We start from the raw sequence: 72,089 nt of genomic DNA, 5'->3' as shown, positions 1-72,089 counted from the left end.
TTCAAACTGCATGATGTAAGGAATAAAAAATCGTTGTTGTTCCAAAACTTTGTCACCAGAATGAATTCCTCAGGTCAAGGTTAATAATCAAAATACTTAAAAATATGATAGTTAAACATTTTTACTTGTACTAGTAGTATCTTGAAACTGTTAAACTACAATTTGTTTATTTTATTAGAAATTGGTGACAAGATAAGTGTTAAGGCTATAGATTTTTTTTTCAGTAAGCATGTGTATTTTGTCAACAGAATTTTAAGCTAAAGAAAGAGAGTTGAAAAACTATTTAAAAAAGAGTTATACTCTAAATAATAAAAGCTTACTTTACTATTGGCCCAGACACAAAAGCTGTAGCAAAGATGATTAAAAAGGAGCAAAAGGAAGCAGTATTTGCATTCATTCTGGTAATAGAATATGAAATTAAAGCATGAAGGGATTAATGTTTTAAAGCTTGACTTGCAGTGATAAAGCTAAGGTATTAGAACAGACAACATAACCGTTAAAGGATAGAGAAGCAAAGAAAAAGCAGCAAATGCCTTAAAGATGAGCAAGTCAACCTAGAATGGAATTACAAAATGATTAATCAATACAAATGAGAAACTGTACAAGGAAAGAGAGCTTGGTGAGGCTTCTTATGGGACTCGACACTGCGGCCGCTTAAAGATAATGAAAGGAGCCGGGCAAAGCCAAAGAAATGCTTTCATTCCGTGGCAAAGTCATCTGTGAACAGTTTAAATTACCCTAATCACCTCCCCTCCAGCCGTCAGTAGGCTCTGACTCTTTAGTTATTTAAAAAAAGGAGTTTGGGGAAATGAGTTCTGCGAATCTAAGCTGCAAAATAATTATACACACACCGTTTTAGCATTTTAACAATGCAATCCCAAACATTTGTTCTCATTAGAATGCAAATCGACTCATTTAATAATCCCACAAGAGAATTCCACCACACTCAGTTTAAAAAGCGCAATGGTATTCAAAATATTAATAAATGCCAAGTATGGAAAAGCCAGTTTACTTTGCCAACAGCTCAGGCTAGATAAGAGAAATATACTTACATTTCCAATCTTTCTGTGTGTTGTTTTTCTGACCACATTTAGTTTAATTGAAATTTAACAGTTGAACTGGTCTGGGACAGACTTCAAAAAAGAAAAAAAAAATCAAGGTGACAATTCCTTCTGTCTGGCACATAAACTTTCACACTCATCACAGAGTTACAGCTTATCATGCAAACCAAAGGCATCCATTTATCCTGAGTAGTGTCTAATTTCATTACTCTAAATTGTTGCTAATTGTCTTAGCCTGTGGCAGACAGGAGGCAGTTTAGGATTCAGTTTGTCTTAAGTTGCAAGACTTTGAACAAACCACCACAATGTATGAATGTGAGTTTTCTTTAGCAAGAGCCTTTTTTAAGACTAAAAACTCTTTCAGAAACACAGTTTTGACCCCAAACTTAATGATTTTTACACAGTCAGTACTGGAAATTGTGTTATACATAAACTGCATTATGACATTAAAAAATTCTACAGAATTATTATTCTCCAGAACTATTATTTTGAAAGAGACTTCTAGCCAACTTTTTCAATTAAGAATATTGTTTCCACATTGAATGGACATAATTTTGGCAAAATTCAGTTACCAATTCACTCATTTTTATTCATATTTTTATACGCAAGTCACAATCTTATTTTATTTCTGTTATTGACAATTTTTCTTTACCTAATTTAATACACTGCTTATATTTGAGCCTCCCTTTCATTGAATATCAAGGAACTACTAAAACTATAATGCTGATCACTTTTTCTAACTCACCATGCATGCAGTAAGAAAAGAATTTAAAATTTATGTAGCGGTGGTAGTTTTGTTGCTAAGTTGGGATCAACTCTTGCAACCCCATGGACGGTAGCCCACCACGCTCCTTTTTCCATGGGAATCTCCAAGCAAGAATACTGGAGTGGGTTGACATTTACTTTTGCAGGGTATCTTCCTGACCTAGGAATCGAACTAGCGTCTCCTGCTTTGCAGGCGGTCTTATGCATTATAGGCAGATTATTTACTGCTGAGCCACTGTGGATTCCCTTAAAATTTATACATGGAGACAAGTAGCTAAAAAAGTGCTATCCTTCACAAGAGTAATGTCATTTAAAAAATAAAAGAGTGGATTTTCAGACATAAAGATGGATCCAAATATCTGTTGTGCTCATTCTTTGTGAGGGGTGAGAGTAACAGTGTAGAGGGCATCATTTTATTGAATCATCAAAACCAGAAATAATTAAATGACTATGTGTACAAACACAAAAAAAACAGGATAAACCCTTGAATTATTTCCCCAGTCAACTATGATCCAATGTAAATATGATTCAGTTACAAACTATCAGGCAGAGAGCCAAGTCTGCTAACAAATATACATTCAGACTTTGGCAAGCATACTTGGAATGTAGAACCCACATAGTTTAGATGGTTTATTTTACAAAAACAGTTATAGACCAGAAAAAGTACTCTCAAGGGCAGGCTATGAACTGAATTGTGTTCTTCCAAATTCATACACAGAAGCCTCGACTCCCAGTGTAATAGTATTTTGGAGATAGAGCCCACCAACGCTAAGTATGAAATGAGGTCACAAGGGTAGGGTCTTAATCCAATATGACTGGTGCCCTTAAAAGAGAAAGAAATATCAGTGAAATGGCCACATGAGGACACAGTAGAAATGTGACCATCTGCATACCAAGGAAAGAAGCCTCAGGGAAAACCAGACCTGCTAACACTTTGATCTTGGACTTCCAGCATCCAGAACAATGGGAAAAGTAAATTTACATTGCCTCGGCCGCCTATTAATAGTATTTTGTTATGGCAGATCTAGCAAACAAATAGAGGCTGTCATCTCTTCTCATATCTCTTGGCACCTTCTGTACCTTTCTCAGAATATACACATAGTTTAGCAGAAAGAATTTCTGAAAGATATGCTCATGGGCATGCAGAGAGAGAGAGGAAGTCTTTTATTAAATATAGAGTTTATAGTTGCGTTCAAATCAGTAACTTAGGAATCAAAAGATGGAGAATTGAGAACAATTAGGAAAAATTATATTCATCTATTTGAGGTAATAGTATAAAATAAATCTCCAAAAGCAGTTGTACTATAATTCCTAGGTTGAATGTGGATTAGCAGTAAAATGATCTGCCTGAAATGCAGGAGACACACAGGAGATGCGGGTCCGATCGCTGGGTCAGGAAGATATCCTGGAAAAAGAAATGGCAGCCCAGTATTCTTGCTTGGAAAATCCTGTGGACAGAGGATTCTGGGGGGGTCAGTCCATGGGGTCGCAAAGAGTCAGACATGACTTAGAGACTAAACAACAACAATATTACATTTGTTTCTTGGTTCTTCTGAGCAACATATATGGAGTAACTAAGACTAACCCCACCTAGGGAGAAGGCTAAGAATAGGGAATAAAAGAACATGCAACACATCCTTCTTTGTCAACCAATAGCAGAATATCATTGTAACGTAACCAACCTACAGCAAAAGCAAGAACAATGTTCTTCGAATGTAATGAAGTCAAAGGAATAAGATAGTCTCCAACAGGAATCACTAGGATAACTTTCCTCCATGGTAATTGATGGGTACCAATGTTCAATCTCACTGCAACCTACTGACAATCAGCTAGTATCTGAATATTAATATCAACTCAGCTGATAAAACACTCAGATCCTTTTCCTTTTATTTTCTCTCCAGTAGAGGATATTTAGATGAAAGTAAAAGGAAAGATGCTACCACAGTGTTGTCATGGGGGCTAGCAATTTTCAAAGTGTAAGTAAATATAGATAAAGCTGATGGACAGGTACTGATTTATTTTGAGGAGCCCAGTCTTCTAGAATTAAATTCTTTCTAGATGCATTTCTGTGTTACACACACTCCTGAGGCACCTATTCTTTGGGAATGGAGAAAGACAATTTTCAAAGACTTTTAGAAGGGAGGATGAGAATAAGTCCTAGAAGAAAACTCTCAAAAAGCATTGAATTACAGATGGTCATAGTGAAAAAAGAAGGAAAGATCAAAGGCAAACTGCTCATTGTGAATTTGCTTTGTTTGCCTGTGATTTCAAATAAAACAGTCTCAGGGTTGTAAGAAAATAAAATGGTTGTTGGTAATTGGAAGATACCCTGAACTGCTGCGCCACAAAAATGAGAGCAATGATATTGCTTTCAGAAAGCTAAATTGCACACAGCACCTCCTTGAAGTATTCTTACTAAACCCTGAACCCAACCATGTTTCCAGAGCTAATATCCATTGACAAGAAATAGAAAGGAAAAAAAACACAACAAGAAGGCAAAGAGAAAAAAGCAGAACATGGGATGAATGAAATATTGTTAACTTTGATAGATGGCTTAAAGGCATTGGGATAATCAATCTTATAAAATTATATTCCTTTTTAGAGATGTATATTGAAATACACAAGGTTTAAATATCATATTTGGATTTTTTTTTTGAAAATGTTTCAGTAAAAGTGAGAAAACATAATACATGAAGCTTGTGATAAAATCTTGATAATTCTGAATTTCAGTAATGAGTACAGAAGAATTGATTGTTCTAGGGTTTTTTAACATTTTAATTTTTTTCATAATAAAAAAGAAACAAGTTAAGCTGAAAGAGTGATATATAATGAATCAGTGTGAAGTTTTACAAATTCACTGGAAGAAGGCTGAATAGTTTCCAGGCCAAGCAGAATTCTCTATATGCCAATGGTATGGACTATCAGACTGAAAGAATATGGCACTCTTCTGTAAGGTCAGAGAGTTAAAAGGAGTCACAGAAGCAAACACTTGTCTCGCCAATAATTAAGATAGCAGGAAGTCTTCAACATTGGATTCTGAATATTTCTTGCCCCAAGGACAAGATGGTTTCTATACTGAAATAACTAAAGGACAGAGGCATCAAACTGTTGGAACACAGGCCATTACTGGCAGGTCTTATTTGATCCAACAATATCTTTTTAAAAATGTCTTAATTAGTTGGCAACATTTAAAAGCTAGATTATTTCACATAAACATCCTTTGTTGAAAAAAAAATGTCAACTTGGTTCTATTGTCTGATGTGGTCATTCAGTAAGACTAAGGATCCACTGATCCTTCAGATATGGACATGGACCCTCCAATCTCCACGAATGGGTAACAGTTCATGATAGTATCACTTCCAGGTTAGGCACTGTTATCCTGGCTCCTGTATGCATTCAGTTTTGTAACACCTGATATGCCGTGTTCAGCACTCTTCCAATAAGACCATTTGCTACACACGGGATGAAATAACTGTCTAGGCTTTCTGCATCAAATACTGCTTAACATTTGTTCATTATGTTCCATGTTTTTGACTCCAAGCTCACCAAGATATCTAGACATTCTCATGGAGAACTGTCAGCTGGGTGTGAATGTGCAGTACATGGACATTCATAGATTTGAATCTCAGTTCTTTCGTTCCCTGACCTCAAACCCTTTATATCTAAGTTTACTAATCACTAACATGGGGTTAATAAATTTAGATGGTCATAAAGTTGTTTTAAATATTAATTAAATAAAGCATTTAGTTCAATGATTGGCATATCTTAAAAATAGTAGCTGTTGTTTCTTTTACTAGAAGTATAGTAGTAATGGTACTGGTATTTCACGGGATTTGAGTATTTTTTAATCTATGACAGTGAGGTCTTGCGGCAAATGAGTAAAATGTTTCTAAGGTATGATTCAACTTTCCATGCTATTTGACTGCAGAAGGAAAAGAGATTGATAAGGCAAAAATGATGTGTGTTAGTTATCAACTTATTTCATTGCTTAGCTTAGATCCACAGCTACTCTTCTTGGCACAATTCAGTTCGATCCTGTAAACATTTCTCCTTTAGCAGCTGGCCCAATTTTTGACTAATAGTACTGGAGAGACACAGCAAAATTAAGAGGCTTCTCTTCTTTTAATGCACCTAACATGCTGCTTTTTTGCCCCCACAACAGATGGAGTTGAGCGGGACAGCCAGTGGTGTGCAGTCTCCAGTGACTTGTTCTAGCATACTGTCCAGAAGTCTCCCAGTAAGTTTCAGTGGCAGGCCAGAAGGATGCTTCCCAGAAAAGGTCAGTATCCTGTGGAAGTCTTCACTGTTAGTGCTTCCAGCAGGCCAAAAGCATCCTAGGGACTCTAGTATGATTCTTCAGACCTCCTCCAACTTGGTTCCTTCCTCAGATGCTCTCTTTTAGCATTTGAGGTAATAGCTGATCCCTACATCTGCTGTTCCTACATTCTTGGGACTTTAGACCTCTTAGAAAATAATTCCTTGTCACTGGTTAACAATTTTTATTTTTAGTGAATTTTCCCTTCGTATTACTAGCTTGGTGCTTGTTACCTTACTGGAACCTAACTGACAGAGTACTTGGTATGCACAGGAGTGTCTCAATAGATATATCAAGAACAATTTATACCTATATCTGTACCTATGTCTATAGTAATATCTCTACCTATGTCTGTTATTTAGATCCACCTAGCATCCCTGTTCAGTTACTCTGGTAATGTTTATTTCACATCCTTGGAGAACTAACTTCTTCCCAACATTTGTGATCCTGGAGTAAATAAAAATCATAGTCCTCCAGTTCCATCTTCTCCTCCCAAGTCCCACTCTTCCCTTCATGTGATTAACATATGATGTAACTAGATATATCATAGTAGTTCATCTATATTGATTCATCCTGAGATGTCTTCTGATCCAACTTAGGGTAATCATGGTTTGGATTTATTTATTTTTGGCTTAAGAGGAGAGACACATTTCTGTTTCCTCTTGGATTATCAAATCAAAAGATGTGAAATGCCTTCCTCCAACCTCTCCAGAAGTAAAATAAGACCCAAACAGAGAGAACTAGAGGAAAGCAAAAAAGAGCAAGTGAATTGTGAGAGAGCTTGGAAGAAAAAAAGGAAAAGAAAAGAGCCAGACTCTAGGCCAATAGCATTATCAAAAATCATGAATTTCCTGAGTCAGTTCTGACCGCGGGACTTACATTGGCATTAATCAACTTTTTGTTTTATTTTATTTTGTATGGTATTTGTGTTGTTGCAATAAAGTAATCAGAACCAGTCCCACTGTCAATAAATTGAAATCATATGCTATCTCAATATCATGGTGATGTTAGGTTTTTTTAAGCCTATATTTCATGGCATGCCAACAAATGGTATTGAGAAAAAAAAAAAATCTTGGTATTCAAAACAAAGAACTATATCCAAATGAATTTTTCATAGCCAAACATTTGTATTTCTAGGTGCTCTTTTAATTTGTTTACTTTATTGTGCAATATGAGAACCTTCTTGAAGGCATCTCTGAAAAACTAATGTCCACTTCTTGCTAGAATCCTTCCAGATAAAGGGAACTCTGGAAGCCAAATAAGTTATTGAGGTTATTCAGGATGGGGAACACATGTAAACCCATGGCTGATTCATGTCAATGTATGGCAAAAACCACTACAATATTGGAAAGTAATTAACCTCCAACTAAAATAAATAAATTAATAATAAAAAGAAGTTATTGAGGTTAGTTTTAAATACAATTTTTTTAATAAATGAGGTCACTTTTCTCCAACTATTGTATTACTTCCAATTATTCACTATTTCTACCCCTTGTGCTATATAGAGAAAGTATTATAAATAGCTTTTCAATTAAAAGTTGGATAGCTAAAGAACTCACTGAATATCATCAAAGTTTACTCAAAAGTTATCTACTTTCTACCTACCCAGATTCACCAACTTTTTATAGTTTTTCCAAAGCATTTTTAATTAAAAAATTAAATCTACACCATTTTGAGTTATAATTAGTGTATAATGAAATGCACAGATATAAACTGCAGAGCTTGAATCATTTTGACAAATAAATTCATCCTTGTCCTATACCCAATAAAGATAGAGGACGTTTCTATAACCTCAGTTACTTAGTGCCTTTTGCAGTTAATGTTTATCATACTCAGAAAATATTACTCTAATTACTATCAGTGTAAGATACCAGTTTTCCCATATTTAAACAGCACATAATGCAATCATACTATTTAGATTCTGAATTCTTCCATTCAACATGATGCTTTCGAGATCCATCCATGTTATTACATGCATGTATAATATTGCTAGGCACTATTTTATTATATGAATATATAACACTTTTCTTATCCATTCTCCTGTTTGTGGACATTTGTCATGCTACAGTTGTTCACTGTTAAGGATAAACCTGCCTTGAACACTTTTGTATGAAAGTTTTGGGGCATTTTAATTTCATTTATTTTGGATAAATCCTCACAAGTAAAAACTACTAGTTCATAGGAGAGATGTAACTTTAACTGCATAAGAAACTTGCAAATATTGTATGAGAATTGTAGTTGCTCCACCTCCACAGAAACATTTGGCATTGGTCTTCTCAGTTTTATCCATTCTGCTAAATACGTGGCAGTGGGTCATTGTAATTTTAATTTACATTTCACTAATGAGTAAGGCTGTTGAGAGTCTTGTATGTGAATTTCCTCTTGTGCTAATTGTGTCTTCGAATCTTTTGTCAAGTTTTATTTTTTATTGGGCTGTTACCTTTATTATTTAGTCATGAACTTCACTGTATATTCTAAATACGCCTTTTGTCAGATACACTCATTGCCAATGTTTATCAGTATATAAATTGTATTTTCATTGTCTTGTGTTTGTGACAAAATTATTTAAATTTTGATAAAGAAATATTCATTTTAGGCATTTTTTTAATGGCTAGTGCTTTTTGTGTACAATCTAAGAAATCTTTTCCAGTCTTAAACATCGTTTTCAAAAGAAAAGATATTTTATGTTTGGGTCTATAATATATCTCAAATTAATTATTGTCAATGGAGCAATAGAGGGGTTGAAGTTACTTATGTTTCATACATCTACCTAGTTTCAGGATGGTTTATTGAAAGGACTGTATTTTCCACCATTAAGCTGTTTTGGTGTCTTTCTCAAAAAAGAGTTGAGTGCTTTATTGTAAATTTGTTTCTAGACTTTGTATCCTGCTTCATTTCATAAGCATGAGAGACATCATTGTGTTTTCCTAGAAAGGGTCCTGTGCCCTTGCCTACTCCTTGTCTTCACCAACAAGATGAGACAAAAGCAGAAACCACAAGCAGTTTCAGGGGCATAACAGCAGAGAGAAATTGTGCTTCACTCAGCAGTTAAAAATTAGCATAAATATTTACAGTGATGAATAGAGAGAGTGAAGTGATGTAGTGGAGATGGCTGGTGTAGGAGCATGTCCAAGTAAAGACAGTTGAAAGCATTTCTGTGCCTCCAACGAAGGACATGAGTTTGAGCAATGACCATGAATTTGAGCAAAACTCGATGGACATAAGTTTGAGCAAACTCCAGGAGTTGGTGATGAACAGGGAAGCCTGGCATGCTGCAGTCCATGGGGTCACAAAGAGTTGGACCTGACTGGGCGACTGAACTGACTGATGTGCCTCCAACAGAGCATTCAGGTGTTCCCATACTTCTCTAAGAGATCCAAAGCAGCAGCTGAGGAAAAAAAACTGTAGTCCTGCAGAGTCCCCAGAATCACTAACTGGAGATTACAGTCATCACCACTGCTCATCAGACAAGGGTACAGATAGCTCAGAGGAAACAGCTTAACAGACAACGGCCTCCAAGTACCACATACCCGTTTCCAATATTGCCATGGCAATAGATACACCTCCTAGACCTGAGACTCAACCAGGCAGAAATGGAAAGGTAGAGCTTCCATCATGGCTGAGAAGACTCTAAATTGACTGGATTATTCTCGAGTTCACAAAGATGATGGCATTTTTCTTTATGTTGACTTGCATTTTGCTTATAATAAATATGAACTTGAGAGTTAAAAAAAGAGCAAGGAGGTTCTCTTTTCTTTTAATAAAATTCACAATTTGAGAAATTCATGTTAGTTAAATGAAATTTCAATTGGGAAATTGGGCATCTTTCATATAAAAATAGAAATGTGGTATATAAGAAAAAAATCAACATGGAGTCAAAAGGCTTTAACACAGTCTAAGTCTTGCTACATTTTAGCTACAAACTGCTGGGAAAATATCTTTAAACTTTATTATTATTTTTTTTACATTACTTTTTTTAAAATATCAGAATTACTTATTAAATCTCTGGAATAGACCAAGCACCCTGATATGCTATTTATAATACATGTAAAATTTAATATATAAAGCAGTCCAGAGAGATAGGTATCATGTTATTTTCATTTTATGAAGAGGAAAGAACATTAAACCTTTCATTGAAAGGCAAAACGGTAGTCACATTTCTGTCTCAGAAGGTTGTATGTATATCATTGTATGTGACAAATGTGAACACGTTCCACACATCAGAGAGCCAAACCCTTGCTATCGTTATTATTATTTATATTCTCAGGGTTCTTCAAATTGATTTCTATTTCTCTTTTCTGGATTCATTACTCTACAATGCCCCTTAACAGCAACTCCAATTCATTTGCTATCCTTTATGCAAACTGCTTGCCTCATCTATATCCATATGTATGAATACAGTGTTTCCTTCAACTGGAATTAGAGAAACTTAAGTCCATTTGAACTCAGGTGGCCTTTTGTTTGAAAACGCAGCTAAAAACCAAGCATGTCTAGAATCTCTTCTGTGAAGACCTCTACCCATCCCCATTTTGTATTTCCTGCTCTCTTTTGGCCTACATGCTTTAGGACATACTCTATGTCTGCATTTCTCTAATCATCAAAATAGAAGAGAGATGTTTTAAACTTAGTTTAAACACCCTATTTTATCTTTGGACTTCAACTCTAAATATCAGTAGTGTTCCAATAATATAAGCTTATGCTCATATACATATGTATATGTATATACATATATTCCCTTCCATTTCTAAAATGCTTGTTGCTATAGTTTCTAAGCATTCAGTCACAATAATACTTTTTAATTAGCTTAATGCAATACTCTGTTAATTTAAAAGCATCCATGAAATATTGAACAATAAGGTTGTATTTTTAATTAACAATAAACTCCTTGAAGTTAGAGATTATCTCTTAAATTTCTTTGTAGCACACATTTACAGAGCAGTGTTAATATTTACTGATTGGCAAATTTTGGGTTTTAGTAAGGTGTCAATCATAACACTAGCTAATAAGTAAAGCAAGCATATGTGCATTGTTTATTCTTTTTAATCTATGAAAAGTATGGGAGTATTCTAGTAGTATTCATTTACTGCTATTTAATTTCAAGTTTTTCTGAATATGACTGATTTGTGAAGTCTATTTTTGTTCTTTCCTTTTTGTACTACTTAAGCAATCAGACATGACAGTATGTGCAATTATTCTGAGGGGTGCGGCTGTGCCCCTACTTGCATAGATTTTTGTTTTACTCATGCTTTCAATTATGACAGATATGCAATTATTATACAACTGTGTCTTGAAACCATCAAAATAGTCAGTTATTTATAAAAACAAGAAAGAACTTACACATACGCATTTCCAAACTAAACTGCTGAGATGTTTTCATTCCAACTGAACATTTGTATTTCTAAGTAATTATGAGCCTGCTCTTTGTAGAATAGATTACTTAGACTACCCTATAGATAAGTATATTCATTATTATTTTGTTCATATTTCCCATATATTAAAAAAAAATGTGGCTTATATTTTGTTTTTGTTTAGTCACTAATTTGTGCCTATCCCTTTGCAATTCCATGGACTGCAGCATGCCAGGCTCCTCTGTCCATGGGATTTTCTAGACGAAATTATTGGAGTGGGTTGCCATTTCCTTCTCCAAGAGATCTTCCTGACCCAGGGATTGAACCCAAGTCTCCTGCATTTGCAAATATTGGCAAGTGGATTCTTTACCACTGAGCCATGAGGGAAGCTGATTTATATATATATATACATATATATATATATATATATATGTATATATATATATACACACACACATATATATATATATACACACATAAGAAACTTAAGCCCATTTGAACTCAGGTGGCCTTTTGTTTGAAAACGCAGCTAAAAACCAAGCATGTCTAGAATCTCTTCTGTGAAGACCTCTACCCATCTCCATTTTGTATTTCCTGCTCTCTTTTGGCCTACATGCTTTAGGACATACTCTATGTCTGCATTTCTCTAATCACCAAAATAGAAGAGAGATGTTTTAAACTTAGTTTAAACACACTATTTTATCTTTGGATAAAATATATCTTTGGATATATATACACACATATATATATGTGTGTATATATATATGTGTGTGTGTATATATATGTATATATATTATTCATTGACTATTCAGAATGAATCTCCCTAATTCTAATTTAGCTATATTCATTTTTAAAGAATAACTAATTGGATGAATATAGAAAACAAATTCAATGAATTTAAGCCTCAAAATGTAAAAAGCATGGGTATTTTGCTATGCATTTGGTTGTGAAATATCTGAACGTGAGTAGTTAAATTGAACTTTTTGCTGAGTAAATACAAATTTAGGCTGAGTCTATCTGAAGCATGCTAGACTATGAAACAGTAAATATCTCATTCACTTGTACCTAATGATATGATAAAAATGTGGGCTCCCTACATGGCTTTACAACTAGTACACTAAATGCTTTAATGCCTTTTAATTTGGCGAGCTTCATTGTTCTCTTTTCATCAACATTAAAACAAAATTGAAACAAAATGGATAGCTCCATATTTCTATGGACTGCTAGTATGTTCAATTTGAACTCTTCAACATTTAATTTTAATAATTCAGTCTTGAGATTATTATTCAATATCTGTTCCAATGATATGCAATGACATATTAGAATACCATTAAAATATACAAATAGTAAGCACTTGAGAGTAACACCTATTTTCTAATTTTGTTTAAATTTTAGTCCAGACTGACCCATAAATCTATGCTGAGAATTTTCATGTAATATTAGGCAATTCTTGATACCATGTGTATTAAAATAATTCTGCTACATAGAATTAAAAGTAAAAATAAATGGGACCTAATCAAACTTAACAAGCTTTTGCATGGCAAAATAAATCATCAACAAAATGAAAAGGCAACTTATAGAATTGGAAAAAATATTTGCAAATAATGAGACTGACCAAAGTTTAACTTCCAAAATGTACAAATAGTACATGCAATTCAATAACAACAACAAAAACACAACCCAATCAAAAAATCTTCTATTTAGAAGATCTAAATAGATATTTCTCTAATGAAAACATAAAGATGGCCAACAGATGCACAAAAAAGATGTTCAACATCACTAATCATTAGAGAAATGCAAGTCAAAACTACAATGAGGAATCACGTCACTATGGTCAGAATGGCCATGAGGGCCATGGAAAAAAAGGGAACCCTCTAACACTGTTGGTGGGAATGTAGACTGTTGCAGCCATTATGGAGAACAGTATGTAGGTTCCTTAAAGAAACTGAAAAAGAGTCATCATATGATCCAGCAAGTCTACTTCTGGACATACATCCGGGAAAGATAAAGGCTCTGATTCAAAAGATAAATGCATCCTGATGTTCAGAGCTGCACTATTTACAATAGCCAAGACTTGGAAGCAACCCAAGTGTCCATCCACAGATGCATGAATAAGGAAAATATGATACTTATACACAATGGAATGTTACTGAATCATGTAAAATAATGAAATAATGTCATTTGCAGAAACATGGATGGACTTAGAGATTATCATACTAAGTGAAGAAAGTCAGACAAAGACAAACATAATATGATATCATTTATACCTAGAATCTAAAAAATAGTACAAATGAATTTATTTACAAAAGACAAACAACTTACAGACATACAAAACAAACATGGTTACTGGCAAGGGTGGGGGCAGGGAGATAAATTGGGAGTATGGGACTAACAAATGCATACTACTGTATATATAAAATAGATAAACAAAAGGATCTACTATATAACTGGTCCTTATAATAAACTATAGTGGAAAAGAAGAGAAAACAAATATATACGTATACACAGGTATAACCAAATCACTTTGCTGTACACCTGAAACTAACATAATATTGTAAATCAACTATGCTTCAACAAAAATATTAATTCCATTACTAATCATTTGAGATCATTTCCTGACCTCACCACCATCAGTAAAATAGTGTGCCACCATTCTTGTTATATCTCTTTACAGCTTTTTATATGATTCATATCCTTTTCTGAAATTATTCAAATATATATGTTATATATTTATAATATTCACTTGTAACAACAAATATTATAAATTATTTGTTGCTATTTATATAGTTGTTTATGTTTGTCACTTATAATAGTTACAAGAATAGCAACAATAGCAAAAATCTTTAAGAGCATTTAATGGTAATTAAGATTTTGGGGGCATTTATTATAAGTCAGAAACTATCCAAGACCTTTATAGGTATTAACACATGGAATTGTCATAAGAACCCTCTGGAGCTATTATTATCCTCATTTGATACGCGAAGAAACTGAGTGACACAAGGGTCCTGTCCCAGTTCAGTTCAGTTGCTCACTCATGTCCGACTCTTTGCGACCCCATGGACTGCCTTGATTCAATTCGCACCATATTTGTTATTTTTTCTCTTTACTGTCTTCTGCCTTAATCACAGTTCACTATATTTCTATAAGAATCACCATTTTCATAAAAGTGAAATAAAAATAAGTGTTACATTCGCTCAGCCGTGTCTGACTCTTTGCAACTCCATGGACTATAGCTTACCAGGCTCCTCCATCCATGGGATTTTCTAGGCAAGAGTACTGGAGTGGGGTGCCATTGCCTTCTCCAGGGGATCTTTCCCACCAAGTGATCAAATCCAGGTCTACCACATTGCAGGCAGACGCTTTACTGTCTGAGTCATCAGGGAAGCCCTAGTGTTACATCAAAGATGTCTAAAATCCATTTGGGGAGCATAAATATTTTAGTTCATGTGCATGTACACACACACACACACACACACACACACACACACACATACACACATACTCATAGTGAATAAAATAAAAGTTATGGAATATTTCCCCAAGATATAGCCCAGTTTGTACTTTGAAAATATTCCTCTGAGTAAACCAGAATATAGAAAGCATTGTCCTTAACATTTTGGTGGCTCTTTCCTATCTGCCTCTAAAATCCCCACATAGTTACCTTCACTGAACTGTTTAAGCACAGAAGTATTTAAAGAGAACCCTTAAAAAAAAAAAAATTAAGGAAAAAGAGTTGCAACATTGCTGTTTCTACTTCCTCTTGTTCCAAACTGGTTTGGGTCTCTTCAAATGCATTGAGATGTTTTAAACAAGTCACTGACAAACTCTGTCTCCACATTCTTATAGCAAACGGTTATGGTCCCCAACTTTTTACTCTCCTACCTTCTCACATCCCCTCATGCTAGTATTCTACCTAGTTCACAAGCACCTCCATTTCAGTCTCTTCTGATTCTGTACCTCTAAGTTATACATGTGAAATTATTGAGAAAAAATTTATTTCTTCAGATAAAGCTGAGATAGATTAGTAAGCCAAATGTTTAATATAAAGTTTTACTTACGACTAAAGAGGGATATGCCAGCAAATTTGGAAAACTCAGCAGTGGACACAGGACTGAAAAATGTCAGTTTTCATCCCAATCCCAAAGAAAGGACATGCCAAAGAATGCTCAAACTACTGCACAATTGCACTCCTCTCACACGCTAGTAAAGCAATGCTCAAAATTCTCCAAGCCAGGCTTCAGCAATACGTGAACCATTAACTTCCAGATATTCAAGCTGGTTTTAGAAAAGGCAGAGGAACCAGAGATCAAATTGCCAACATCCGCTGCATCATCAAAAAAGCAAGTGAGTAGCAGAAAAACATCTATTTCTGCTTTATTGACTATGCCAAATCCTTTGACTGTGTGGATCACAATAAAGTGTGGAAAATTCTGAAAGAGATGGGAATACCAGACCACCTGATATGCCTCTTGAGAAACCTGTATGCAGGTCAGGAAGCAACAGTTAGAACTGGACATGGAACAACAGACTGGTTCCAAATAGGAAAAGGAGTGCATCAAGGCTGTATATTGTCCCCCTGATTATTTAACTCATATGCAGAGGACATCATGAGAAATGCTGGGCTGCTTGAAGCACAAGATGGAATCAAGATTGCAGGGAGAAATATCAATAACCTCAGATATGCAGATGGCACCATCCTTATGGCAGAAAGTGAAGAAGAACTAAAAAGCCTCTTGATGAAAGTGAAAAAGAAGAGTGAAAAAGTTAGCTTAAAGCTCAACATTCAGAAAACTAAGATCATGGCATCTGGTCCCATCACTTTATGGGAAATGGATGGGGAAACAGTGGAAACAGTGGCAGACTCTATTTTTTTGAGCTCCCAAATCACTGCAGATGGTGATTGCAGCCATGAAATTAAAAGATGCTTACTCCTTGGAAGGAAAGTTATGACCAACCTAGACAGCATATTGAAAAGCAGAGACATTATTTTGCCAACAAAGTTCCATCTAATCAAAGCTATGGTTTTTTCCAGTAGTCATGTATGGATGTGAGAGTTGGACTATAAAGAAAGCTGAGCACTGAAGAATTGATGCTTTTGAACTGTGGTGTTGGAGAAGACTCTTGAGAGTCCCTTGGACTGCAAGGAGATCCAACCGGTCCATTCTAAAGGAAATCAGTCCTGGGTGTTCATTGGAAGGACTGATGTTGAAGCTAAAACTCCAATACTTTGGCCACCTGATGCGAAGAGTTGACTCAGTGGAAAAGACTTGATGCTGGGAAGGATTGGGGGCAGGAGGAGAAAGGGACGACAGGGGATAAGATGGTTGGATGGCATCACCGACTCGATGGACATGAGTTTTCATAAACTCCGGGAGTTGGTGATGGACAGGGAGGCCTGGCGTGCTGCAGTTCATGGAGTCACACAGTCGGACACGTCTGAGAGACTGAACTGAACTGAGAGATGGGTTACATAATTTGGCTACAAGCCAAAAAATAAATAAATAAATAGAAGACTTTCTTCAACTCTTCTTGATCTGATGACATCTAACAATCCTAAAATGGACTGGAATAACATATTGTACTTTAACTATGGAAATAATGTAACTTTTAATTCTGATTATGTTTTAACTTGGTTTAATGACTGTTTTGCCTTACATCTGCAATTGAAGAATAGGGTTTGTTTCTAACTGTCTGAAAGTTTCTAAGTTACAAATGGTTGTTCAGGCTCCTAAGAGTGCCACAGCCTCCTCCAACTATTACTTGGGGCCCCTGGATTAGAGACCCTCAATATGAGGGTTAGAAGAATACGTTGCCTCAACAATTTAGGGATGATGCTCCTCAACAGTAGGAAGTAGTTATGGGATGAAAATGATGCCCCTTTTGTTTGGCAACATAATTCTCCTAAAAGAAAAGGGAGGAGTGAGAGAGTCAGTTCCTAGGCAGGTTGATAAGAAGTCCTGGTTCCCCGAGGAGGAGAGAAGGGTCTGGGGCTCTTGAAGAGGAGATAGGGTCTGGAATTCTCAAGGAGGAGGAAAGGAGAAAAGTCTTTTTCTTTTTTCTCTTTACATTCCTTCATTTTAGTCACCTCAAAGGTTTTTCTTTAAGCCTGGAGTTGATGATTACACAACAAACAACTCAGTTTAAACTCTGTACTAAGGATGATATAACAACAATGTATCCTGCTTGAGGACAGTTTCTCCTTCCTGAAAACCTTCTGACTAATCCCAATAGTTTAGAATGTATATTATGCGGGTGGGTCTGGTAAAATCTTACTATTATTAAGTTATAATCCTGTTATTTTAAAATGTAAAATGTTGGAGTGGGTCTGGTAAAATATTTGCAACCTTGAGACATTCTTTTGATTTATTGAAATAACTAATTTAAAAAGTATATAATTGCCTTGCTAAAGACTAGCCAGGGGGACACTCTCCATATCCCTCCTGATGTCTATGTCAGAAGCCTTCTCTGTCCCTTTTTCACTTTAATAAAGCTCTGCTACACACACACACACACACACACACACACACACACACACACACTCAAAGAAAAGCAGCTCAATTCAAAGAATGACCAGTAATTTGCAATAATTTACTGCAATAAAATACTGCTCCAATTATCAAATACCTTGCTTCTTGTTTCTAGCTGTACTCTTTTTTATCAGACTAGTTCAATAAATGATTTCTAAATGCACACCTATCTTTTATACTTAAACATTGGAACCTTTACTTCAAACATCAGGCAATCATCTTTGAAGGCTTACAATACATTATGCACTACACAAGAATAAATTATTAAACTTATTTTCACACTCTGGAGAGCAAAAGACTGAATACCCAAATATAAGTGTACATGCTGAGACAATATAAGTGAAATAAATATGCTGAACATATGTCCAAAATTTAAATATGTCCATTTAAATTATTATGAAAAATAACAATGATAGAGGTGAGGGTTAGATAAAAAAAAAATATATCTTCTGGTCAAATAGGTTTAGCATATGTTGTTTACCATTTTTCTGATTGAGAGGTTCACAGTACACATTTGCATGTTAAATGTTCTGAGAAGTACCAAAAAACAAAAACAAAAACCTAGTTTTATTTATCACATATTACCAAAACTGATTTGGATATGTATTTTATCTCTATATGTGTCTATTTTTGAGATAGTCATATTTATATACATGGAACATCATTTTCAAGGTCAGGAGGGGCCGCTGTGAGTAGATACCCTTTGTCCAAGGTAAGGAGCAGGGGCTATACTTTGCTGGAGCAGCCGTGTAGAGATACCCCATGTCCAAGGTAAGAGAAACCCAAGTAAGACGGTAGGTGTTGTGAGAGGGCAGCAGAGGGCAGATACACTGAAACTATAATCACAGAAAACTAGCCAATCTGATCACATGGACCACAGCCTTGTCTAACTCAATGAAACTAAGCCATGCCGTGTGGGGCCACCCAAGACGGACAGGTCATGGTGGAGAGGTCTGACAGAATGTGGTCCCCTGGAGAAGGGCAGATTGCTTATATTCTTTGCAGCCAAAGATGGAGAAGCTCTATACAGTCAGCAGAAACAAGACCGGGAGCTGACTATGGCTCAGATCATGAACTCCTTATTGCCAAATTCAGACTTAAATTGAAGAAAATAGGGAAAATCACTAGACCATTCAGTTATGACCTAAATCAAATTCCTTATGATTATACAGTGAAAGTGACAGATTTAAGGGACTAGATCTGATAGACAGAATGCCTGATGAACTATGGACAGAGGTTCATGACATTGTACAGGAGACAGGGATCAAGACCATCTCCAAGGAAAAGAAATGCAAAAAAGCAAAATGGCTGTCTGAGGAGGCCTTACAAATAGCTGTGAAAAGAAGAGAAGTGAAAAGCAAAGGAGAAAAGGAAGGATAATCCCATCTGAATGCAGAGTTCCAAAGAATAGCAAGGAGAGATAAGAAAGTCTTCCTCAGAGATGGGAATACCAGACCATCTGACCTGTCTCTTGAGAAACCTGTATGTAGGTCAGGAAGCAACAGTTAGAACTGTACATGGAACAACAGACTGGTTCCAAATAGGAAAAGGAGTACGTCAAGGCTATATATTGTCACCCTGATTATTTAACTTATATGCAGAGTACATCATGAGAAACGCTGGGCTGCAAGAAACACAAGCTGGAATCAAGATTGCCGGGAGAAATATCACTAACCTCAGATATGCAGATGACACCACCCTTATGGCAGAAAGTGAAGAAGAACTAAAGAGCCTCTTGATGAAAGTGAAAGAGGAGAGTGAAAAAGTTAGCTTAAAGCTCAACATTCAGAAAACTAAGATCATGGCATCTGGTACCATCACCTCATGGGAAATAGATAGGGTAACAGTGCAAACAGTGTCAGACTTTTTTTGAGGGGCTCCAAAATCACTGCAGATGGTGATTGCAGCCATGAAATTAAAAGACACTTACTCTTTGGAAGGAAGGTTATGACCAACCTAGATAGCATATTGCAAAGCAGAGACATTACTCTGCCAACAAAGGTCCATCTAGTCAAGGCTATGGTCTTTCCAGTGGTCATGTATGGATGTGAGAGTTGGACTATAAAGAAAGCTGAGCACCGAAGAATGGATGCTTTTGAACTGTTGTGTTGGAGAAGACTCTTGAGAGTCCCTTGGACTGCAAGGAGATCCAACCAGTCCATCCTAAAGGAGATCAGTCCTGGATGTTCATTGGAAGGACTGATGTTGAAGCTGAAACTCCAATACTTTGGCCACCTGATGCGAAGAGTTGACTCATTGGAAAAGATCCTAAAGCTAGGAAGGATTAGGGGCAGGAGGAGAAGGAGATGACAGAGGATGACATGGCTGGATGGCATCACTGACTCGATGGACATGGGTTTGGGTAGACTCCGGGAGTTTGTAATGGACATGGAGGCCTGGCGTGCTGCAATTCATGGGGTCGCAAAGAGTCGGACATGACCGAGCACCTTCACTTCACTTTATTTTGTAAAAGAGCATATTAATCTCTCAAAACCAAATCTTACAAACATAAACTTTGAAATTATTCTTTATCTTGAATTGTTCAGTGCAAGACTTGTTATTTCCAATTTTAGTATCATCTAAACTGTACAATTTCAGATAGCCATATTTATATATAAGTATTAATATATATGTTATTCGAGTTTACAGAAATATTGGTGCATTTGTTTTCAAGAGTTCTCAATGTTTCTTGAACCTCAAGTATCTACTAAACAGAATTTTCCCCTTCAAAAATATAAGCAGTCATTTCCCATAAAGAACATAAATCCCACCAAGGGAGTGCATCAAATATTTCACTTCTGGGTAGACATTTCCCTTAAAATGTCTATACTGGGCCCATAGATTGTGCTGCAAACTTTCTTATAGCTAATTAAAAATTATTCAGACCTGTAGTATCCTGGTGGGCTACTATCCAGAAGGTCTGAAAACAGACTCTTAGATTTAATGACTAAGCAGTTAACCTTAGAGACTAAACAGCAAACAACAACAGAAGTATTTCGGCTAGGCAATACAGCTTAACAAGACCCATGTGAATGTTTTCACTGAGAAAATATAAATAATCACTACGTTTACACAATTATAGTTCTATTACTTAAAATAATATTCAAATCTGCTGAAGCAGTAGATAAAATTCAGGTAGAATTAGATTTACCAGTGAGATATTTTTCACATTATTGAGCGGTATGATTCACTTAAAGCTAAATGGATCTGGCATTGATCATCTTGGACTGATTGTTTTGACCACATTGGCCAAGCTACTGTCAGACATTTAACTCCAAGCTCCAGTTGGCTTCTACTATAAATACGTGCATTCGAGTTTCATTCATCTGGCTTTAGCGACAGTCCCACTTAATTTGCAAAGGACGTGTCCACTTTGTAAACTGATACTTATTCATTTTATTTGACTTCAAATTGGCAAGATATTTCTAGCACCACTACATGGAATCCAAACTTACAAGGCTGATCAAATTTCAGATGCAGGTCACAATAAATCATAACCTTCCATTTATCCCTCAAAAATTCACTGAGGACACAGTTCTTTTCTTGTACTCTGCCCAGTAGGCAGAAGAACAGAGGGGAAGACATTTCATAAGTGTTATGAAGACGTGGTTACTCCTCTCAGAAGATTTAGTTTAGTGAATCCTCCCTTTACATTCAAATTGTGTGGCATTCAGTTCTGTCTATGAATTATAAATCAACATTATTTTATAGCCATCTTACTTAAAAAAGCCAACTATCCCTAAATTTATAAGCAAAAGAAGCACAAAGATTCTGGTAAATTAGACTGTTGAGCAAACATGAAAACATTTTTATGAAAGAGAAGAATTGGTAAAATGCTGAAATACAACTATTTCTTTGTGGCTGGGGTGGGCATATGTAAAGAAGCCATATGCCTACTTTTTATACAGATTCATAAAACATCACCTTGTTTATAATTCCACTACTGACTTATACAACTAATGCTTGGAAGTATATCTCTGCTAGTACATCATACAATAAAAATAGTATCTATTGATTAGAAATATTTTGACACAGTAAATATGTTTTCAACTCATTAGGAGGTAAAAAAAAAAATTAAGAAGTCTACCACAACACCTACGGACCTAGATTTGAATATTAGCTTTCAATCTCTACCCAGGACACCTTGATGTGAGCACCAATGTTTAAAAACTGGCATGTGAGCAGATAGTTCTCTAAAGCAAACTGATCTTTCAGGAAATCCAAACTGGATTTGTTTCTATTTCCACTGAGTATTTTTCTTTCCAGAGAGAAGAGTCATATCTGCAAGTATATTGCTGAGAAGATGTGCATGCAGTCAGCATCACGCATCTCCAAAGTCAGTAGCTTGCTTGGGGCAGAGGTGAATTATCTGGTTTATGGGAGCTCAGATAGAGGTCACTGCTTGGATTGCAGTTCTGACTTGTCTGAGGTTTGTTTTGTGTAAATGTGGAAGTAGCAGCTTCTGAATTCCTGTAGTGAAGCAAACCTTATCTTCTGTTTGAAGCTGGATTTACTCTGAGTTTCCATGATGAGATCTTATAAACAGAACTCTCCTCTTAGCAGATATAAATATGAAGAGATGTATCTTTTGACCTTCTCTGTGGAATCTTTATAGGTTCCAAAATGTGACTATTAACATGTCAAAGAACATTTGGGGTAGAGAGTGGACATGCTCATTTCTAAAATGTATAAACTGAGGCTCAAACCAGTTATTTTTTGTGGGAAAAAAATAAAGCACTCAACAGCAGACAGCTTTTCTAAACAATTCAGAATTTCATTATTTGAGAAGAGGATTTACTCTTCTATATTTATAAAACAATTAGGAAATGATTTTAGCAATGTTATTAAGGCAATAGCAAATTTGGGACTAAGGAAACATTGTCGTATCATTTTCTTGAGAATAAAATGTTGTGCCAACTTTATTGTTCATGGGCAGTGATGGGGGAAAAAAACAAAAGACTTTAGTGTCCTTGCCAATTTCAAAATGCTTAGCCTTAGTAAAGAACTAGCCACATTTCAAATACCCCTGGAAAGGTCATCATCTTGAGGCAGGATAAGCACATACAACTGACTGTTAAAGAGCACATTTCAGAACAGAATCCTCCAGGTCTCAAAGTTGGAAATTCATGAAAGTAGAGTATATTGCCGAAAATACTCTTTTGAATAGGAGGTGCTTAATGAAACCAGATTGTGTTTCTCAGATACTAAGAGGGTCTTAATTTTTTTTTTTTTCATTACCTATAAGCAATTCCAAATATATCAAGTAGATCATTTACTGGCCTCAGGAAGGAGCAGGGAAGCATAATTGTTTTACTTCTTAAATGGGGACACTGAGTCACTGATTATTTAACTTTCTCTTTAGAACCACCATTGTTACCCTGTTGGTATTATGTGAGCTGTTTGCAATAATGCAAAATCCATTTATTACTGGAAAAGGTATTTAAAGACAATACAATTATTGTCAAACTGGTGTTGGCTTTACAGAACATGATTTCAAAATATCCTTTGTTGAGATTCTCTTTCTATGTAACTACTATGGAAATGATGGTAATAGACATAATAAGCTAATCATCGTCAGATTTTTAGTGAGCAAGTGTGAACTCTTGGTAGATTTTAAGTAAGGAAAGCTGGATTATATCACACAAATCTGAACATCAGGATATTTTAGCCATTAACCACACATAAATATACGTTTTTAAGTTAGGGTGATTTTATCTGGATAACAAGGAGCTTTCACATAAATTTACTTTAGCTCTAGGTAAAGAATTTAGAATGTCCTTTCCTCTTTGGCCCTCTTAAAACATAGTTATCTTTTTCTTACATTACCTCTCATTTGGAGAGGACAAAAAGGAAACATTGCTGGGAAGAATTCAAACATATGAGCTCTAGACTCCAGCTTTCTTGAGCGGCACTGAGGATAGCAGATAGGCTTGACCCACCTATTTATTAATTTGTTCATCAAATGATTATAGGCTGTCTACCATGTTCCAGGGATTATTCTGAATGTTAACGATATCATAGTGAATAAGACAGACAGGTTGCCTGCTCTAGTGGTACTTATATTTTTAAGGAGAAACAGCAAACAGGCAATCAAACTCATAATTTTAGTCAGTACACAAAGATAAAATAAGGTAGAGGATAGAGAATTAGACGAGTATGGTGAAGGAGTTGGATATTTCAGATGTAGCTTATACTGGTTCAAGAAAGTTTATTGTGAAATATTCAGGACTTTTGCAAGTAGGTTTTTAAGTCATCTATAGCTTGAGATCAAGGAAATTGGCAATGGTTATAATCAGAACTTCCACCCCTTCTCCAAGAGTCAATTTACTAGCATATCTTTGGAAATGATAGGCAAAGAAAGTGCTTTTCTAGAGATGACTTTTGAACAGAGACTTGAATGTATTGAAGAAGTAAGTTATGAAAAGATGATGGGGAAGAACATTCCAGGTAGGCTGGAACTCTGTACAGAAGCCCTGAGATAGAAATACATAGCTTAAAATATGGACATAGTGTGAAAAGCAAGGTAAAATGTATCCAGAGATTTAGGAGAAGTAATATAATGTAGGCCATGATAAGGAATCTACCTTATAACTACAATAGAGATCTACAAGGGTGGGTTTAAGTAGGGAAGGAATATAATTTGTTTTCATTATTTTAAGGATCATTCTAGCTGTTCCATGAGGATAAAAAGATGTTAAGAGCTGAGATTAAAAATAGGAAGTTGAGTTTGTGTGTTATTGTGATTCTGCCTTGCAAGAGATGATGGTGGGCTCAACTAGCATCACTGTGGATGTGGTGAGAAGTAGTAATATTTAGCATATATTTTAAAGTAGATTCTGTAGAGCATAATGACAGTGTGAGGGTGAGAGAAATCAAAGATAATCTTTATTTTTGCCCAAAGCAAAAAGGCAAGTACTGATTTTATTTTCTAAAATGAAAAGGTTGGGAGACAGGTTTGATAAGTTGGGGCGTAAGAATTAACATTCTATCTTGTATAAAAAATGTCATATTAGGTTTAAAATAATATGAGTCTATGTATACCCCTCTAATAGAATTGTCCTGTTGTTTATCATGATAGTGATCTGATGAATTGATTCAATTTATGGGAAAGCTTCCTGTGAATTGTATGGTTCTGTCTGTGATCAACTTTTACCCTGAATCAGTATTGAGGAGGTGACTAGGAAGATATTGAATTCTATAGTACTGGAAGTAATTTCTTCTCACAATCAACATACAATAGTCTAGTATCATTCCTTTTGATTTCCTAGTTTTAGAACTTTATAAATTAAGTGGTATATTCTATACCAAATATTAATTTGGAACTTCCATTGAATTGTAGGAAAAGATCACAAAATCAATGTTTTAAATAATTAAGATATTTAAAGAGATTCATTTAGAAACTTATCTGATATAGATACATTTGTTTAAAATTACTGAATATTAAAAGTTAAAGTTTTACCTATGTTCACAGGCAAAGATGAACTATATAAAAAGTAACATAAAGACAGACAGTCTTTAGGACCAGATTACAGATAAATAAAGTAACATAAAGACAGACAGTCTTTAGGACCAGATTACAGATAAATTCTATAAATCTCAAAAAGGCGAGATTTTCATATAAAATGTGTAAACTTGTTTAAATAGATATGCAGTTTCTGTTTCCAAATTTTATCTTTCATAAATACTGCATTCATCCAATATTACCATAAAAAATTAAATGCCTGAAAATGAAATCAATAGTACTTACAACATTCAACTCTTATGAAGCTTAATTTGCATTTGTTATTATAGCCTTCATTATTCTCAATCATTAATTGTTTAAATGCATATCACATGCTATGTAGTATTAAAATATATTTTGACTCAGTTTTAGAATAATTGAATTAATTGTTCTAAAATCTGCATTCTATGTGTAGAATATGTATTTAATTTTCCTGTATTGATAACTTACTTAATCAGCAAACATATTTTGCCAGTATTTTATACTTATTTTTGTTTCTGATTAAGAAATTGAAATGTTCCTACTAATCATTTTCAAAAAAAGAAGTGAAAAGGAAATAACGGGATGTCCTCTTTTGCTGGGTGGCAGATTTAAGAAAAGTGAATATAGATAGAAATGGGTTACCTTCAATAAATATGAATCACCTTGGGAACAGAAGGGTCTGCTTCCTTCCATGTGAAGTTTGTCTCTGTCACTGGTTATCTATAGGCAATACTGATAAATAAATTAGCTTCCCAAAATGAAAAATCACACGTTTCCTTAAAGAAGCATTCTGATTGAGGAAGGAAGGTTAAAGTATGTGATGACAATTCACTGTACAATGATGCAAAAGGAAAACTTCAAACCTCTTCCCAAGATTAAAAAAAAATCAAATTCAAGTTCTAACAAGTAATTGAAAAAGATCCCAGTAAACAGAAGGCATCTTTCATTTTTATCTTCTTTGACTGTTATTGGCAGAAAGCTGATATGTGTGACTTTTATTGATTTAATATACACATCTAACATCTAAAGTGTCTTATATTTCACACCTTTTATATGAATATAGTGTGGAAACTGTAGTTTGAGATACTAGGGGAATAAGAACACTGAAAAAGATCCTGTGTGGCCACCACAGCTGTTGTAGTGGGATGAAGTTATACCTGCCACTATAGGAGATACATCAGGTAAATTAATTTCTATGGAACTGAAGCTCCCTTTCACGAACATAATCCTCAAGATTGCTGTACTTATAATAACATGACTAGAGGGCAAAAGATGATACCATGTTTAACCATGATTACAAAGCAGTGTTTGAAACAAAACATCTTACTATCAGTCACTCATTCTTTATTTGTAAAATGCGGATAAGAGTACACACTTTATAGAATTTTCATGAAGATTAAAAGAGAAATTACGTATAGAGTTCTAAATGATAATCTGCTATTTCTTGAAATAACAGTTCGAATGATGATTTTTGTACTTTAGGTATCAAGAGACAGGTGTGTATCATGGGAGGAAAGATTATTTTGTTTCAGTTGAAGGAAAATACACGATAAAGGTAAGTATATTTCTTTTATGTAATAGCTGAAAGTGAAAGTGGAAGTTGCTCACCTGTGTCCAACTCTTTGCGACCTCGTGGACTACACGGTCCATGGAATTCTCCAGGCCAGAATACTGGGATGGGTAGCCTTTCCTTTTTCCAGGGGATCTTCCCAACCCAGGGAGCGAATGTACCAGTTGCTGCTTTAAATGTTTTACAAGTAAGAGCTCATAACAAACCTGTGCCTAAAGAAGTGTTTTTTTTCACAGTGTATAGGACATAAAGCTAAGGCACAGGGAATAACCTCTGTAAGCAGCAGAAGCAGCAGGCAAACCCAAGGTAGCTGGTGCCCAGAACATACTGAAAGCACATACTCTGCCTCTCTGTCTCTTTTAAGTGTTACAAAACTTCCACTTTTACCTGAAAGACTTTGTCATTTGAGTATCATATGTCACGTATATATGTATGGATGCCTTTCTATAAAAGTACTGCATCATTCAACTTCTTTGAATAAGCCCACATTCAAAGCAAATAACTATAAAAGCATGATGATACTCCATTTCCTTTTGAGGAGAAAACAGATATCATCAGTTATGTCACTGTTTATAGTTAGGCATATTTTTTTCCTAAACAGAATTAAATTTGCATTTTAAAGACTCACTTTAGCAAAAGTATATTTAAAATTAATCACTTCAAGCTAACCATGGTTGGTAGTTTACTGTTCTAGGTACTGTTTAGTGATTATTTTTTAAATAACTTGTTTTATTTTTAAATACATAAAGAGCACCAACTTTTTTTGGTGATCAATATTAAACTTCCTGAATAGATTTAGGTTGATCAAATATTTGAATTATTTCCTCTTACTCTGGTTTAACCTAGACTTTTTTTCTTTAAGTTTGTGGATTTAAAGAGAGTTTTAAAAAATTAACAAAGAATATGTATGTCTCACTAAAAATCAGAAGAGGAAAAAATTTCAACTTCTCTTTCTCTTCCTATTTCCCTTCAGCCAGTCAGTTCAGTCACTTAGTTGTGTCCGACGCTTTGAGACCCCATGGACTGCAGCACGCCAGGCCTCCCTGTCCATCACCAACTCCAGGAACTTACTCAAACTCAAGTCTATTGAGTTGGTGATGCCATCTAACCATCTCATCCTCTGTCATCCCCTTCTCCTCCTGCCTTCAATCTTCCCCAGCATCAGGGTCTTTTCTAGTGAGTCAGCTCTTCACATCAGGTGGCCAAAGTATTGGAGCTTCATCTTCAGCATCAGTCCTTCCAATGCATATTCAGGACTGATTTCCTTTAGGATGGACTGGTTGGATCTCCTTGCAGTCCAAGGGACTCTCAAGAGTCTTCTCCAACATCACGGTTCAAAAGCATCAATTCTTAGGCACTCAGCTTTCTTTATAGTCCAACTCTCACATCCATACATGACCACTGGAAAAACCATAGCTTTGATTTGATAGAACTCTGTTGACAAAATAATGTCTCTTTCTTTTAATATGCTGTCTAGGTTGGTCATAACTTTTCTTCCAAGAAGCAAGCGTCTTTTAATTTCATGGCTGCAATCAACATCTGCAGTGATTTTGGAGCCCCCAAAAATAAAGTCTGACTGTTTCCATTGTTTCCTCATCTATTTGCCATGAAGTGATGGGAAAAGATGCTATGATCTTAGTTTTCTGAATGTTGAGTTTTAAGCCAACTTTTTCACTCTCCTCTTTCACTTTTATCAAGAGGCTCTTTAGTTCTTCTTTGCTTTTCTCCATAAGGGTGGTGTCATCTGCATATCTGAGGTTATTGATATTTCTCCCCGCAATCTTGATTCCATCTTGTGCTTCAAGCAGCCCAGCATTTCTCATGATGTCCTCTGCATATAAGTTAAATAAGCAGGGTGACAATATATAGCCTTGATATACTCCTTTCCTGATCTGGAACCAGTCTATTTCTCCATGTCCAGTTCTAACTGTTGCTTCCTGATCTGCATACAGATTTCTCAGGAGGCAGGTCAGGTTGTCTGGTATTCCCATCTCTAAGAATTTCCACAGTTTGTTGTGATCCACTGTTTAGTTCTGTTTATTTCCCTTCAAGAATGCTTAAAAGATCTAATCCAATCATTTTACAAATTTAGAATTAAAATATTTGTAAGACAGAAGCAAAATATTAGCTGCCTGTTTTGAGTGCTTCCTTGGTACCAGATCCATAATCACATTTAAACCTTGCACTGTTCTCTGTGCTTAGTATTATTATTGTTGTTATTCAGTCACTCAGTCATGTCTCTCTTTGTGACCCCATGGACTGCAGGATGCCGGGCTTCCCAGTCCTTAACCATCTCCCAGAGCTTGCTCAAACTCAGTATTATTAGCCCTATTTTACTTTTAAGAAATCAGCACTACTAAGCCTCAGAAATACCTGTTAGCTTGCTCAAGTGCATACAGTTTCAGAGAAAGGATATAGATATGTCTGTGTCTATAAAACCTGACTGCTTGCAAAATCCAGCCTACTGCCTGCCAAAGAGTTGGTTGACACCCACCTCCTACATTGTGCTTATGAAGAGAAGGCCTCTTGAGATGTAAGCAAGGCCTCCACTCTTTTAACTCTTGTTATCTCATGAGTAAAAAGCCAAGACAGACTTGTGGGTATCTCTAAAACATTCAGGCTAAGAGAGTGCTATAGTCTCATTAAGTTTGCCAAGTATGATGAAAAAGAGAAAGAAAAAAATAAGCAAAAATTTCAATTGTCAATCTGTCTCAGTTGCTCTGTCATGTCCAACTCTTTGCGACCCCATGGACTGCAGCATGCCATGCTTCCCTGTCCATCACCAGCTCCTGGAGATTGCTCAAACTCATGTCCATCAAGTCTGTGATGCCATCTGTCAATAAGTTGACTCAATAAAAGATACACTCCTAAATCTAGTGCCTAATTTTATGTAAAACCTATATTCTTAATTTTATATTTAGAAGTTTTATATATATATATGTGTGTGTGTGTGTATATATATATATACATTCATATATATATGTAGGCATTATTTTAATGGTTTTGAGGTTACATATAGCAGTTAATTATTGCTTAAAACTAGTTTTATAAAGTTATCCACAGGAAAGCATGCATTCATATGCTCTCAATGGCATCATTTGAACTAAAGTTATTCTTTTTTCTTCTTACTAATATTAAAGTAGAAAAATGAAATGTCCCATTTGCCATATATTGTATTCAATATGGTTTGCAGAAAATAATTTTCCACAGTCTGCCAAAGAAATCTACACCTGCACAAAGATCACAACCTTAGTCATAATTAACCTATGGAAAAGAAATTAAATAGACAAGTGATAGTGGTACTGAGGAGATTAAAAGAAACATCCTCTATTGTATTTCTCAGAGAATATTAGATTAAAATTCAAATTCTTTCTAGTGACAGATTGTTATAAGAATAAGAAATGGCACAAACAATCCATTTCAGGACAAAGATTTAACAAAAATAGGAAGGTTAATTATAATTGAATATTCCCTATGGATATCTCAGAAGATATGCCTCAGTCTATTTCTTATTGACAGGTGGTACTGTAAATTAAATGTGGTATTATGCATTCAAATTGGATTTCAGCTACTCATCATCCACAGTGTAACATTAGAATTAGCCCTGATGATCATAGTCTAAAGATCATAATGAGAACAGGTGCCCTTTTCCATTCATATTATAGTGGAGAAGGTCGGAGTTAGAGATTGGATTTATAATTTTGTTATAATCTTTACTGCCTGAAAAATTTATTCTGTGTGTCAACTATCAAGAATATTAATACTGTGCTGAATAGTCTCTGAATTAATGACAAAGACCACTTGTCTTCTACAAGTATTGTGCCAAATCAAAAAAAAAAAAAGGCATTCAAAATCCTGTCATCAATCACTGTTTATATAAACAGGAGGATGTTTTTGTGTTCTTCAGAGCCTCCTGAAGAAACAAAACAAACCCAAAACAGCAACACTGAGGCATTGTTAAACAAGATAATCCTAAAAAAAAAAAAGAGTGGAAAGAGAGGAGGAGGAGGGAGAAGAAATGGATGAAGGGTTTATGTCTCTGATAAAAGTCATGAGTAACTTCAATCGTGTGGATCAGTGCTTCTCATTCAGAGATAATCTGCAGAAATCTGCTGTGGAATTCAATGAAGGTATTTATATACTTGGACATGCAAATACTCAAATCATTCCCTGTGTAATTCTGATGCATTGCTTGCCTCATGATCCCATGTATTATTTCTTAAAGCAAGAGTTGTGCGTTACCTGCATTAGAAAAAGCACTGGGAGCAGTAAAAGGGGATGCTTGTTGAAAATTATGGTTCCTACTAATTCAGATTCTCTGGAAGCGAGGCCTGTGAAGTTTTATTTTTTAACACCATCTGCAGGTGAGCCTGATGATTCTCAATCATCTGTGGCATCTTGGCCATGTACTCATCACAGAGCTGCCTCCTGGCCTGATGCTTCTGCTCTTCGGCCAACTGCTATCCTTATGGAGTATAAGAATCTCTGGAGCGAGGTTGGAGAATTGGTACTTGGCAACTCAGTCATTATGGCAATCTCAAAACCCAAGTAAGAAAGATTAAAGTAGGGATGTCACATGATGAGTTACTCTGGTTGTTTGTTTGTGAAATTAATATATTATTCCATCTGTTAAAGAATATCTTTATATGACAGGACCATGGCATTTTCAAGCCACAGTCTCATCAGATATTTCATATGTTTCTGGTTAGTCATTAAGACTAACAACCAAGATTGATTTCATTTAAAATTATTGCTAGTTACCATGTATGAAGATTGAAGAAAAACAGTTGGCACATAATGCTAGATATCTGAACACAAATATAACACATAACAAGTAGTTTCAATAAAACAAATGTCCATTTTGTTTTAATTTGTCTCCAAACAATTGCCTAAAATTTAAACTGCAAGAAACAGTGATTATAATAGCATCTGGTAGATTTTCTATCTCAACAGTATTTTTTTAAATAACTGCATGTAATTATTCATGACATTTGGGATTATTGAACACAAATACAAGAAAGGGAATGAAATGTTAAGCCTTCCTGGCGATAAAAAATATTGTATATCTTTGTTATAACTCTTAATTTAATTAATTTATTCTTAATGCCATCTGGTGAGATAATCTTAAAAGTTAACAAACGAGATCAATCTGATGCTTAACAAATAAATCTGAAAGAGTATAATACTGGGACATTGATATTATGCAATCAATATAACTAGAATAATGCAAAAAATAATAAAAGAAGGAAACCGTCTTAGCTCTAGCGCACATTCAGTATCATTTTGGGATGAAGAAGAGTGACTCATTATTCTCTCACTCATGACATTAAGTATTATAATAATCATGTGTGTGTGAGTTGGTAGCTCAGTTGTGTCTGACTCCTTGTGACCCCATTGACTATAGCCCGTCAGGCTCTTCTGACCATGGAATCCCCCAGTCAAGAACACTGGCTGCTGCTGCTGCTAAGTTGCTTCAGTTGTGTCCGACTCTATGCGACCCCATAGACGGCAGCCCACCAGGCTCCGCCGTCCCTGGGATTCTCCAGGCAAGAGCACTGGAGTGAGTAGCTAATTTCTTGTCCAGGGGATCTTCCCAATCCAGAGATGGAACCCCAATCTCTTGCATTGCAGGCAGTTTCTTTACCTTCTGAGCCACAAGGGAAACCCCAAATAATAATCATATATTTAAATAAAAATGATACGTGTACCTGATCCAAATGGTAGAAGGTAGGAATGTGTAGTCAGGAACAACATAAACCTGGAATCAAATACTCAAGATCTCCATCTCTTTACTAGTTGTCAGAAGTGTGTAAATTTTTTAACTTCTCTGGAGTTTGGAGTCCTCATTTGAAAGATCCATATAATGCATTTAGAAAAGTACTGGGCATATAGCACTATATATATCTTTATATACCATGTATAATTTCTTTAAGCATACAAACAAGACGACTTAAAATCAGAAAATGCCTTCAGATTCCTTTTCTGTCATGGAGGCAAATCACTTAACTTTTCCGAAATTCAGTGTTTTTATTTGAAATAGAAGGTATTATTTTACAAGTTTATTATTAGGATTAAATAAAATTACCTTTCTTGCCTGGAAAGTTCCATAGACAGAGGAGCCTTGCGGGCTACAGTCCATCAGGTCACAAAGAGTCAGACCTGACTGAGCATGGACACAAAACTACCTTTGCTCAAGTTGCCATCAAGTTTCTGATGACTATTAGCTGTCTGATGAGTTTCTTCTTTAAGTCTCAATTTGATATAGAATTCTAGCCATGACCAGAGGGCAAAGAATATAGATTTCAAAATCTGTAGGTAACTCTGAATTTGTTTTCATAATGAGTACTGTTTGGTATGGGAAATAAAAAAGCCTCTTTTCTTAGCTCTGTAATCTGACATCTGAGATCAGCGTAGGAATTTAACCCATATATTTAGCTAATTCATTCTATTTCTTTGAGTTTATTTCAAAGGCCAGCCTAGTCTTTAATAGCTATAAAGTGCACACATTTGGATATGTCAAAAGAACTGATGTATTCTAGGGTTCTGAGCAATGAATCCTATCTGGAAAAGAAGTTAGGCTGTTTTTCTGCTCTTGTGCACCTGAAGCTGTGAAGTGTTAGGAGATGTTAAAATACCACAATTAGCAACCTCAATTATTTATATTTTATATCATTCTAAACACCAGCTTCCCTGGTGGCTCAGGGGGTAAAATGTCTGCCTGCAATGCAGGAGACCTGGATTCGATCCCTCGGTCAGGAAGATCCCCTGGAGAAGATAATGGCAAACCACTCCAGTACTCTTGCCTGGAAATCCCATGGACAGAGAAGCCTGGCAGACTACAGTCCATGGGATCCCAAAGAGTCGGACATGACTGAGTGACTTCACTTTTCTTTCTAAACACTATTAATTTTTTAAATATTATGGAAAATTCCACAAAATACTATTCAAGAAAAGTGTTTTCCTCATTCGATTGATACTGTATCATAAACACAATTTTTCTCAACATAAAGGTAATACGTGTGCATACTGAATCTCTTTAGTTGTGTCTGACTCTTTGAAAGCCTATGTACTGGAGCTGCCACACTCCTCTGTCCAAGGGATTCTCCAGGCAAAATTACTCAAGTGATTTGCTGTGCCCTCCTCGAGGGATCTTTCTGACCCATGGGTTGAACTCAAGTCTCTTTATATCTCCTACAATGGAGGTGTGTTCTTTACCACTGCTGCTGCTGCTGCTAAGTCGCTTCAGTTGTGTCCAACTCTGTGCGACCCCATAGACGGCAGCCCACCAGGCTCCCCCGTCCCTGGGATTCTCCAGGCAAGAATACTGGAGTGGGTTGCCGTTTCCTTCTCCAGTGCATGAAAGGGAAAAGTGAAAGTGAAGTCGCTCAGTCGTCTGACTCTTAGTGACCCCATGGACTGTAACCTACCAGGCTCCTCCGTCCATGGGATCTTCCAGGCAAGAGTACTGGAGTGGGGTGCCATTGCCTTCTCCATCTTTACCACTAGCACTACAATGTAACACCAGGCAAATGCAGTCAGACAATATGGTATTCTATGATTTAGAACAAGATGTCAGCATACAAATTCATCATTTAGGGAGCTTTATAAAGTAATCAATTCAGTTAAGAACAGAGTAAATAAGATATAAACTTGTAAAACTGTGAAAGAAAATCAGCCAGGTGAAAAGTATCTTATAATTTTTTTCAAGAAAAATAAGGTTTTTGTTGAAATATTTCAAATTCATTGTCATACACTGAATTGATTACATTCAAGAATTGTATTGACAGCCTGTAACTTTTTCTTCAACATTAACTTATTTTCCATGCCTTATAACATGCAAATACATGTATCAATTTGCAGAGAAAGAGTAAATGTAAGTTATTTTTGCTGTTTGTTCATATGTTAGATTAACTTTATCAACCCATATATTAAAATGTAATCATTTCATTGTCAGGAGCCTAAAGCTAATGTTAATTACAGTTTGAAACTTCGATTATTAATGCATCTTTACCTACTGAAGTGTGAAATAAGCAATAGTAGTTGAAATTCACCAATTAAATTAGCTTCTGAGACAAGAATTCATAAGTAGGCATTTGTTCATAATGAACAAATGCTGTAGAATTTCATGTTCTGAGCTATGCTCATGAAATATTAGACCCAAGGAGTGAGAACAACTGTTCAAAAAACAAAACAAACTGCAAAACAAACAAACAAAAAACAAACAAAACAAAAAAAACTGCAGTACATGAAATAAATACAATAGATGTGATAAGCATCCTATATTCTTTATCTTCACATTTCATATGTCACCAGAAAAAAGAATGCATAGGCTCAGTCCATAGAAGAATACAAAAGTTTTTTGTTGTTGTTGTTTTATTTTAAATTAATAGGGAAAAGAGAGAGATCTATTTTGTTCACATAGTAATGCCTTAGTCCATTCAGGATATTATAACAAAACCATAGACTAGATGGCTTATTAACAACAGAAACATCTCGCTCACAGTTCTGGAGCCTGGGAAATCCAAGATGAAGGAGCCAGGAGATTCAATATCTAGTAAGCCTCTCCTTGGGCTTAGTGGTAGAGAATCCGCCTGCCAATGCATGAGAGGTGGATTCAATCCCTGGGTCTGGGATATCACCTGGAGAAGAAAATGGCAACCCACTCCACTACAATATTCTTGCCTGGGGAATCCCATGGACAGAGGAGCCCGGCAGGCTACAGTCCATGGGGTCACAAGAGGCAGACACGATTTAGCAGACCAAACAACAACAACAGAGACCCAGAGGACTCCACTGACCCTCCTACTATGAAAACACAGTGAGAAACAGCCATATGAACCGGGAAGGAGAGGTTTGTGGTGGTCGTTGTTTAGACTGCTAAGTCATGTCTGACTCTTGCAACCTCATAGACTGTAGACCACTAGGCTCTTCTGTCCGTGGGATTTCACAGGTAAGAATACTGGAGTGGGTTGCCATTTTCTTCTCCAGGTGATCTTCCTGATCCAGGAATCGACCAGAGTCTCCTACTTGGCAGATGGATTCTTTGCCACTGAGCAACCTGGGAAGTATGGGTCTCTATTATAAGGGCACTGATTGGATGAGATGGCTGGATGGCATCACCGACTCAATGGACATGAGTTTGGGTAAACTCTGGGAGTTGGTGATGGACAGGGAGGCCTGGGGTGCTGTGGTCCATGGGGTCACGAAGAGTCAGACACAACTGAGCAACTGAACTGAACTGAACTGATCTCATTCATTAATCCCATTCCTGCACTTGTAGGAGTCACGGCCTCCTACAAGAGCCAGAGCCCAGCAGGCATCTCTGAGGCCCACGGGGCCCCGGGAGTGGGAGGGGAGGGGAAGACTTCAAGCTGCAGCTGAGGCCACCGCTGCCTGCCTCCCCTCCCCACCACGGGCGGACTCCACGCAGGGTGGGGCTGGGTGTGGGCGATGCCTAGCAGCATCAGCGCTGGGGTCACCTCTTCAAGGAGTTGGACAGTAACAAGGATGGTCGTGTGGACATCTGAGAGTTGTTCCAGGGACTGGCCTGGCTGGGCGGGGGCAACCTGGACCGCGGCGCCCAACAAGGCATCTTCCCTGAGGGTGATGCTGACCTAGATGGTGGACTTGACCTGGAGGAGTTTATCCTCTACCAGCAGGAGGAGGAACCAGGCCTTCTACTTCTGTTCCACAGTCTGGACCGCGATCAGGATGGTCAGATCGAGGTCTCTGAGATCCAGCAGAGTTTCTGAGCCCTGGGCATTTCCATCTAGCTGGAGCAGGCAGAGAAAATCCTGCACAGCATAGACGCATGACAGTACCATGACCATTGACTGGCAGCAGTGGCGTGACCACTTCCTGTTGCATTACCTGGAGAACATTGAAGACGTACTGTATTTCTGGAAGCATTCCACAGTTCTGGATATTGGCGAGTGCCTGACCATTCCAGATGAGTTCTCGGAACAGGAGAAGCTGACTGGCATGTGGTGAAGCAGCTGGTGGTGGGCGCGGTGGCGGGTGCCGTGTGCCAGAGAGGCACAGACCCTCTGAACCACCTCAAGGCCTTCACGCAGATCCACGCCTTCAAGACCAACCGGCTGAACATCCTGGGGGGCCTCCGGAGGGAGCATGATCCAAGAGCGGGGCGTGCGCTCCCTGTGGTGTGGCAATGGGATTAAGTGCTCAAGATTGCACCTGAGTCAGCCATCAAGTTCATGGCCTATGAGCAGATCAAGCGGGCCATCCAGGGGCAACAGGAGACACTGTACGTGCAGGAGCGCTTTGTGGCTGGCTCCCTGGCTGGCGCCACATCCCAAACCATCATCTACCCTATGGAGGTGCTGAAGATGCAGCTGACCCTTCACCAAACAGGCCAGTAAAAGAGGCTGCTGGACTGTGCGCAGTGGATCCTGGAGCAAGAAGAGCCCTGCGCCTTCGACAATGGCTACCTACCCAAAGTTCTGGGCATCATCCCCTATGTGGGCATCGACCTGGCCGTTCGATCCCTGGATCAGGAAGATCCCTTGGAGAAGGAAATGGCAACCACTCCAGTATTCTCACCTGAAGAATTACACGGACAGAGGAGCCTGTCAGGCTACAGTCCATGGGGTCACAAAGAGTCGGACGCGACTGAGTGACTGACACACACACACACAATTCCATTCATGAGGACTCTGTCTTCATGATCTAATCACTTCCCAAAGCTTCCACTCCTATTACTTTCATATTAAGGATTAGGATTTAAAATACAAATTTTTGGCCAGAAAGATTCAGCTTATAGCATACAATATACTCAGTATCATCTTATGCTTTGACAATAACTTATTGTCTCAATTTTTTTTTAATTTAAATATATATTTATGTAAGAATTACATCATTTATCTGATTCTTTGTATGATTTTTCAGGTAAAGCTTTGCTTCCTACTTGCTCAGTCAGTTCAGTTGCTCAGTCTTGTCTGATTTTTTGCCACCTCATGGACTGCAGCATGCCAGGCTTCCCTGTCCATCACCAACTCCCTGAGCCTTCTCAAACTCATGTCCATTGAGTCGGCGATGCCATCCAACCATCTCATCCTCTGTTGTCCCCTTCTCCTCCTGCCTTCAATCTTTCCCAGCATCAGGGTCTTTTCCAATGAGTCTGTTCTTCGCATCGGGTGGCCAAAGTATTGGAGTTTCAGCTTCAGCATCAGTCCTTCTGATGAATATTCAGGACTATTTTCTTCAGGATTGACTGGTTTGATCTCCTTGCAATCCAAGGGACTCTCAAGAGTCTTCTTCAACATCACAGTTCAAAAGCATCAATTCTTCCATGCTCAGCTTTCTTATGGTCCAGCTCTCACATCCATACATGACTACTGGAAAAACCATAACCTTGACTAGACAGACCTGTAATGGCAAAGTAATCTCTCTGCTTTTTAATATGCTGTCTAGGTTGGTCATAGCTTTTCTTCCAAACTAATTGGTTATTTATGCTTCTCTGGTGCCACATGCATAACAAATAGTTTAATTCTTATGAAGGATGATTCTAATATTTATTACAAGTTTATTACTATGCATTATAGCATAATAACCATATAGCACTTCAATAACCCTCAGAGGGCTCTTTTTATATATGTACAGTTTGTATGATTATTTTATAGTTAAGGAATCAGGACCACAGAAAGATTAAGTAACTGATCTAAGATGCCATGATTTGGAAGGACCACTCCAAACTCTATAAAACGTTTTCTAAGATTTTGTTCTTAATGAAATTTTAAACACAGAACGTGACAGATGTTGATGGACTCCTATGTACAACTACCAAGATTTCACACTTTCATAATTTTCTAATGTTTTTAATGAATGAGAGTATTACAAATGAAGTTAAAGTCCTCTTTGAACTACTCCATAATCGTATTATCCTAGGATTAACTTCTATGAATAATTTGTTGTTTATAATCCTGATGCCATAATTTTATACTTTATCAAGGAATGCTTATATATTTTTCTGTTCTAAAACTTGATGTAAATATTATCATGCTCTACTACAGTAGCATTGGAAAACTTTCTTTGTCATTTCATTTTTTTCTGTATTTAGATATATTTAATACATATTTTTAGCTTATTTTCTCTGCATTCTCATTTAATATATCATGGACTATAGTTGAGCAGCTCTTACTAGAAAGCTTCTATGTATGTACTTATGCATAGTTTTTACTTGATTTCTGAAGTTATATTTTATCAGAGATTCTTGTCCCTCAGTTCTGGAAAATTCTCTGCTCTAAGATTTATGTCTATGTATGTATGCATTTTATCTACATATATATTTTGATTACTTTGAGTTTCTTTGAAATACCTTATGGTTCATAGTTTGGACTTTTTATACTTTTGCACCATTCTTCTATTCTGTTTGCAATTTAAGAATAAAAATATTCCAAAGAGTAAAATCTGTAATTTTACCATATATATCTCTTAACTTCTACTTTCTGTCTTGGCCCAAAACAGATGCAGAGAAGGTCAGGATACTCTCCCCGTATTTTTAGTATTTTGGTGAGTTACTAGCAATTCATTTAAAGAAGAAATAACTGCTGAAAAACCTTTCCAAATCAATCATGTATTCTGACATAATTTCAGATATAGTCATACACACACACTGATGCATATATATATGTGTGTGTGTGTGTGTGTAAATATATGTGTATATATATATGTCATCTCTGTATGTTTAGACTAGTGAGGTATATTAAAATTATATAAAAATTATGAGATATGCATGTAAGAATATATAAACATATATTTATATATTTGGATAGAAAGAGAAAATGGTATATAGCTACACATCATACATATATATGACAGTGGAAATAAAAATTAACTACTTGATTTCTACAGAATTTTTCTCAACAACAGAAGTACCATTATTTAAGAATACATCTTTAATAAGTATACTTATTATAAGGATATGGCATTATGGATATATTAGTCTCAATAGCTATAAAAGACAAGCAGACTAATAAACTATTTTCTGTGAGAAGGAAACTTTGGGACTTAACAGTGAAGTATATCCTGTTAAAAATAGTGATAAGTATATATCAGTAGATAGCAAGTAATAGAAAAAACTGGCTGACAATAATTTCAATGAGAAAAGGACTGATACCATTATGTTGTATCTATACGTTCCTTATTCCTGGCATTTTTTTTCACAGTCTCGTTCTATTCAATTGAGGTGGGACATGTAAGATGAGTAGATGTCAATCTAGACTGCACAAATTATTTCAAGACTTCTAATCTTTAAATATACATTGGTGATTTTAAAAAATCAGTTCAGTTAATTCGCTCAGTCGTATTCGACTGTTTGCAACCCCATGGACTGCAGCACACCAGGCTTCCCGATATATTACCAACTTTCAGAGCTTGCTCAAACTCATGTCCATCGAGTTGGTGATACCATCCAACCATCTCTCATCCTCTGTTGTCTCCTTCTCCTCCTGCCTTCAATCTTTCCCATCATCAGGGTCTTTTCTAATGACTCAGTTCTTTACATTGGGTGGCCAAAGTATTGGAGCTTCAGCATCAGTCCTTCCAGTGAAAATTCAGAACTGATTTCCTTTGCTGGTTTGAATTCCTTGCAGTCCAAGGGACTCTCAAGAGTCTTCTCCAACACCACAGTTCAAAAGCATCAATTATTTGGCACTCAGCTTTCTTTATGGTCCAACTCTCACATACATACTGACTACTTGAAAAACCATAGCTTTGACTAGATGGACCTTTGTTGCCAAAGAATGTCTCCGCTTTTTTTTTTTAATTTATTTTAATTGGAGGCTAATTACTTTACAATATTGTGGTGGTTTTTGCCATATACTCACATGAATCAGCCATGGGTGTACATGTGTTCCCCATCCTAAACCCCCTCCACCTCCTTCCCCATCCCATCCCTCAGGGTAGTTCCGGTGCACCAGCCCTGAGCACCCTGTCTTATGCATGGAACCTGGACTGGCGATCTGATTCACATATGAAAACATACATGTTTCAATGCTATTCTCTAAAATCATCCCACCCTCACCTTCTCCCACAGAGTCCAAAAGTCTGTTCTTTACATCCGTGTCTCTTTTGCTGTCTCGCATATAGGGTCATCGTTACCATCTTTCTAAATTCCATATATATGTGTTAATATACTGTATTGGTGTTTTTCTTTCTGACTTACTTCACGCTGTATAATAGACTCCAGTATCATCCATTTCATTAGAACTGATTCAAATGCATTCTTAATATGCTGTCTAGATTGGTCATAACTTTTCTTCCAAGGAGCAAGTGTCTTTTAATTTCACGGCTGCAGTCACCATCTGCGGTGATTTTAGACCCCAAGAAAATAAAGTCTTTCACTGTTTCCATTGTTTTCCCATCTATTTGCCATGAAGTGATGGAACTGGATGTCCTGATCTTTGTTTTTTGAATAAGTTTTAAGTCAGTTTTTTTCACTCTCCTATTTTACTTTCATCAAGAGGCTCTTTAGTTCCTCTTTACTTTCTGCCATAAGGGTGGTGTCATCTGCATATCTGAGGTTACTGACATTTCTCCCAGCAATCTTGATTCCAGCTTGTGCTTCATCCAGCCTGGTATTTCGCATAATGTACAGTGCATATAAGTTAAATAAGCAGGGTGACAATATACAACCTTGACATACTCTTTTCTCAATTTGGAACCAGTTCATTGTTCCATGTCCAGTTCTGTTGCTTCTTGACCAGCATACAGATTTCACAGGAGGCATATAAGGTGGTCTTGTATGACCATTTCTTTCAGAATTTTCCATAGTTTGTTGTGATTCACACAGTCAAAGAATAATTAACTCAGTTTGAAAAGGCATGCATTAAAAAGAACCAAATCCTGTCTATATAATGGTATATTATTTGGCAATAAAAAGAAATGAAGTATTGAAACATGTTATACAATTGAATAATCTTGAAACTTTATCCTACATGAAAAAAGCCAGTCACAGAAAAACATAGCTTGTATTATTTCATTATGTGAAGTGTCCAGATTAGTATCATCTATAGAGACAGATAGTAGAATAGCTGTTGCCTAGGACTTCGGCTGCTGGAGGCAAATGGAACATGAATTAATGGGTACTAGGGGATTAGTTTTGAGGGTGATAAAAATGTTCTAAAATTTCTTGTGGTTACAGTTAAACAACTCTGCGAATGTACTAAAAATAATTTATTTTTACAATTTAAATGGGTGAATTATATGTCATGTGAATTATATTTCATTAAACTGATACAAGGAACTGACTCATTGGAAAAGACTCTGATGTTGGGAAAGATTGAAGGCAGGAGGAGAAGGGGACGACAGAGGATGAGATGGTTGGATGGCATCACTGACTCTACAGACATGAGTTTCAGCAAGCTCAGGGGGTTGGTGATGGGCAGGGAAGCAGTTTATGGGGTCACAAAGAGTCAGACACAACTGAGAAACAAAACTGAACTGAAAGCTGGCCAAGGGAAAAAAAGAAAACCTTTTGTGTTTAACATATGCAAATATGAAATATTATAGTATGAAAGAAAAGTATGCTAAGAACTTAAGGAAGTGATTAAATTAAATTACAGTGTGGCTTCCATAAGAGTTTCAAATTCACTGTATTGAAAGTCATGGTAGAAGTCCACCCACTCCACCAAGAGATGGAAATAATGACAATAGGACAATAATTATATAGGGATCCAGGATTCCTCATTTTATTAGGGAGAAGGCAATGGCACCCCACTCCAGTCCTCTTGCCTGGAAAATCCCATGGATGGAGGAGCCTGGTAGGCTGCAGTCCGTGGGGTCGCTAGGAATCGGACACGACTGAGCAACTTCACTTTCACTTTTCACTTTCACTTTTCACTTTCATGCCTTGGAGAAGGAAATGGCAACCCACTCCAGTACTCTTGCCTGGAGAATCCCAGAGACTGGGGAGCCTGGTGGGTGGCTGTCTCTGGGGTTGCACAGAGTCGGACATGACTGAAGCGACTTAGCAGCAGCAGCATTTTATTAAAGACAAGTGTATACTGAAGAACCACATTAAAAGAATGAAAATATATTGTTTACGGTTTACCTCCTATATACCCTTAGAACTCCTATATGCCCTTAGATTAGATCTGGTACAGAGTGCCTGAAGAACTATGGACTGAGGTTCATAACATTGTACAGGAGGTGGTGACCAAAACCATCCCTAAGAAAAAGAAATGCAAGAAGGCAATGTGGTTGTTTGAAGAGGCTTTGCAAATAGCTGAGGAAAGAACAGTGAAGGCAAGGGAGAAAAGGAAAGATACACTCAACTGAATACAGAGTTCCAGAGAAGAGCAAAGAGAGATAAAAAGACATTCTTAACTAAACAGTGTGAAGAGAGAGAGGAAGACAATAGAATGGGAAAGACTAGAGATCTCTTCAATAAAACTGGAAATATCAAGAGAACATTTTATGCAAGGATAGGTATGATAAAGGACAGAAACAGTAAGGACCCAAAAGAAGAAGAGATTAAGAAGAGGTGGCAAAAATACACAGAAGAACTATACAAAAAAGATCTTAATGACCCAGATAACCACCATAGTGTGGTCACTCACCTAGAGCTGGACATCCTAGAGTGTGAAGTCAAGAGGGTCTTAGGAAGTATTACTGTGAACAAAACTAGAGGAGGTGATGGAATTCTAGCTGAGCTATTTAAAATCCTAAAAGATGATGCTGTCAATACATCAGCAAAATGTAGCAGTGGTCACAGGACTGGAAATAGTCAGTTTTCATTTCAATCCCAAAGGGCAATGTCAAAGGATGTTCAAACTACCATACATTTGCACTCATTTCACATGCTAGTAAGATTATGTTCAAAATCTTTCAAACTAGACTTTCAGTACTACATAAACTGAGAATTTCCAGATGTACAAGCTGGCTTTAGAAAAGGCAGAGGAACCAGAGATCAAACTGTCAGCATTCACTGGATCATGGAGAAAGCAAGAGAGAGTTCCAGAAAACATCTGCTTCTGCTTCATTGACTACACTAAAGCCTCTGACTGTGTGGATCACAACAAACTGGAAAATTCTTAAACATATGGGACATCCAGATCACCTTACCTGTCTCCTAAGAAACCTGTAGGCAGGTCAAGAAGCAATAGTTACAACCAAATATGGAACAACAGAATGATTCAAAATTGGGAAAGGAGTATGACAAGGCTGTATATTATCATCCTGCCTATTTAACTAGTATGTAGAGTACATTGTAAGAAGTGCCAGGCTGAATGAATCATAAACTGGCATTAAGACTGCTGGCAGAAATATCAAAAATATCAGATATACAGATGATATGACTCCAATGGCAGAAATTGAAGAGGAACTAAAGATCCTGTTGAAAAGTATGAAAGAGGAGAGTAAAAAAGCTGGCTTAAAACTCAACATTCAGAAAACTAAGATCATGGCATCTGATTCCACCTCTTCAAGGCAAATAGAAGGGGAAAATGTGGAAGCAGTGACAGATTTTAGTTTCTTGGGCCCCCAAAATCACTGCAGATTGTGACTGCAGCCATGAAAATAAAAGACACTTGCTTCTTGGAAGGAAGGCTATGACAAACCTAGACATCACTTTGCTGACAAATGTCCTTATAGTCATAGCTGTGGTTTGTCCAGTAGTCATATACAGATGTGAGAGTTGGACCGTAAAGAAGATTGAGTGCTGAAGAACTGATGCTTTTGAGCTAGAGAAGACTGAAAGTCTCTTGTACAGTAAGGAGATCAAATCAGTCAATCATTAAGGAAATCAACACTGAATGTTCATTGGAAGAACCAATGTTGAAGTTGAAACTTCAGTACTTGGGCCACCTGATGCAAACAGCCAACTCATTGCAAAAGACTGGGATGGTGGGAGATTGAAGGCAAAAGGAGAACAGGGCAGCAGAGGATGAGATGGTTAGATACCATCACCAACTCAAAGGACATGAGTTTGAGCAAACTCTAGGAGACAATGAATGACAGAGGAACCTGGCAAGCTGCAGTCCTTGGAGTCACAAAGGGTCAGACATGACTTAGTGACTGAACAACAACACCTTTAGAAAGTGAGACAAGGGAAAAAGAGCAAAAGTGTAAGAATCAATCTTAAAACAATTCTAATTCTTCATTAAAAATTGATATGACCAGTAACCACTTGTTTCATTTGTTTTAAGTGAAACACTTTTGACAGTGGAACAATATCTAATGGCTTCAGTACTGCAATATTTTAAAAGCTGCAATATTTACAATAACTCCTATTTGATGTTAATAAAATGTGTCATTGATTTGGGAAGAGGAAGAAAAAAGAAATCTTGACACAGAATAGTGGCCAAGTATGGATTTTAAGTTTCTGCAAAACAAGAGTGCTGGAATTTAGTCCAAAGCCCTTGGGCTGTCTTGGCAATGAATTCACCTTCTGGAACAGAGAATACCTCAGATTGCCTAATAAATGGGGCTCTCACTGACCATGAGATAGTTTACTCTGCCAGAAGCAAAATGTTGCAGAACTACTGCCATCTCTGCATTTCTTAAAAGAAAAAAAAAGAAAGAAATGAAAACTTAAAAAAAAAATTTAGGAATCCTACTTAGCGTAGAGTTAAGTCAGGGGGAGATTTCCTCTGTGTTCTCAAGGTAGACAATCTGAAGACCAAGCAATATGGGCAATTGTTTACTATTACCAACAATTTTTTCTAGAAAACAAACCATATTTTATTCATCTTCAAATACTCTATACAGTGACACTTTGTGTTTACATACCCTCTTTTTTCTTGATGAGAGAATGCTAATTTTCCAAGTATCTGCCCTCAAGGGGTCACCACAGATATAATCACCTTCCATGTCTTGATTGATCTAAACTATTTAATTTAATCCATTTCCCTAAATGTTTGATTTAAGCAAGGACAATAAGTGTTTCTACCTATAACAAATAAAAGGTGTTTGCTTGGACTCTTCTGAAAAATATTTTATCACTTTAAAGTAAAATTTTGTATATATATATATATATTGCATGATTAAATTTGAAAGTCAGATAAATAAAAAATTATAGTTAACTATATATAAAATATTGCATGGGGCATGTTTAAATTTTTTTAAAAATAACTGTTTCTCTGAAATTTAAGTTGAACAGGATGTCCTATATTATAACTCTCTACCCTAAATGTTTTGCTTTTTCTTTTATTTCCTGTAATGGTGCAACAGTGCCAGGTTTCAGAAAAATTGTGTTCACTTTTGTTTAAAGATTAATTGAATTCTTAATTCTGAATCTGAAACTTTCAAAGTTGAGTTAGAACAGATAAAATGCAGCAGAGAGTTCTTCACATAGGGGAGCAAAATTTGTCACCCCAAAACATGCCTTTGGCATGAGTTGTCAAGCTGAAAACAATCAAGACCCAACATACTTAGGAAGAAACTTCGACTTTCCCCATAACTTCCTGAAGAATGTAGAAAGAAAATCTATTCTATGAAAGGAGCTATTACCATAGGTAACTATAATATAAACCAGCATGTAGATAAGACAAGCCTAGCAAAGTCTGCGTTAAAACTTCTTTCTTTGTCTCATTACCTCTCTATGACCCAACAACCATTTATTTATGCCAATTACCTTCGTCCCACTGGAGGTCCCAAACCACTACTCCCAATATTCTTCTTATCTTTAGCTGAAGATGACACTTAAGGTGATGGTTTCAGCCATTTTGCTGAGTTATAAGTTTTCCTGAGTGTTTCCCATATATACATATTATTACACTTTTGTTTGATTTTTTTCCTGTTAATCTGTCTCATACCAATTTAATTTTTAGACCAGCCAGAAGAAACTAAAATGTTAAAGGAAAATTTCTTCCTCCCTGACACTGGGAAGGAATAAACTCTTAAAAAGAGGTACATAAATAGTATACTTATTTCTCTTTGTATCTGTGGCCTTGAGGCAATATAAAATAAAAAATGAAATCTTCAAATTTTTGTTGTTGTTGTTACATAAAACCCTACATGCTGCGGAAGTCAAGCAATATTCCAATTTAAACCTAACACAGAAAGAGAACATGGTAGCCAGGTCCATGAGAACTGGAAAATTAGTCAACTTCTTTCTGCTCACTTTCCTCATCTATAAAATGAAACGTTGATGACATCAACATTATAGACTGTTATGAAATTAAATAAGATAAAAATTATAATGGGCTTAAGACAGTTATTGAAACATAAGAAGCTCATAGCTGTTGTACCAATACTCTTTTGTAGCTGTTATAATTATTTTAATTAGTATTATTACGATATTATGTCTGTATCAAGTTTGTTGGTATAATAGCTGTGACTGACTGAGACAAAAATCTAGAAGCTTGGATTGTTTTTTTTTTTTAACAAAGGTGTTGAGTTCTGTGAAAACAAGAAAAAGTGATTACGCAGATATTTGACTTTACAAAGTTAGCTCCTTAAAGAGCTTTTTAACAATACATAAATTTTGAAAAATTTCTGGCCTTTACAAATTTATTGCTAATTCTCCTTTTTGTTAGTCTTCCATGTGAATAAAAATATCACAATTGCAAAAAGTAACTCCAAAAATTTCAGGGTTCCAAAGAATACCAAGGAGAGACAAGAAAGACTTCCTAAGTAATTAATGCAAAGAAATAGAGGAAAACAATAGAATGGGAAAGATTAGAAATCTCTTCAAGAAAATTAGAGACACCAAGGGAACATTTCATGCAAAGGTGGGCACAATAAAGGACAGAAACATGGACCTAACAGAAGCAGAAGATATTAGAAAGAAATGGCAAGAATACACAGAAGAACTATGCAAAAAAGATCTTCATGATGCAGTTAACAATGATGGTGTAATCATTCACCTAGAGCCACATATCCTGAAGTAAAAATCAAGTGGGCCTTAGGAAGCATTACTACTGAACAAAGCTAGTGGAGGTGATGAAATTCCAACTAAGCTATTTGAAATCCTAAAAGATGATGCTGTGAAAGTGCTGCACTCATTATGTCAGCTAATTTGGAAAACACACAAGATTGGAAAAGGTTAGTTTTGATTACAATCCCAAAGAAAGGCAATGCCAAAAAATGCTCAAACTACCACACAAATGCACTCATCTCACACACTAGCAAAGTAATGCTCAAAATTCTCCAAGCTATGCTTCAACAGTACGTGAACACCTTTGAATTGATATTCAATTCAACTTGGACAAATGTTCAAGCTCAATTTAGAAACGGCAGAGGAGACAGAGGTCTAATTGCTAACACCTCTTGAGTCATAGAAAAAGCAAGATAATTCCAGAAAAAGATCTACTTCTGCTTCACTGACTACCCTAAAAGCTTTGACTGTGTGCATCACGACAAACTGTGGAAAATATTTAAAGAGATGGGAATACCAGGTCACCTTACCTGCTTCCTGAGAAATCTGTGTGCAGGTCAAGAAGCAACAGTTAGAACTGGACATGGGACAACAAAGGAGTACATCAAGGCTGCATATTGTCACCCTGCTTATTTAACTTCTTTTATGAACAGTACATCATGTGAAATGCCAGGCTGGATGAAGCACAAGCTGGAATCAAGATTTCCAGAGAAATATCAATAACTTCAGATATGCAGATAACAACACCCTTATGGCAAAAAGCAGAGAGTAACTAAAGAGCCTCTTGAGGATAGTGAAAGAGGAGAGTGAAAAAGCTGGCTTAAAGCTTAACATTCAGAAAACTAAGAACATGGCGTCTGATTCTATCACTTCATGGCAAATAGATGGGGAAACAATGGAAACTGTGACAGATGTTATCTTGGGCTCCAAAATTACTGCAGATGGTGACTCTAGCCATGAAATTAAAACACGCTTGTTCCTTGGAAGAAAAGCTATGACCAACCTACACAGCATATTAAAAAGCAGAGACATTCCTTTGCCAACAAATTTCTGTCTAGTCAAATCTATGGTTTTTCCAGTAGTCATGTATGGATGTGAGAGTTGGACCATAAAGAAAGCTGAGAGCCAAAAGATTTATGCTTTTGAACTGTGGTGTTACAGAAGACTTTGAGGGTCCCTTGGACTACAAGGAGTTCAAACCAGTAAAGGAAATCAGTTCTGAATTTTCATTGGAAGGACTGATGCTGAAGCTGAAGCTCTAATACTTTGGCCACCTGATGCAAAGAACTAAGTCATTAGAAAAGACCCTGATGCTGGAAAGATTGAAGGCAGGAGCAGAAGGGGATGGCAGAGGATGAGATGGTTGGATTTCATCACCAACTCTATCGACATGAGTTTGAGCAAGCTCTGGGACTTGGTGATGGATGGGGAAGCCTGGCGTGCTGCAGTCCATGGGGTCACAGAGTTGGACACAACTGACCAACTGAACCGATCTGAACTGAGTCCACAAACTGGCAATGGATCTCTAAGTAGTTAAGATGACAGTGTCTCTTTTTAACTTTATTTATTTGTAATCAGAGGATAATTACTTTACAATATTGTGCTGTCTTCTGCCATACATCGACATGAATCAGTCATAGGTATATGTATGTTCCCTCTGTCTTTAATCTCCCTCCCATCATCATCCCATCCTAAAGCCCTCTAGGTCTCACAGAGCACCAGGTTTGAGTTACCAGTAGGTTAAGCTGTAATTTGCCAATTCGTAGTAGCTTTAATCTAACACTTTTCTCCTGAATGTTAAAAATGGTGTATTTATCAAGCTGTTGCTGTATTTAGTGACAAATTCTTGAAATTCTGTACCTCACAAGGATACAGGTACATGCACAGGAAATTACTGCCTTCCCTCATTTTCATACCCACCCAAAATTGGAAGAAATATCTGCTAATGATTCTCTCTCTCTTTTTTAAATTCATTTGAAACAAACAAACAAAAAAACTCACGAGGAGAGCACTTTTAAACTATCCTAGTTTCCTGAGTGTCCTAAATTTAATTTTTCATATAACTTATATTTATTAAGCAATCTTGAGTCATATTTGAAGTTTTTCATATCTCTTATACTGTAAGCAACAGTAAGGTAAAAAGAGGTTAACTTCCTGGCATAACAGTAAGGTAAAAACAGGTTAACTTCCTGGCATAACTTACTAGCAATGGAAGAGCTTCTTACAAATTTACTGATAAATCTAAAAAAAGATGGGGTATATTTTAGAAAATGGTTGATGAAAATCACTGAGCATCTACATAAGTATTTATCTTTCCCTTTCCTTGAATCAGAGACATCCATATAATTTACATGCTTTTTCCTACCTTCGATAACAGATAATAAATGTTAAGTGGGACCTTAGCATATATTAAGCACTTGGATCCTGTTCAGACAGCTTCCTCACTCTTCCTGAGCATCTTTGTAAACTAGGGAAACAGGATACATCACAGATCAATTCAATCAATCAACTTTAATCATAACAGAAGAATTAAGCTGCTTTTCAGGCATGATGCAATAGAGAAAATTGCTTGGAGCTTTTTTTTAAGCCACCAGAGATCCCACAAGGGCTGTCATTTTGCTTCTGCATCTGCTCTCTATTCCAAAAGTCTGCATTTACTTGAGAAATATACAAGAGAGGCTGAAGCGTTGGAATCTGGGGGAGTAATGAATTCACTTTATGTCATTTTAAACACACACAGGATCACTGACAAGAAATAAAAACAGAAAGTCAAAATCTTTGCCGAAAGAGAGAGAGAGCCCCAGAAGGATTTTTCCCTCCATTATTTGTTGCTTTGGGTTATGTCAGTTTATTTTATGGCCACACTAATTTTAAATGCATTTTCCTCCCCTGTGAGATGCACTCTTTCAACTTTCCTAGAGGCAAGCCTGAGGGTTTGATTGATGGTCAGATATGTGCACACATATATGTGTGCACACATCTGACCATAAAACATACAGTAATTCAGCATTTACTTTTGGAAGGCATGTTCTCTCTGTTTTGTTCCTTACTCATGGGATCAGACCTTTCTTGCTATATAAAACTACTTAATGATTTTTATGGAACACACACACATATACATACACACACGTACACACACACATATACACACACAGAAGGAACATCCAAACAACCTTCAGCAATAGAGTTTTATTTTTTTTCTTAAAGGAAATATTTCAAATAATTATTAATGAACCTAGGAAAATAAAAATATTTGCTTTTTTAAATACTTGGACAGGAATATTTCAAGTCAAAAAACAACTGCAAGATAAACCACCCTTTAAACAAATAAAACATAATGCTATAAAGTTTTCTCACCTCTTATAACCTATTTAATGGACATAAGAATATTTTCAATTTAAATAATATAAGAGCAAAATAAATTGTCAAAGCAATAGTTTTCCCTCTAATTATAAATTATTTTCAGCTAAAATATCTGATCTGACAATAAAACAGAATAATTCAAAAATACTTTCTATTTTGTTCAAAATATAAAATACAAATATAAAAGTCAGGGTATTAGCTACTATGCTAATGGTAGAAAATTTCTGACAAATCAACTTAGCAAAATGCAAATCATTCCCTTAACACCCAAGAATTCAACCAGGAGCAAGGATAAATTATGAGTTAAAAAAAACAGAAAAATCAACTTTGCCAACTACTTTTAAGATAAAAATTCATTGTTAAAATTTTTGACAATTCCCACATGTCTTTGTATTTTCCTACTCAAAGGTTAGAGGCAAAAAATACTCTCTCTTGCTGACAGGAGTTGCTGCCTAATCAGCAGTTCAGTTCAGTTCAGTTCAATTGCTCAGTCATGTCCGACTCTTTGCGACCCCATGAACCGCAGCACGCCAGGCCTCCCTGTCCATCACCAGCTCCCAGAGTCCACCCAAACCCATGTCCATTGAGTCAGTGATGCCATCCAACCATCTCATCCTCTGTCGTCCCCTTCCTCTCCTGCCCTCAATCTTTCCCAGCATCAGGGTCTTTCCCAATGAGTCAGCTCTTCGCATCAGGTGGCCAAAGTATTGGAGTTTCAGCTTCAATATCAGTCCTTCCAATGAACATCCAGGATTGATCTCTTTTAGGATGGACTGGTTGGATCTCCTTGCAGTCCAAGGAACTCTCAAGAGTCTTCTCCAACACTACAGTTCAAAAGCATCAATTCTGCGGCGCTCAGTTTTCTTTATAGTCCAACTCTCACATCCATACTACCACTGGAAAAACCATAGCCTTGACTAGATGGACCTTTGTTGGCAAAGCAATGTCTCTGCTTTTTAATATGCTGTCTAGTTTGGCCATAGCTTTCCTTCCAAGGAGTAAGCATCATTTTATTTCATGGCTGCAGTCACTATCTGCAGTGATTTTGAATCCCCAAAAAATAAACTCAACCACTGTTTCCAGTTTCCCTATCTATTTGCCATGATCTTAGTTTTCTGAATGTTGAGCTTTAAGCCAACTTTTTCACTCTTCTCTTTCACTTTCATCAAGAGGCTCTTTAGTTCTTCACTTTCTGCCATAAGGGTGGTGTCATCTGCATATCTGAGGTTATTTACTGTCCTTCTAATTACAGCACACTTTCCCACAGTAAGCGTCTCTTACTTCTCTCTACAGCCCATTGTGGACCAGCAGGAATTGGTGCCACTCGCAGCTTCATAACCTGACACTACTGATATTTTGGAATGGATGATTCTTTATTTTGAGGTATGGGTCTGTTTTGTGTGTTGTAGGATATTTTGCAGCATCTCCGAAATCTACTAACCAGAAATCAATGGCAACATTTCCCCTGTTTTAACAACTATAATTATCCCTGATGTTATTGTTGTGAAGTCCCTAAGTCCTGCTCGACTTTTTTGCAACCCCATGTTCTGTAGTCCAGCAGGCTCCTCTGTCCATAGGATTCTCCAGGCAAGAACACTGGAGTGGGTTGCCATTTCCTTCTCCAAGGCATGAAAGTGAAAAGTGAAAGTGAAGCCGCTCAGTCGTGTCCGACTCTTAGCGACCCCATGGACTGCAGCCTACCAGGCTCATGGGATTTTCCAGGCAAGAGGACTGGAGTGGGGTGCCATTGTCTTCTCTGATATATGTCCCTAGAGATTGTCAAAATTATACTTTCCACCACTCCACACTTAGAACCAACTCACAGTGTCATGGTTTTGCATGTGGGCTTATTTGGGACAAATCAGGACCTATATCAGAGCTTCCAAGAAAGCAGTGTATTTTAGTCTACCAGATTCAAGCTTTGAGTGGTTGCTGACAAACTTGGAGGAAGTCTCAGGCCTAGAATGCAACCAAAACGGTCAACAAAACAAAACAAAGTTAAAAAACAAAAAAACACTGACTAGTGGAAAAGCCTGGATCTCTGAAAACATTTGCAGATCTGGGTACAGCCAGCATTAGCCAAAGAGTTTTTCAGATGAACCAAAAACTCTTCTTCTTTTTTTTTTTTTTTTTTTTTTTGCTTAGGCCATGTTTGAGGCAGTTTCTGACTTGACTAATGAACTTAATGTGAAAATAAATTACTTCATTCAGAAAGCTTTCCAATTTGCCAACAATAAATGCAATATACACTTTGAATATCTCAAATATGTAGTTTTATGTGTATACTACACACAGGAAAAGGGCTTCCCAGATGGTGCTAGTGGTAAAGAATCCGCCTGCAATGCAAGCAATGCAAGACATGCAGGTTCTATTCCTGAATTCGGAAGATCACCCGGAGGAGGAAATGGCAACCCACTCCAGTATCCGTGCCTGGAAAATCCCATAGACAGAGGAGCCTGGTGAGCTATAGCCCATGGGAAAGCAAAGAATCACATACAACTGAGTACACACACATCATACACAGGAAAACATATATCTTATTTTATGATGTTTACATCTGATGACTGAAGTCAGTGATATGAAGTTCTCAACTTTTTCTCTGGCAGTCGTTGCAATGTCTATTTCCAATAAATATGCTGCTATAGGTATGCTGGTTACATAAATGGGTAATGGATGTATAATGGTCTGAAGATCATCATGCTCTTATGCATGACATTTTTTTCCTGTGTAGAGTCTGGTCAACTTCAATCAACATCTCAAAACTTCAAACTGGCTTTTTGAAAAGATATGCAAATAAGATTTTCCACACAATTACTGAATAAAAGTCACAGTTAACCAATATTGCAGTCCTGTCATTAAATAGGTTTACACAATTAAAATGAGAATCAGGGAGGAAGGATGGAAGACAATTCATGTGGGATCCCTGCAATCATTCTTCACCTGTTAATAATTACATGAAATGGCACAAATCCTGCTGAAGTCTCATAAGTGATAATGAAAATAGAAATTATTTTATAGGATTTGCTCAATTTGGTACTTTTTCATCTTACTCAAGGTAAGAAAGATTCAAGACTTATGACATCTAAATAGAAAATACATGTTTCCATAGAGTATGAATCTACTCTTTCTGACCAATAGTTTTGCCCCTGCCCCCATAGCTAGAAGAGTCTCTATAACCTCAAAAAATTACCTGACAGAAAAGAATTAAACTAGTAAATTATGTCAAAATACATGCTTTAATTATTCAATATTAAATGCAATAAAAGACAAACAAAATTTATAAGGCAAACTGACATAGGAAAACAGGTGCCCAGAACACAGAGGAATATTCTCAAATAGTTATTATATTCCTGTTGATTATTTGAATCACATCAATAATATTACCTGTGGCACAGGTGGTCCCTGATTTGTTAATCTGTTGTAACTCATAAAATAATTTAGAAAGACAAAATGTTCTCCATCAATATTGTTTTTGCTGTTAAGATCAGTGTGTATATATTTCCTGTTAGTTGCAGGACTAGCACACTAGTGCTAGCACACTAAGTGATAGTTTTCTTGTTTCTTAATGTTGAGAATCCAGATATTTTCTTCTTAAAAACATAAAGAACAAAAAATTCCATTAATGTTTTTCTATCAGAACTGCTTGTTATCATGCTTTACCTAGCCTACCTTATATAATGTAGCCATCGATTCCAAAAAAGAAAAGCATGATAATGTGGTTTTCCTCTAGGTTCTTAGAGAATTATTACCTTTAAAGTAAAATGCTTGCTATTAGGTGCGAAGGCTGTTTTAATCACTGGAGCCTTTACGTATCATACAAATATGCAAGGCCTTTTCACTTTTTCATAGTCCATATTGCTGAAAAACTTCAAGAGAATGTTACCCTTACAATTTCATGAGGGACAGAATACCAAGAGAGTTTTCTGAGCTCATTTGAAGTCTGAGAAGGCTATTGTACCCATTTTTAAAACCTGATCAAAATTCAGTCTACTGTTTGTTACTAAATTATGTATCTCTGAAGCATAAATGTGTTGGCTTTAGAAAGTTACAAATTAGTGTATTTCCATATGACTTGGGAAAATGTAATTTTAACCAATTTTGTTTGGGGTGAAAAAATATTGTTTGCATTATTTTATAACACAAGGGAGCTGTCAGCCCACATGGTCATCCAATTTCTGTGGCAGAGAGAGCTTCCTTGCATCTCAAATGGTTAGCAATAAAGCTACACTTTTCACATTAATGCTACCGATAACCTACAAAAATGCTTGCTTTATACACTTTATTTTGCAAAAAAAAAATGTGGCAAGTCTAACAGAAGAATTTGGTATCTCCTTGAGTAGATATTCCATTTCTCACTCCATTATCTTTAATTCAAAAGTGTGAAACAGTATTTGAAATTGTCCTGAAACTTATTATTTTTAATCCTTTTCAGATATGCTGATTTTATTGTACTCTAGGGGAGTTTAGTTGCAAGAGCTTCTCCTTCTGCCATCTCCAGTGCTGCTGGGCTGTCATTCTTTGTTCTGTTAGTCAGTAGAAGCAGATGTTACTATTTCTAAAAATGTCAATTTGAAGACTAAATCATAAGACCTACATAATATTGATAAAGATTCATTAAATATAACTTTTCACTATGACTATTAGAAAAGATAAATGAGATGTGCTAAGAAAACAAAAAAGAGTAGGAAATGTAGTGAATGGACAAAAATAATTGAGGAAATTAAAATAGAGGGAAAAATATGCAAGAAGGTAAGGAAACAGGTAAAGAGTGAATATAAATAGCAGAAGTAAATATATGCAACATGAATTCTATGACATCAATTAGTGAGGAGAACTTGAAAGGTATTTTTTAATATATATGTACACACATGTGTGTATATATGTGTGTGTGTGTACATATATACATGTGCATATACATATATACAACAATATATGTAAGTACACACACACACACACACACATAGTTCTTGTTTGGTCGCTAAATCGTGTCTGACTCTGCTATCCGCATGGGCTGTAGCCTGCCAGGCTCCTCTGTCCATGGGATTCTCCAAGCTAGTATATGGACAAGGTTGTCATTTCCTTCTCTAGGGAATCTTTCCAACCCAAGGATCAAATCCATGTCTCCTGCATTGGCAGGTGGATTCTTTACCACTGAGCCACCTGAAAAGCCTACATACATATTTTGTCTTTGTTCAAGTTCTATGAGTTGAAAATTATCAACTCAATTCCAAGTTATAGATGTAAAGCCTGGTGATAGCTGTATGATGACAAAAGATAAAATAATATTTACCTATGGCTTTTGTTTTCAATAAGGGATACTTTTATCTACCAGGGGACATTTTTGGTTTTCACAGCTGAAGTGTGTGTGTGGGGGGGAGGTGGAGTGATGCTACTGACATTCAGTGGGTAGAGGTCAGGGATGCTACTAATCATCCTACAATGCATAGAACAGTCTGCATGACAAAGAATTATCTGACCCCAATGTCAATAGTGCTGAGGCAGAGAAACTCTGACCTGTGAAATCAATATATTCTTTAAGAATGGTAAAGTACATTAATTTTCTGCTTGATGCTTGATTTCAAAACACTTCATCTTGCCCAAATGCCCTTTTGAATCTCAAGTCAGGAAAAACACCCATGGCCTTTGCACTGACTGATGCAAATCACAGTTTAACATGAATTATTGTGAGGGTTCAAAGCTCAGTTGGTAAAGAATCTGCCTGCAACGCAGGAGACCCCAGTTGGATTCCTGAGTCGGGAAGATCCACCGGAGAAGGGATAGGCTACTCACTCCTTTATTCTTAGGGTTCTCTTGTGGCTCAGCTGGTAAAAAATCTGCCTGCAATGTGGGAGACTTGGGTTCGATCCCTGGGTTGGGAAGATCCCCTGGAGAAGGGAAAGGCTACCCACTCCAGTATTATGGCCTGGAGAATTCCATGGACTGTATAGTCCATGGGGTCACAAAGAGTCGGACATAACTGAGCAACTTTCACTTCTACTCAATAAGCAATCACTGATCATTGGTTAGTAGAGATACAATCAGAGTTCTGTGTGCCTGTAACCTCGAATTCAAGTTAATTTGATCAACTGCATCCCAGAGATGATAAAGTATGTATCTTTTTAAGTAAAAAGACTGCAAAAGGACAAGTGGCATTTCCAAAGGTCCCTGATCTAGATGTTCCAATATGATCAATACAATACTTAGCATCATTTTAAGTGCAACATGAAGATTATAATTTCTGTAGAATGTGGAGATTTGAGTTTTTCAAGTCAAAATATTATATAATTGTTAAGCATCTTATAACTAGTAATCTAAAATATATGTGTATTTTCACAAGGACTTGAAAGAGAAAAAAATCTAGAGAAAAAAGGGTATGAATCAATAGAGGTATTTCTTGGACACAAGGATATATTTTCCATGGTTTAAAATTTTTTGACGATAATACATAAACCTTTAAAACCTATGTTGGTTCTTTACTTTGTTAAAGGTTTCCATACAATTGCAAGATGTACAAAGAACGGGAGACAGAAATCTTGGTCTATAATGATAGGGCATACTTTGCTATTTTTGTTAGCCCTAACTTAGCCTTCCTAGAAAGGAGTTGCTACAATAAAATAATTTAAAGCTGTAGTCAAAATCTCTTCTAGACCTACATCTTTTTGAAAAGGCTTAGAAAATATAACTTCAAATTACTATCTTCAAAACATTTAAATTTTTTACCAAATGTATGATATTCAAACACATAATTCTTAGCTCGTCTCTGATTTTGCTGCCGTGTAAGCAAGTCCATGACAGTTTTGACGAATTTAAGCTTTCACCTGGCATTCTGCAAAAGAACTTTTAAGGATCACAGGACGTATGCAGGTTTTGTCATGAATAGTGCCAATGCCATGTTATATTGTGCTGATGGTCCACACACAGTGGCTGCTTTGAGTCAAGCCTGTAGCTCACTTGGGTATCATCTCCATGGTAACTTGTTTACAAGGGCTGAAATACAAGCTGAAAATTCAAGGTTAGCTTTTTCTTTGTTGCTGTTTTGATGTTTTTGGCAGTCGAAATAATGTGGGTATAAGACTTGATTTAAACAGCTTCATGGCAGGCTGAGTCAAAACAAAACTCCATACAAAAAGTGCTTTCTTCATCTCCATTAAAAAGGAGAGAATTTAAAAGGATTAATCAGACCCATCAGCTATATCTCCCTTTCATATTCCAAAACAACAGTCCTCCTGCCACACTTTGGAATCCCATCTTGGGAAACAGGTTTAAGGCTTCATAGTTTTTGAAGCAATAATTTTGTGTGTGTGCACATGTTCTACCTTAGATGAAGAATTTAGTTTATTTTAAACCATCACTCTGTTGGGGAGGGGGTGGGGTATGAATAGTTTTAGAACCTATGGTAAAGCACTTTACCCTCCAAGTGGATCAGCCCTTCAAATTATAAAAATGACTGCATTTTCAATATTATGAAAAACAGTTACTATGCACAATTACTCTTTCCAAGAAATAATTATAAAATGACTCTGAATGTAACATTAGTTTAATGGAATGCTTATTGTAATTATGGAAAATTTAAATTTAGATTGTTTAAAAAGAACTGCTATTTTTTGAAGGCAAGTTATAACCCAGAGTGATCTTAAATCTATACAGTATTTGAGCCTCTGAATGATTTTTCACTAAATAGTAGCATAGAAAAATACTGCTATATATCTTATCTTCTCTTTATAATGTCTTTGCAAATTTCATAAGCATTTAAAGAATTCAATATAAACCCCCTAAAACAAATCAAGATCCCTACTACTATTCTTTCATTAAAACCTCCATCATGTACAATATAACTTATATGGAAATACAATAATATGCCAGTTAGCATAAAGGTGTTGTTTAAGAAAAAACAAAGACAACTTTAAGACAGAAAGTTAAATTTGGAGTTGGCGTTATTTTAGTTTATGAAATTGATAACACTCCTTTGGATCCAGATCCTTGTCTTCCCTGCTCCTTTCCATACTCTTGACATATATAGATATAGACGTATAAAGAAACATTATCTACTATAATCATTGATCTAACTTCATGGTCTCACTAATCACATCATCACAGTGTCTGATATAGGATGACAGACAATACTATTTATTGAATAAATATCTGATTTTGTCATCAGTCAGTCAGTTCAATCACTCAGTCATGTCTGACTCTTTGTGACCCCATGGACTGCAGCACACCAGGCTTCCCTGTCCATAACCAAATCCTGGAGCTTGCTCAAACTCATGTCCATTGAGTCGGTGATGCCATCCAACCATCTTATCCTCTGTCATTCCCTTCTCCTCCTGCCTTCGATCTCTCCCAGCATCAGGGTCTTTTCTAATGAGTCAATCCTTCGCATCAGGTGGCTAAAGTATTGGAGTTTCAGCTTTAGCATCAGTCCTCCCAGTGAATATTCAGGACTGATTTCCTTTAGGGTTGATCAGTTTGATCTCCTTGCTGTCCAAGGGACTCTCAAGAGTCTTCTCTAACACCACAGTTCAAAAGCATCAATTCTTCCGCACTCAGCTTTCTTTATAGTCCAACTCTCACATCCATACATGACTACTGTAAAAACCATAGCTCTGATGGACCTCTTTACTTTACTCAGTAAAGTAGGGTTTCTGCTTTTTAATACGCTGTCTAGGTCAGTCATAGCTTTTCTTCCAAGGAGCAAGTGTCTTTTGTCATAGTCAGTATGATTTCTAGGGCTTTGTTAGTAATGTTGACTTTTCTACCACAATCTCCCCATTGATTTTGTTTTTGTTTTCCCAATGTAGATTTTTGGAACATTCTGCTTTTTTTTTAAGATCACATGGGAGAAAGAACAGACAGTTATTTGCCCAACACATTCTAAAGCATGTTTTAGATTCAGATCTTCCTACACCTAAACCCTTCCCTCACATGAGAACACTTTATTTTCCACACAAACTGCACTTAAACGTCTCTGTAATTTTTCCCCTAAATAGAGCTAAGGGAATGGGTTTCACTCTGACGTGATTCCTCTGCTTTTCATTTGGATGTAGCTTTGTTCATTGTTTGGGACTGAAATCCACACACTGCTATATTTAAAATAGATTATCAACAAGGACCTATTCTGGGCTTCTCTGGTGGCTCAGCTGGTAAAGAATCCACCTGCAATGTGGGAGACCTGTGTTCGATCCCTGGGTTGGGAAGATCCCCGGGGGAAGGGAAAAGCTACCCACTCCAGTATTCTGGCCTGGAGAATCCATGGACTTACTTACTGTATAGCACAGGGAACTCTGCTCAATAACTATTTTCTAAAAACCTACTGGAATCAAGATTGCCGGGAGAAATATCAATATCTTCAGATATGTGGATGACACCACCCTTATGGCAGAAAGTGAAGAAGAACTAAAGAGCCTCTTGATGAAAGTGAAAGAGGAGAGTGAAAAAGTTGGCTTAAAGCTCAACGTTCAGAAAACTAAGATCATGGCATCTGGTCGCATCACTACATGGGAAATAGATGGGGAAACAGTGGAAACAGTGTCAGACTTAATTTTTTTGAGCATCAAAATCACTGTAGATGGTGATTGCAGCCATGAAATTAAAGGATGTTTGCCCCTTGGAGGAAAGCAATGACAAACTTAGACAAGTGTATTAAAAATCAAAGACATTACTTTGCGGACAAGGTCCATATGGTCAAAGCTATGGTTTTTCCAGTAGTCATGTATGGTTGTGAGAATTGGACCATACAGAAGCCTGAGTGCTGAAGAATTGATGCTCTTGAATTGTGGTGCTGGAGAAAGAAGACTCTTTAGCATCCCTTGGACTGCAAAGAGATCAAACCAACCAATTCTAAAGGAAATCAACCCTGAATATTCATTGAAAAGACTGTTGCTGAAGCTCCACCTCTCTGGCCCACCTGCTGTGAAGAGCCGACACATTGAAAAAGACCCTGATGCTGGGAAAGATTGAAGGTAAAAAGAGAAGTGTATTAAAGTGATGACAAACCTAGACAAGTGTATTAAAAAATGAGACATTACTTTGTCAACAAAGGTCCATCTAGTCAACGCTATAGTTTTTCCAGTAGTCATGTATGGATGTGAGAGTTGGACTATAAAGAAAGCTGAGCACAGAAGAATTGATGCTTTTAAACTGTGGTGTTGGAGAAGACTCTTGAGAGTCCCTTGGACTGCAAGAAGATCCAACCAGTCCATCCTAAAGGAGATCAGTCCTGGGTATTCATTGCAGGACTGATGTTGAAGCTGAAACTCCAATATTTTGGCCACCTGATGTGAAGAGCTGACTCATTTGAAAAGACCCTTATGTTGGGAAAGATTGAAGGCAGTAGGAGAAGGGGACGACAGAGGATGAGATGGTTGGATGGCATCACCGACTCAATGGACATGAGTTTGTGTAAACTCTGGGAGTTGGTGATGGACAGGGAGGCCTGGTGTGCTGCGGTTCATGGGGTCGCAAAGAGTCGGACACGACTGAGCGACTGAACTGAACTGAAAAGGAGAAGGGGGTGTCAGAGGATAAGATGGTTAGTTAGCATCACCAACTCAATGGACATGAATTTGAGCAGACTCTAGAAGATAGTGGAGGACAGGGCAGTCTTACATGCTGCACTCTATGGAGTCACAAAGAGTCTGACATGACTTAGGGGCTTAACAACAACAACTAATTATATGCAATGAGTAAGAGGAATTTGTCAACATTTCAAATTGCCAGCTTGCCAACAAAGAGAATATAATCTTAATGCAAGAAATAGAATATTTAATATAATGTAAAAGTAGTCTTGAACATCTTCTTGTTATACCAGTGAGACAATCTGTTTTATATGTTCATTCCCTAGTTTTATAGCAAACTCTTGCTTTTAGATCATGATTCAAAGACCAATGAAGTACTCTCCATTTCACTTAAGTTACTTTGTGCTAGAGTCACCAGTACTCCTGAATTCCTTTAAAGTCTATCTATTATGTGCCATTTATTGATTTTCTTTGCTTAAGAAATCATACTTTGAGTATACAAATATAGTTTCAGGATAAATTCATTTACATAATTATTTTTGTGATGTTAGTGTAGGTTAAATTCTCAAGGCTAGACATAATGTTTACATGCTGATTTAATAAACTAAAGGAGGGAAGGTATAAGAAAGATATTTAGATCAACCTAATTTTCTGTCCTACCACTAAAATACTTTAAGAAATGCAAAGTACTTCAATAAATCACAGATTTTTTACTAGCATTAGGAACATTTCTAACACTTGATTCCCCTTAAAAAAAGTTGTCTAGTTACTTAGACTCTCTTTTCGTGATAAAACTTCAGTAATATACACATTTGAGTTCTAAGAAATGCTGCTCACACATCAAGGCATGAAATCATAGGGCATTAAAATATTTTACTCTGTAGGCAAATGTTTTGATTAGGAAAACACAGAAATCTATATAAATTCTTCAGTATATGATTTACATCTAGTTTTAAAATACTTTAAGAATTTATTAGCTCTACAAAAAATTCATGGAGTTAGAAATGAAAAGAAAAATGCCTCAGCTTTGCAATCCAATGCAGATCCTACAAATCATTGAATGTGCAGGTCATAGAGAATACAATACAGAATATTTTTGCCCTTGAAGACAGGGCAGAACCACAGGCCAGCACAGACAATAAGGAAATCAAACTAAGTGGTTTGTATGATTGTAACCATCTTTAAATGCACTTGAATAAAGATCAAGTTTAAAATTTTATACTTGTGATACTACAGAGGCCAATTCTCTGCAAATCAGTAATAAGGAAACTGATATAAGGAAATACATATTCTGGTATAAGTTAGTGTAGTGCAAGAAGAGAATCCATAAGCCAGCAAGTGAAATGAGAAACCCATATTCAATATTTCAAAAATGATTGTTTTAGGAAAATTAGGTAAAGAATCTGCCTGCAATGCAAGAGACCTGGGTTCAATTCCTGGGTTGGGAAGATCCCCTGGAGAAGGAAATAGCAACCCACTCCAGTATTCTTACCTGGAGAATCCCCATGGACAGAGGAGCATGCCAGGCTACAGTCCATGGGGTCACAAGAGTCGGAAATGACTTAGCAACTAAACCACCACCAAACTAGGATTTCCCTAGTGGTCCAGAGGTTAAGAATTCACCTGCCAGTGCAGGTGACATGTGTTCAATCTCTGGTCTGGGAAGATCCCATATGCCTCAGGGCAACTAAGCCTGTGTTCTAGAGCCCATAAAGGGAAAGTGAAGTCGCTCAGTCGCCCATGCTCTGCAACAAAAGAAGCCACAGCAATGAGAAGACTACGCACCACATCTAAAGAGTAGAATTCAATCACCAAACTAGAGGAAGCCCGTGCACAGCAGTGAAGAGCCAGCACAGACAAAAGAAATTATTAAACAACTACTTTCTAAAAGTGAAAGAGTCTTATAGGAATATAAAAGAGGATCCAGTGAATCCCAATGGTTATTGCTGCTAGGTAACTGTATGTTATATTTAAATTAACTCTACTACTAATGACAAACAATTCTTTCATAGTGTGGATTCCAGAGTGTGGGTTTGGACACCATTGTTAAAAAACAGTATGTGTTCCTGGAATGTTTCTTAATGTTTTATAAGACTAGCAGAAAATATTTCCTTTTTTTTTTTCCTTTTTTTCACCATAATGCATTCAAGGAAGGTTTCTTGAGACCTTTAATATGGATTTTTCCCCTGAAATTGATTAATAACAGTTATCAAAAATAGGTTCATGCCCTGAGTGAAAAGAAACAATTAGCTAGTTTAGGATAATTAATTCCTACAACTTGTACACTTTTCAGATACTACTTATATATGCCAATATTCCTTTGGCTGTCTGCCAAATAATGAGCTGTTGTTTTTTTTTTTTTTAAGGTTAGCCATATCATCATTGTTAAGAATACTCTAAGCAGTGAGTTGTATATTGGATAGTATATGCTCTCCTTATTACTTTCAACTCAAACATTTTAGTTTTGTCCACAAACTTAATTTTAGGAAGTATTTGCCTGTTAATTTTCTTTCTGATGAATTACTTTAGACTGCCTTTTAAAATTCATTATAAATCACCAGTGTTTGGTAGTGAAATTTTAAAAACTCATTACTTAGTCCTATCATAAGATTTCTTTTATATTGCATCACACTTACCAATATGTACAACTGAGAAGTAATGGAAACCTAGAAGAGGTATGCTAGGTGTGCCTTATATATGAAAAAGAGAACACTGAGATTAAAGAAGAGATTAAGAGCTGAAAGAAGAGGGAAGAAATGAAAAAAAAAAAAGTCTAGTATAAAAGAAAACTGCTGTCAATTGGCTGAGTTCTACCATACCACTTTCTCTAAGACGGTTGTCACTTTAACTGAACCTCTTCAAGATGCATATCTTAAAGATGCCATTTGACCTGTGAGACACAAAATTTTTATAGTTTTCTCTTAACTATTTGAATTGAATTGCTCATATGATTGAAGTTGGTTTCATGGGAAGAACAAAAGGCAACAGTGATTCTATGATCAAATAATGTAGAATTTTGGTAGAGTAAAATCTGGGTAAAGGCACAGGAGGGGGAAGGTGAGCATTTTAACACGTTCATATTTATTTAAATTTCAAGATAAAATCAAACTTTTGGTCAATTTAAGTAAGTAAAGTGAAAGTCGCTCAGTCGTGTCTGACTCTTTGTGACCCCATGGACTATACAGCCCATGGAATTCTCTAGGCCAAAATACTGGAGTGGGTAGCCTTTCCCTTCTCCAGGGAATCTTCCCGACCCAGGGATCAAACCCAGGTCTCCTTCATTGCAGGTGGATTCTTTACCAGCTGAGCCACAAGGGAAGCCTAAGAATACTAGAGTGGGTAGCCTATCCCTTCTTCAGCAGTTCTTTCCAACCCTGGAATCAAACTGGGGTCTCCTTCATTGCAGGCAGATTCTTTACCAACTGACCTATCAGGGAAGCCTGATATTTGTGAATTGAATATAAAATAACTTATGAATATTTTGAATATTTCATAAATTATGAAACAAACAACTTATGAGAGGGACTCAACAGTAGATTTGACTACAAAGAAGAATCAGTAAGTGTGAAGATACCTCAACAAAGGTATTCCAATCTGAGAGACAAAAAGGAAAGTGCATAAAAGGAATAGATCCTCAGAGATCTGTGGGACACCGTTAAACAAACTGACATGTGTATAATATTAGTACCAAAATGAGAAGGAATAGAGAAAGGGGAAGAAAAATTGTTCAAAGAAGTAATTGGTAAAAAGTTTCTAAGTTAAGTGAAAACTTTACACATCTAAGAACCTTAACAAACTCCAAAAAGATAAGCTTAAAGAGATTTACATCTAGTCACTTCAAAGCCAAATAGGTGAAAGATAAGGACAAAAAAAAAAATAATAATGAAAACATCAAGGGAAAATGAGTCATTATGCACAAGAGAAACCCTTTAAGAGTAACAAAAGTAACAAATGATTTCTTATCAGAAACAATAGAAGCCAGGAGGCTGTGGTCAGGATAACATTTGAAATGATGACAGAGAAACAAACCAAAACAAACAAACAAACAAAACTGTCAATCAATAATCCTGCTAACTATCTTTCAAAAATGAAGGCAAAGTAATGATACAATCAGATAGAGAGAATTTGTTGCTGGCATACCTACCTTACAAGAAAGATTCAGTCTAGATAGCAGTGACATCAGATGACAGTTGAAATCCACATGATGAAACAAAAAGGACCAGCAAATGAAATTATAAAAGGGATTATAAAATCTATTACAATTATATATTGTGTCCTCCATTTTCTCTTAATGAGTTTTAACTACAAAAATCTATAAAATTGTATCACTGAAAAAACTATATTATTAAATTTAATAGATGTAATTTATATGACATTAACAGCACAAAGAAAGGAGGAAAGAATGGAGTTATATTTGAACAAGAATATGACACCAAGTAGTAATTCAAATATATAGAAGAAAAATGCCTATTCAAATATTTTGTTCATTTCTTTAAATGGTCTTCTAATTCATTCACTTACTTGCCCTACCCATATTGTCTAGTTGTTCCTGCACAAGTCAAGCTGAATTTTCCCTTATGATATTTATTTTCTGATCTGTCTTTGCTTGAGGCACTAGATTTTCAGATCTTCAGATCATTAGGATTTGTCATGTATGGCTAATTTTATTCAGGATTCTACAGAAAAGTTGCATGATAGAACTCCCCTTTACCAGTCTAACTAAGACATCATTAAATCGTCTTTCATCATTTCTATCTCAGTTAGACACATATTTATAAATACTCAAATTAGTCACAAACACTCATAAATAATCATAATTTCTATCAAGAAAGGCAAAAAAACCTGATACAGAGCTTATCTTTCTAATAGTAATCATTTGACTTTATTTTGATTCATCTACTAATAAAAAATTAAAATTCTATCCATAATTTATTTACTTTGATATTTGCTTATTATTTCTCCTCAACAATATAGATACCCTATTTTTTAGTCACTACTATGTGCTTGTTTTTCTCTTCCAGTGCAATCTATACACAGTGAACAGATGGTATATTTATGGTGTATCAGGCATTTGAATACAAATTCAGACTTAAACTGAAGAAAGTAGGGAAAACCACTAGACCATTCAGGTATGACCTAAATCAAATTCCTTATGATTATACAGTGGAAGTGAGAAATAGATTTAAGGGACTAGATCTGATAGACAGAGTGCCTGATGAACTATGGACAGAGGTTCGTGACATTGTACAGGAGACAGAGATCAAGACAATCCCCATGGAAAAGAAATGCAAAAAAGCAAAATGGCTGTCTGAGGAGGCCTTACAAATAGCTGTGGAAAGAAGAGAAGCGAGAAGCAAAGGAGAAAAGGAAAGATACTCCCATCTGAATGCAGAGGTCCACAGAATAGCAAGGAGAGATAAGAAAGCCTTCCTCAGTGATCAATGCGAAGAAATAGAGGAAAACAACAGAATGGGAAAGACTAGAGATCTCTTCAAGAAAATTAGAGATACCAAGGGAACATTTCATGCAAAGATAGGCTCGATAAAGGACAGAAATGGTATGGACCTAACAGAAGCAGAAGATATTAAGAAGAGGTGACAGGAATACACAGAAAACTGTACAAAAAAGATCTTCACGACCCAGATGATCACGACGGTGTGATCACTCACCTAGAGGCAGACATCCTGGAATGTGAAGTCAAGTGGGTCTTAGAAAGCATCACTATGAACAAAGGTAGTGGAGATGATGGAATTCCAGTTGAGCTATTTCAAATCCTGAAAGATGATGCTGTGAACGTGCCGCACTCAATATACCAGCAAATTTGGAAAACTCATCAGTGGCCACAGGACTGGAAAAGGTCAGTTTTCATCCCAATCCCAAAGAGAGGCAATGCCAAAGAATGCTCAAACTACCACACAATTGCAATCGTCTCACACGCTAGTAAAGTAATGCTCAAAATTCTCCAAGCCAGGATTCAGCAATATGTGAACCATGAACTTCTAGATGTTCAAGCTGGTTTTAGAAAAGGCAGAGGAACCAGAGATCAAATTGCCAACATCCGCTGGATCATTGAAAAAGCAAGAGAGTTCCAGAAAAACATCTATTTCTTCTTTATTGACTATGCCAAAGCCTTTGACTGTGTGGATCACAATAAACTATGGAAAATTCTGAAAGAGATGGGAACACCAGACCACCTGATCTGCCTCTTGAGAAACCTGTATGCAGGTCAGGAAGCAACAGTTAGAACTGGACATGGAACAACAGACGGGTTCCAAATAGGAAAAGGAGTATGTCAAGGCTGTATATTGTCACCCTGCTTATTTTACTTATATCATGAGAAACGCTGGGCTGGAAGAAGCACATGCTGGAATCAAGATTGCTGGGAGAAATATCAATAACCTCAGCTATGCAGATGACACCACCCTTATGGCAGAAAGTGAAGAGGAACTAAAAAGCCTCTTGATGAAAGTGAGAGAGGAGAGTGAAAAAGCTGGCTTATAGCTCAACATTCAGAAAACTAAGACCATGACATCTGGTCTGATCACTTCATGGGAAACAGTGGAATCTGTCAGACTATTTTTTTGGGCTCCAAAATCACTGCAGATGGTGATTGCAGCCATGAAATTAAAAGACACTTACTCCTTGGAAGGAAAGTTACGACCAACCTAGATAGCATATTAAAAAGCAGAGACATTACTTTGCCAACAAAGGTCCATCTAGTCAAGGCTATCTTTTTTCCAGTGGTTATGTATGGATGTGAGAGTTGGACCATAAGGAAAGCTGAGTGCTGAAGAATTGATGCTTTTGAACTGTGGTGTTGGAGAAGACTCTTGAGAATCCCTTGGACTGCAAGGAGATCCAACCAGTCCATCCTAAAGGGGATCAGTCCTGGGTTTTCATTGGAAGGACTGATGTTGAAGCTGAAAATCCAATACTTTGGCAACCTCATGCTAAGAGCTGACTCATTGGAAAAGATCCTGATGCTCGGAAGGATTTGGGGCAGCAGGAGAAGGGGACGACAGAGGATGAGATGGCTGGATAGCATTACCGACTCCATGGACATGAGTTTTGGTAAACTCTGATTGTTGGTGATGTACAGGGAGGCCTGGCGTGCTGTGATTCATGGGGTTGCAGAGTCAGACATGACTGAGCGACTGAAGTGAACTGGACTGAGGCATTTGAACTGATGATAACTCGTTATCTGACAAGTACCAGTCAAAAGGCTTGAGTTTCTTAGGAACTTCCAAAAGATCCATCATAGAACTGAAATGGCCTACAAACTCCAGTGGATTACATAAAGTCCTGAGCCCCATTTAGTGGTATGCACTGTAGCTTTGTGCTGCTAGCTACAATTCTACCTTAAAATCTTTTCAGAACCAAAGGTTTTATGTTTCATTAGTTGTACTAACTCTTAAAGAAGATAACACACAAGTGTGTGTGGTCTAGGCTTTAAAAATGTCTTTTACAGTCTGGTATGTGAAATTAAGAAATAAACAACAAATACTAATTACAGTCTAACTTAAGCTTGTATCTTAATGTCATCAAATAATTTGGTCATACTGAATGGGATTTAATAGAACCTCTGCATTAAGCCCTGGTCAAAGAATGGGGAAAGTTATCATTCATACATAATCCCAATGTTTAAAGAAATTGAAAGAACAAAATATACTTAACCTTAAAACCATACTTAATTAAACTTAATTTTCTTTTGGCTGTAGAAAAGACACTTGAGAATTTCACAGGGCTTTGGGTTTATTATAGACATCAATTATCATTACACTGGCAAGTATAAAGGAGCCAGCTAATAGGGAATTATTGGAGAAGGAAATGGCAACCCACTCCAGTATTCTTACCTGGAGAATCTCATGGACAGAGAAGCCTGATGAGCTACAGTCCATGGGGTCACAAAAGGGTTGAACACTACTTGATGACAAAACAATAGGGAATTATGGTTAATAGGAAGCCAGAAAGACTATTTTATTAGCTCTTTAATGTTGAACAATTTTGAAAAAGAAAATTCCAAAAGTCAATTACACAGAGTGTGGAAAAATAGAGGAGGAAATGCATGTAAAATGACAGTTACTACCTTGGTTTAAATGCAACAGAAATATAAAGCAAACAAGCAAACAAAAGAAATACAGCCTGTTTGCCTTTCTATTTGATGAATGCTTTTAAATTGGGAGTCATTTTGCCTCCCAGGGGACCTTTTAAGATGTTTGAAGACACTTTGATGTGACAAACTGAAGGTGCTATAGGACAGCCTCTTACAACAAAGAATTATAGGGCCCAAATGTTAATCCTTATAAAGTTGAGAAAGCCTCTGTTAGGATATTTTGTTTTTCAAAGAATAAATTAATTGTATATATTATATTTTGTCTATTTGCACTTTGCAGAAAAGAATTAGAGCAAATGTGGAAAATTCTAGAACTTTGTTGGAAACATAATCAAGTAGGACTGGCAGACATTCAAAACTTAGATCCAAGTGCAACTTTCTGAAGGTTAAATCCCTTTTAAATTCATCCAAATCAAGATGGGATTTGTGTCTTGAGAGATTACAAATTCTGGTCATCCTTTGACATGTTTCCCTATCTGTTAGAGAGTATATAGCAAATGCTGGTCAGGAATGTATCCCTGTCAATTTTCCCTTTTCTTCTACCTCAGCTCATTTTCTCTAGCTTGAGAGAAATAAAGTAGACACAAACAGATTGTGTGTGTAGAAGGGAAAAGGAGCTGGAAAGAAACTGAAAAGCTAATCCACTATGATGCCAGTCTACACCTAAGATAGTATGCCAGAACACTAAGGAGCCATTGGTTAGAAACACTGACAGTGTTGGCTCCTATGACAGTCCTTGAAACAGTGACTTTCAATAGTTATGCTCTCAAACTATGAAGGCAACTGTGAACTTTATCCCAATGATTTTTTTTTTTAAATCTTCCAGCTAAAATAGATTTTTTTACATCAAAATTAGTGTTTTCCAAAACATTTGGAGATTGTCTATCTTTCATTCTAATAGTGTCTGGCAGTATCAAGATTTTATAATATTCTAAAAAATAAGTATTTGTTCTTGGGAATTTCACAGTTGAAATAAATTAAAACCAACACCGTGTCATGAAATATCATGCATTTGAATCACTATATTAACATATTGTCATATCTGAGAACGTAACAACTGAGTGTTTTAAAAATAATTTTCATTTAAATTCTGTAGAGTATTAAGTATTATTCACATAATGAATAGTATCATTACTCTTTATCTTTAGCATTTTTCTTGTTAAGAGTTATGTGGTATAGAGGAAAGATGATCCCATTTGCTTCAGAAAAAATAAGGCTGCTCTTGACTATCTGGAGCCTTCCCGGCAACTAGAGGACACTATGGTTCCCATTCATAACATGGCTTTGTTCCAGGCACAGGTAGAACTAGCTTGAGTGCTCTTGGCCAATAATACTGTGAAACTTCTGGCCATTTCCCCCTGGTCCAGAGGATACCAGAGGTAATTTACCCCACCTCTATTCTCATGGACAACTCACCTCCACTCAGATTGTCCTCAGAAGAGCCTGACCAAGGATATTGAGTCAGCTTTCATCACACAAGCAGATGGAGTACGGCCTATATCTGGCCTTGCTGTCTTGTCACTGCTTTCCAGTCCCATTATTTATGCTTATAAAATAACCAGGGTTTGATTGCAGAAAACAAAACCAACAATAACAACAAAAATAAATTAAAAAAATCACTTTCATTCAAATTATTTTGACATACATGAGTGGTTAAACTCTTCTCAGATCCACTTTCTTGGGTTATAAAGTGAAGATAATAACAATAGCTACTCTAACAAGCTCAAAGTTATTCTCAGGTTCAAAAGAGATATCATTTATTATCTTCAAATTCTAGCATCTCCTTCTCCATTCTCACTTTGTCTCACTTGATGACTTATATATCTGTCTGTTTTACACCTTCAATTGGATGGTAACAGATATTCCAAACTCAACATGTTCAAAATTGAGCTGAACTTTTCTCTAAATTTATTCTACCCACAGTCTTTCCAATCTCACTCGATCACAACAACTCTCATTTTCTCAGGCTAAAATATTGGAGGTATAATTCATTTCCTTCTTATTCAATCCCAATTTAATCGCTCAGGAAATGTTGTTGTTTTACTTTCAAAATATATTTAGAACTTGACCCCTATAATTGTGTGTTGAATTGTGTCCCACCAAAAAGAAGTGTTGAAGTCTTAACCCCCAGTGCCTCAGAATATGTCCTTATTTGGAAACACAGTCTTTATAAAGGTCATAAGTTTAAAGTGAG

The 72,089-nt window shown here is 36.5% G+C and overlaps 1 pseudogene; it reads left to right on the top strand.

Moving 5' to 3' along the window:
• Positions 1–31,363: 31,363 nt before the first annotated feature.
• On the top strand, positions 31,364–52,606 carry LOC145510935 (mitochondrial adenyl nucleotide antiporter SLC25A23 pseudogene; annotated as a pseudogene).
• The last annotated feature ends 19,483 nt before the right edge of the window (positions 52,607–72,089 follow it).

This window comes from Giraffa tippelskirchi, chromosome 6, assembly GCF_054371585.1.
Source record: "Giraffa tippelskirchi isolate mGirTip1 chromosome 6, T2T-mGirTip1v1.2.pri, whole genome shotgun sequence".
NCBI classification, from domain to species: Eukaryota; Metazoa; Chordata; class Mammalia; order Artiodactyla; family Giraffidae; genus Giraffa; species Giraffa tippelskirchi.
Note: the sequence above shows the minus strand (reverse complement) of the source record. Positions and strands in the feature narration are given on the sequence as shown.